This window comes from Rutidosis leptorrhynchoides, chromosome 2 (genome assembly GCF_046630445.1).
Source record: "Rutidosis leptorrhynchoides isolate AG116_Rl617_1_P2 chromosome 2, CSIRO_AGI_Rlap_v1, whole genome shotgun sequence".
Taxonomy (NCBI): Eukaryota; Viridiplantae; Streptophyta; class Magnoliopsida; order Asterales; family Asteraceae; genus Rutidosis; species Rutidosis leptorrhynchoides.
This window is the reverse complement of record NC_092334.1, coordinates 203432531-203504619: the sequence shown is the minus strand read 5'-3', so window position 1 is coordinate 203504619 and position 72089 is coordinate 203432531.

The following is a 72089-nucleotide window of genomic DNA, read 5'->3' as shown; positions in this document are numbered from 1 at the left end:
ACCAAACGGCATGACCATAAACTCGTAATGACCGTAACGTGTTCTGAAAGCAGTCTTTGGAATATCATCTTCTTTCACCCACATTTGATGATACCCGGAACGTAAGTCAATCTTTGAATAAACAGACGAGCCTTGTAGTTGATCAAATAAGTCGTCGATTCTCGGTAGTGGGTAGCGGTTCTTGATGGTAAGTTTGTTCAACTCTCGGTAGTCGATACACAACCTGAATGTACCATCTTTCTTCTTGACAAACAAAACAGGAGCTCCCCACGGTGATGTGCTTGGTCGAATGAAACCACGCTCTAAAAGTTCTTGTAATTGGCTTTGCAGTTCTTTCATCTCGCTGGGTGCGAGTCTGTATGGAGCACGAGCTATTGGTGCAGCTCCTGGTACAAGATCTATTTGAAATTCAACGGATCGATGTGGGGGTAATCCCGGTAATTCTTTTGGAAATACATCGGGAAATTCTTTTGCAATGGGAACATCATTGATGCTATTTTCTTCAGTTTGTACTTTCTCGACGTGTGCTAGAACAGCATAGCAACCTTTTCTTATTAGTTTTTGTGCCTTCAAATTACTAATAAGATGTAGCTTCGTGTTGCCCTTTTCTCCGTACACCATTAAGGGTTTTCCTTTTTCTCGTATAATGCGAATTGCATTTTTGTAACAAACGATCTCTGCTTTCACTTCTTTCAACCAGTCCATACCGATTATCACATCAAAACTCCCTAACTCTACTGGTATCAAATCAATCTTAAATGTTTCACTAACCAGTTTAATTTCTCGATTCCGACATATATTATCTGCTGAAATTAATTTACCATTTGCTAATTCGAGTAAAAATTTACTATCCAAAGGCGTCAATGGACAACTTAATTTAGCACAAAAATCTCTACTCATATAGCTTCTATCCGCACCCAAATCAAATAAAACGTAAGCAGATTTATTGTCAATAAGAAACGTACCCGTAACAAGCTCCGGGTCTTCTTGTGCCTCTGCTGCATTAATATTGAAAACTCTTCCCCGGCCTTGTCCATTCGTGTTCTCCTGGTTCGGGCAATTTCTAATAATGTGGCCTGGTTTTCCACATTTATAACAAACTACATTGGCATAACTTGCTCCGACACTACTTGCTCCACCATTACTCGTTCCGACACCATTTGTTCCTTTCGTTCTATTAACCCCTGGTCCGTAGACCTCACACTTCGCCGCGCTATGACCATTTCTTTTACACTTATTGCAAAATTTGGTGCAGAACCCCGAGTGATACTTTTCACACCTTTGGCATGACTGCTTCTGATCGTTGTTGTTGTTGCGGTTATTATTGTTGTTGGGATGATTGTTGTAGTTGCTGTTGTTGTTGTTGTTGTTGTTGTTGGGCCGTGTGTTGTAGTTGCGATTGATGTTGCGATTGTTGGGATAATTGTTGCGATTATTGTTGTAATTGCTGTTGTTGTTATATTGGTGATTCTTATCACCGTTTTCCTCCCACTTTCTTTTGACTTGCTTCACATTGGCCTCTTCAGCAGTCTGTTCTTTAATTCTTTCTTCAATCTGGTTCACTAGTTTGTGAGCCATTCTACATGCCTGTTGTATAGAGGCGGGCTCGTGTGAACTTATATCTTCTTGGATTCTTTCTTGTAATCCTTTCACAAACGCGTCGATCTTCTCTTCCTCATCTTCGAATGCTCTCGGACACAATAGGCACAATTCTGTGAATCGTCTTTCGTACGTGGTAATATCAAATCCTTGGGTTCGTAACCCTCTAAGTTCTGTCTTGAGCTTATTGACCTCGGTTCTGGGACGGTACTTCTCGTTCATCAAGTGCTTGAATGCTGACCACGGTAGTGTGTACGCATCGTCTTGTCCCACTTGCTCTAGATAGGTATTCCACCATGTTAACGCAGAACCTGTGAAGGTATGCGTAGCGTACTTCACTTTGTCCTCTTCAGTACACTTACTTATGGCAAACACAGATTCGACCTTCTCGGTCCACCGTTTCAATCTGATCGGTCCTTCGGTTCCATCAAATTCCAAAGGTTTGCAGGCAGTGAATTCTTTGTAGGTGCATCCTACACGATTTCCTGTACTGCTAGATCCAAGGTTATTGTTGGTATGTAGCGCAGCCTGTACTGCGGCTATGTTTGAAGCTAGAAAAGTACGGAATTCCTCTTCATTCATATTCACGGTGTGTCAAGTAGTCGGTGCCATTTCCTTCAAAATAATCAAATGGAACAAGTTAATCATACAGAATATTAAGAGTAGTTAATAGTATTTCGTAGCATAATATGAACTCATTTATAAAAGCATTTTCTTCATATTAGTGTTTTATAAGTTTAAATTCGGGTAGTACCTACCCGTTAAGTTCATACTTAGTAGCTAATATACAATTCAACAACCACAATTCTATATGAAAAACTGATTATAATAATATTTCGCATTCAAACTTTTACACAATATTTTACAAACTTACAATACTGCTTATTTTACATATAGCATGAAATATAGCACATAATAAATTTGATACAAGATGGTTGTGAAGATAATTCTAGCTAGTCCACAAGTCATTCAGCAAAGGCAATAAAGACACGTAATTCATACGTCCAGAAACAAGTCATGCATTCTGGTTTTACTAGGATTACTTCCCATCCTTGGTCTTGTGGAACATAACCGTTATGGCCGTTGATAAGACAGCGTGTTGTAACGTCGTTAAAGGGACGAGGGTTACGTAATGTCCAACAGTCCCGTAACAATCTAAAAACCTCATTTCTTACCCCAATTACCGACTCCGTCACTTGTGGGAATGTTTTGTTTAATAGTTGTAGCCCGAGGTTCTTGTTCTCACTTTGGTGAGAAGCGAAAATTACTAATCCGTAAGCATAACATGCTTCTTTATGTTGCATGTTAGCCGCTTTTTCTAAATCACGAAGTCCAATATTCGGATATATTGAGTCAAAATAATTTCTTAACCCATTGCGTAAAATAGCATTTGGGTTCCCCGCAATATATGCGTCAAAGTAAACACATCGTAACTTATGGATTTCCCAATGTGATATCCCCCATCTTTCGAACGAAAGCCTTTTATAAACCAAGGCATTCTTGGAACGTTCTTCGAATGTCTTACAAACTGATCTCGTCTTAAATAGTTGTGCTGAAGAATTCTGACCGACTCTAGACAAGATTTCATCAATCATGTCTCCGGGTAGGTCTCTTAAAATATTGGGTTGTCTATCCATTTTGTGTTTTTATACTGTAAAATAGACAAGAGTTAGATTCATAAAAAAAATACTTATTAATACAAGCAATTTTTACATATATCATAAAGCATAAGCACACTATATTACATATATTACACCACACGAATACAACTATCTTATTCCGACTCGCTTGTTTCTTCTTCTTCGGTTTTGGTTCGTTTTGCCAAGTTTCTAGGGATATATGATGTTCCCCTAATACGAGCCGTCGTTATCCACATTGGTTTAGAAAAACCTGGTGGTTTAGAGGTTCCCGGGTCATTGTTACAACTTAAGGACTTCGGGGGTTGACGATACATATAAAGTTCATCGGGGTTGGAATTAGATTTCTCTATTTTTATGCCCTTTCCCTTATTATTTTCTTTTGCCTTTTTAAATTCAGTTGGGGTAATTTCTATAACATCATGGGAATTCTCGTCGGAATCCGATTCATCGGAGAATTGGTAATCCTCCCAATATTTTGCTTCCTTGGCGGAAACACCATTGACCATAATTAACCTTGGTCGGTTGGTTGAGGATTTTCTTTTACTTAACCGTTTTATTATTTCTCCCACCGGTTCTATTTCTTCATCCGATTCCGATTCTTCTTCCGGTTCCGATTCTTCTTCTGGTTCCGACTCTTCTTCCGGTTCCTCTTCGGGAACTTGTGAATCAGTCCACGAATCATTCCAATTTACATTTGACTCTTCATTATTATTAGGTGAGTCAATGGGACTTGTTCTAGAGGTAGACATCTATCACATAATATCAAACGCGTTAAGAGATTAATATATCACATAATATTCACATGTTAAAAATATATAGTTTCCAACAAAATTTGTTAAGCAATCATTTTTCAAGTAAACACGGTCGAAGTCCAGACTCACTAATGCATCCTAACAAACTCGATAAGACACACTAATGCAAAATTCTGGTTCTCTAAGACCAACGCTCGGATACCAACTGAAATGTCCCGTTCTTATTGATTAAAAACGTTCCATATTAATTGATTTCATTGCGAGGTTTTGACCTCTATATGAGACGTTTTTCAAAGACTGCATTCATTTTTAAAACAAACCATAACCTTTATTTCATAAATAAAGGTTTAAAAAGCTTTACGTAGATTATCAAATAATGATAATCTAAAATATCCTGTTTACACAAGACCATTACATAATGGTTTACAATACAAATATGTTACAACAAAATAAGTTTCTTGAATGCAGTTTTTACACAATATCATACAAGCATGGACTCCAAATCTCGTCCTTATTTAAGTATGCGACAGCGGAAGCTCTTAATAATCACCTGAGAATAAACATGCTTGAAACGTCAACAAAAATGTTGGTGAGTTATAGGTTTAACCTATATATATCAAATCATAATAATAGACCACAAGATTTCATATTTCAATACACATCCCATACATAGAGATAAAAATCATTCATATGGTGAACACCTGGTAACCGACATTAACAAGATGCATATATAAGAATATCCCCATCATTCCGGGACACCCTTCGGATATGATATAAATTTCGAAGTACTAAAGCATCCGGTACTTTGGATGGGGTTTGTTAGGCCCAATAGATCTATCTTTAGGATTCGCGTCAATTAGGGTGTCTGTTCCCTAATTCTTAGATTACCAGACTTAATAAAAAGGGGCATATTCGATTTCGATAATTCAACCATAGAATGTAGTTTCACGTACTTGTGTCTATTTTGTAAATCATTTATAAAACCTGCATGTATTCTCATCCCAAAAATATTAGATTTTAAAAGTGGGACTATAACTCACTTTCACAGATTTTTTACTTCGTCGGGAAGTAAGACTTAGCCACTGGTTGATTCACGAACCTATAACAATATATACATATATATCAAAGTATGTTCAAAATATATTTACAACACTTTTAATATATTTTGATGTTTTAAGTTTATTAAGTCAGCTGTCCTCGTTAGTAACCTACAACTAGTTGTCCACAGTTAGATGTGCAGAAATAAATCGATAAATATTATCTTGAATCAATCCACGACCCAGTGTATACGTATCTCAGTATTGATCACAACTCAAACTATATATATTTTGGAATCAACCTCAACCCTGTATAGCTAACTCCAACATTTACATATAGAGTGTCTATGGTTGTTCCGAAATATATATAGATGTGTCGACATGATAGGTCAAAACATTGTATATGTGTCTATGGTATCTCAAGATTACATAATATACAATACAAGTTGATTAAGTTATGGTTGGAATAGATTTGTTACCAATTTTCACGTAGCTAAAATGAGAAAAATTATCCAATCTTGTTTTACCCATAACTTCTTCATTTTAAATCCGTTTTGAGTGAATCAAATTGCTATGGTTTCATATTGAACTCTATTTTATGAATCTAAACAGAAAAAGTATAGGTTTATAGTCGGAAAAATAAGTTACAAGTCGTTTTTGTAAAGGTAGTCATTTCAGTCGAAAGAACGACGTCTAGATGACCATTTTAGAAAACATACTTCCACTTTGAGTTTAACCATAATTTTTGGATATAGTTTCATGTTCATAATAAAAATCATTTTCTCATAATAACAACTTTTAAATCAAAGTTTATCATAGTTTTTAATTAACTAACCCAAAACAGCCCGCGGTGTTACTACGACGGCGTAAATCCGGTTTTACGGTGTTTTTCGTGTTTCCAGGTTTTAAATCATTAAGTTAGCATATCATATAGATATAGAACATGTGTTTAGTTGATTTTAAAAGTCAAGTTAGAAGGATTAACTTTTGTTTGCGAACAAGTTTAGAATTAACTAAGCTTTGTTCTAGTGATTACAAGTTTAAACCTTCGAATAAGATAGCTTTATATGTATGAATCGAATGATGTTATGAACATCATTACTACCTTAAGTTCCTTGGATAAACCTACTGGAAAAGAGAAAAATGGATCTAGCTTCAACGGATCCTTGGATGGCTCGAAGTTCTTGAAGCAGAATCATGACACGAAAACAAGTTCAAGTAAGATCATCACTTGAAATAAGATTGTTATAGTTATAGAAATTGAACCAAAGTTTGAATATGATTATTACCTTGTATTAGAATGATAACCTACTGTAAGAAACAAAGATTTCTTGAGGTTGGATGATCACCTTACAAGATTGGAAGTGAGCTAGCAAACTTGAAAGTATTCTTGATTTTATGAAACTAGAACTTTTGGAATTTATGAAGAACACTTAGAACTTGAAGATAGAACTTGAGAGAGATCAATTAGATGAAGAAAATTGAAGAATGAAAGTGTTTGTAGGTGTTTTTGGTCGTTGGTGTATGGATTAGATATAAAGGATATGAAATTTTGTTTTCATGTAAATAAGTCATGAATGATTACTCATATTTTTGTAATTTTATGAGATATTTCATGCTAGTTGCCAAATGATGGTTCCCACATGTGTTAGGTGACTCACATGGGCTGCTAAGATCTGATCATTGGAGTGTATATACCAATAGTACATACATCTAAAAGCTGTGTATTGTAAGAGTACGAATACGGGTGCATACGAGTTGAATTGTTGATGAAACTGAACGAGGATGTAATTGTAAGCATTTTTGTTAAGTAGAAGTATTTTGATAAGTGTATTGAAGTCATTCAAAAGTGTATAAATACATATTAAAACACTACATGTATATACATTTTAACTGAGTCATTAAGTCATCGTTAGTCGTTACATGTAAGTGTTGTTTTGAAACCTTTAGGTTAACGATCTTGTTAAATGTTGTTAACCCAATGTTTATAATATAAAATGAGATTTTAAATTATTATATTATCATGATATTATCATGTATGAATATCTCTTAATATGATATATATACATTAAATGTCTTTACAACGATAATCGTTACATATATGTCTCGTTTAAAAATTATTAAGTTATTAGTCTTGTTTTTACATATGTAGTTCATTGTTAATATACTTAATGATATGTTTACTTATCATAGTATCATGTTAACTATATATATATCCATATATATTTCATCATATAGTTTTTACAAGTTTTAACGTTCGTGAATCACCGGTCAACTTGGGTGGTCAATTGTCTATATGAAACCTATTTCAATTAATCAAGTCTTAACAAGTTTGATTGCTTAACATGTTGGAAACATTTAATCATGTAAATATCAATCTCAATTAATATATATAAACATGGAAAAGTTCGGGTCACTACAATATATATATGGTTGACATGAGATTATGATGAGTAAGTATCTCACTAAGTATATTAACAATGTGTGATATACAAAAGAAATGAGATTACTAAGTTAAGAAACTCGAAATGATATATATAACGATTATCGTTATGATAACGTCTACTAAATACATATGTATCATATTAAGATATTGATACACTTTATTTAACATGATAAAATGATATTTAAATATATCATTAAGTATGTTAACAATGAACTACATATGTAAAAACAAGACTACTAACTTAATGATTTCGAAACGAGACATATATGTAACGATTATCGTTGTAACGACATTTAAATGTATATATATCATATTAAGATATATTAATATATCATAATATCATGATAATATAATAATTTAACATCTCATTAGATATAATAAATATTGGGTTAACAACATTTAACAAGATCGTTAACTTAAAGGTTTCAAATCAACATTTACATGTAACGACTAACGATGACTTAACGACTCAGTTAAAATGTATATACATGTAGTGTTTTAATATGTATTCATAAACTTTTGAAAGACTTCAAGACACTTATCAAAATACTTCTACTTAACAAAAATGCTTACAATTACATCCTCGTTCAGTTTCATCAACAATTCTACTCGTATGCACCTGTATTCGTACTCGTACAATACACAGCTTTTAGATGTATGTACTATTGGTATATACACTCCAATGATCAGCTTTTAGTAGCCCATGTGAGTCACCTAACACATGTGGGAACCATCATTTGGCAACTAGCATGAAATATCTCATAAAATTACAAAAATAGGAGTAATCATTCATGACTTATTTACATGAAAACAAAATTACACATCCTTTATATCTAATCCATATACCAACGACCAAAAACACTTACAAACACTTTCATTCTTCAATTTTCTTCATCTAAGTGATCTCGCTCAAGTTCTATCTTCAAGTTCTAAGTGTTTTCATAAATTCTATAAGTTCTAGTTTCATAAAATCAAGAATACTTCCAAGTTTGCTAGCTTACTTCCAATCTTGTAAAGTGATCATCCAACTTCAAGAAATCTTTCTTATTTACAGTAAGATATCTTTCTAATACAAGGTAATACTCATATTCAAACTTTGATTCAATTTCTATAACTATAACAATCTTATTTTGAGTGAAAATCTTACTTGAACTTGTTTTCGTGTCATGATTCTGCTTCAAGAACTTTCAAGCCATCCAAGGATCCTTTGAAGCTAGATCCATTTTTTCTCATTTCGAGTAGTTTTATCCAGAAAACTTGAGGTAGTAATAATGTTCATAACATCATTCGATTCATACATATAAAGCTATCTTATTCGAAGGTTTAAACTTGTAATCACTAGAACATAGTTTAGTTAATTTTAAACTTGTTCGTAAACAAAAGTTAATCCTTCTAACTTGACTTTTAAAATTAACTAAACACATGTTCTATATCTATATGATATGCTAACTTAATGATTTAAAACCTGGAAACACAATGAACACCATAAAATCGGATATACGCCGTCGTAGTGAAACCGGGGGCTATTTTGGTTTGGATAATTAAAAACTATGATAAACTTTGATTTAAAAGTTGTTCTTCTGGGAATATGATTTTTCATATTAACATGAAACTATATCCAAAAATCTTGGTTAAACTCAAAGTGAAAGTATGTTTTTCAAAATGGTCATCAAGATGTCGTTCTTTCGATGGAAATGACTACCTCTTTAGTAATTGACATGTAACTTAAATTTCTAACTATAAACCTATACTTTTTCTGTTTGGTTTCTTAAATTAGAGTTCAATATGAAACCATAGCAATTTGATTCACTCAAAACGGATTTAAAATGAAGAAGTTATGGGTAAAACAAGACTGGATATTTTTGATTTTTTTAGCTACGGGAAATGTTTAACAAATCTATACAAATCATATCCTAGCTAACTTATATTGTATTATAAATGTATTCTAATATATTATGTAATCTTGGGATACCATAGACACGTATGCAAATGTTTTGACATATCATATCGACCCATGTATATATATTATTTGGAACAACCATAGACACTCTATATGCAGTAATGTTGGAGTTAGCTATACAGGGTTGAGGTTGATTCCAAAAACATATATATACTTTGAGTTGTAATCTAGCCTGAGACGTGTATACACTGGGTCGTGGATTGATTCAAGATAATATATATCAATTTATTTCTGTACATCTAATTATGGACAACTAGTTGTAGGTTACTAACAAAGACAGCCGACTTAATAAACTTAAAATAGTAAAACGTATTAAAAATGTTGTAAATATATTTTGAACATACTTTGATATATATGTACATATTTGTTATAGGTTCGTGAATCGACTAGTGGTCAAGTCTTACTTCCCGACGAAGTAAAAATCTGTGAAAGTGAGTTATAGTCCCACTTTTAAAATCTAATATTTTTGGGATGAGAATACATGCAGATTTTATAAATGATTTACAAAATAGACACAAGTACGGGAAACTACATTCTATGGTTGAATTATCGAAATCGAATATGCCCCTTTTTATTAAGTCTGATAATCTAAGAATTAGGGAACAGACATCCTAATTGACGCGAATCCTAAAGATAGATCTATTGGGCCTAACAAACCCCATCCAAAGTACCGGATGCTTTAGTACTTCGAAATTTATATCATATCAGAAGGGTGTCCCGGAATGATGGGGATATTCTTATATATGCATCTTGTTAATGTCGGTTACCAGGTGTTCACCATATAAATGATTTTTATCTCTATGTATGGGATGTGTATTGAAATATGAAATCTTGTGGTCTATTGTTACGATTTGATATATATAGGTTAAACCTATAACTCACCAACATTTTTGTTGACGTTTAAAGCATGTTTATTCTCAGGTGAATACTAAGAGCTTCCGCTGTTGCATACTAAAATAAGGACAAGATTTGGAGTCCATGTTTGTATGATATTGTGTAAAAACTACATTCAAGAAACATATGTCAATGTAATATATTTCTATTGTAAACTATTATGTAATGGTCATGTGTAAACAGTATATTTTAGATTATCATTATTTGATAATCTACGTAATGCTTTTAAAACCTTTATTGATAAAATAAAGGTTATAATTGTTTTAAAAATGAATGCAGTCTTTGAAAAACGTCTCATATAGAGGTCAAAACCTCGCAACAAAATCAATTAATATGGAAAGTTTATAATCAATATGAACGGGACATTTCAGTTGGTATCCGAACGTTGGTCTCAGAGAACCAGAAAATTTGCATTAGTGTCTTATCGAGTTTGTTAGGATGCATTAGTGAGTCTGGACTTCGACCGTGTTTTCTTTAAAAATGATTGCTTAACATTTTTGTGGGAAACTATATCTTATTTACATGTAAATATTATGTGATATATTAATCTCTTAACATGTTTGATATTGTGTGATAGATGTCTACCTCTAGAACAAATCCTATTGACTCACCAAATAATAACAAAGAGTCGAATATATATTGGCAAGATTCACAAGTTCCCGAAGAACCGGAAGAAGAGGAAACGGAACCGGAAGAAGAGGAATCGGAAGAAGAGGAACCAGAAGAAGAGGAACCGGAAGAAGAATAGGTTCCGGAGGGGGGAATAGTAGGAACCACAGAAAACCGGTCAAATAAAAGAAAATCCTCAACCAATGGACCAAAGTTAATAATGGTCAATGGTGTTTCCGCTAAGGAAGCAAAATATTGGGAAAATTACCAATTTTCCGATGAATCGGATCCTGATGAGGATTCCGATGATGTTATAGAAATTACCCCGACCCAATTTAATGAGGCAAAAGAAAATAATAAGGGAAAAGGCATCAAAATAGAGAAATATGATTCCGACCCCGATGAACTTTATATGTACCGTCAACACCCGTATTTTCAATATCGTGACAATAACCCGGGAACCTATAAACCACCAGGTTTTTCTAAACCAATATGGAAAACGATGACTCGTATTAGAGGAACATCATATATCCCTAGAAGATTAGGAAAAAGAACCAAGTCCGAAGAAGAAGAAACTAGTGATTCAGATTAGAGGGGTGTGAGCATGTTGTGTAATAAATGTATTGTAGTGTGCTTGTACTTTTATGTTCTATGTAAAAATTGCTTGTATTGTTAGTTATTACGAATCTAATCCTTGTCTATTTTATAGTATAAAAACAAAATGGACGTTAAGGGTAGACAAACGAATATTTTAGAAGACCTACCAGAGGATATGATTGAGGAAATCTTGTCTAGAGTCGGTCAGAATTCATCATCACATTTAGTTATGGCGAAATTAACTTGTAAAACATTTGAAAGACTTTCCAGAAATGCCTTAGTTTATAAAAGGCTTTCCTTTGATAGGTGAGGTATATCACATTGGGGAGACTTTAAGTTACGTCGTGTTTTCTTTAAAGCGTTAAATGCGGGGAACCCAAATGCAATTTTACGCTACGGGTTAAGAACCTATTTTGACTGAACATATCCCAACATAGGATTTCGTGAATTAGAAAGAGCTTCTAACATGCAACATAAAGAAGCATGTTATGCTTACGGGTTAGTGATGTTCGCTTCTTACCAAAGTGAGAAAAAGAACATCGGATTGCAGCTTTTAAATAAAACTATCCCATAAGTGACGGATTCAGTAGTTGGGGGTGAGAAACAAGGTTTTTAGATTATTACGGGGCTGTTGGACATTACTAGACCCTCGTCCTTTTGACGACATTACAACATGCTGCCTAGCCAATGGTCATAACGGTTATTTTCCACAAGACCAAGGATGGGAAGTCGTCTTAGTAAAACCAGAATGCATGACTTGTTTCTGGAATTATGAATTACGTGTCTTTATTTCCTTTGCTGACAACTTGCGTATTAACTAGATTTATCTTCAAAACTGTCTTGTATCATAGTGTACTATATTTCATGTTATATGTAATATAGCGAAGTTGTAAGTTTGAAGAATATTTGTATGTGATATATTATTATAATCAAGTTTTTCATATGGAATTGTAATAGTTGAATTGTATATTAGCTACTAAGTATGAACTTAACGGGTAGGTAGTACCCGAATTTAAACTTATAAAACGCTAATATGAAGAAAAAACTTTTATAAATGAGTTCATATTATGCTACGAGATGCTATTGACTACTCTTAATATTCTGTATGATTAACTTGTTTCATTTGACTATTTTGAAGGAAATGGCACCGACTACTCGACACACCTTGAATATGAGCGAAGAGGAATTTCGTGCCTTTCTTACTTCAAACATAGCCGCAGTACAGGCCGCGCTACATACCAACAATAACTCTGAAACTAGCAATACAGCTAACGGCGCAAGAAATCGTGTAGGATGCTCCTACAAGGAATTCACTGCCTGCAAACCTTCAGAATTTGATGGGACCAAAGGACCAATCGGATTGAAACGATGGACCGAGAAAGTTGAATCGGTCTTCACCATAAGTAAGTGTGCTGAAGGAGACAAAGTGAAGTATGCTACACATACCTTCACAGGTATTGCGTTAACATGGTGGAATACCTATCTAGAGCAAGTGGGACAAGATGCTGCTTACACGCTACCGTGGTCAGCATTCAAGCACTTGATGAACGAGAAGTACCGTCCTAGAACCGAGGTCAATAAGCTCAAGTCAGAACTTAGAGGGTTACGAACACAGGGATTTGATATTACTTCGTACGAAAGACGATTCACAGAATTGTGCCTATTGTGTCCGAGAGCCTTCGAAGATGAGGAAGAGAAGATCGACGCGTTTGTGAAAGGGTTACCGGAGAGAATTCAAGAAGATATAAGTTCACACGAGCCTGCCTCCATACAAAAGGCATGTAGAATGGCTCATAAACTAGTGAACCAGATTAAGGGAAGAATTAAAGAACAGGCGGCCGAAGAGGCCAACGTGAAGCTAGTCAAAATAAAGTGGGAGGAAAACGGTGATAAGAGTCACCAAAACAACAACAACTATCCCAACAATCGCAACATCAATCGCAACTACAACAAATGGCAAAATAACAACAACAACAACAACAACAACAACTACAACAATCATCCCAACAACAATAACAACCGCAACAACAACAACAATCATAAGCAGCTATGCCAAAGGTGTGAAAAGTATCACTCGGGGTTCTGCACCAAATTTTGCAACAAGTGTAAAAGAAATGGTCATAGCGCGGTGAAGTGTGAGGTCTACGGACCAGGGGTTAACAGAACGAAAGGAACAAATGGTGTCGGAATGAGTAATGGCGGAGCAAGTAGTGTCGGAGCAAGTTATGCCAATGTAGTTTGTTATAAATGTGGAAAACCGGGCCACATTATTAGAAATTGCCCGAACCAGGAGAACACAAATGGACAAGGCCGCGGAAGAGTTTTCAATATTAATGCGGCAGAGGCACAGGAAGACCCGGAACTTGTTACGGGTACGTTTCTTATTGACAATAAATCTTCTTACGTTTTATTTGATTCGGGTGCGGATAGAAGCTATATGAGTAGAGATTTTTGTGCTAAATTAAGTTGTCCATTGACTCCATTGGATAGTAAATTTTTACTCGAATTAGCAAACGGTAAATTAATTTCAGCAGATTATATATGCCGGAATCGAGAAATTAAACTGGGTAGTGAAATATTTAAGATTGATTTGATACCAGTAGAGTTAGGGAGTTTTGATGTAATAGTTGGCATGGACTGGCTGAAGGAGATGAAAGCAGAGATCGTATGTTACAAAAATGCAATTCGCATTGTACGAGAAGAAGGAGAACCCTTAATGGTGTACGGAGAAAAGGGCAACACGAAGCTACATCTTATTAGTAATTTGAAGGCACAAAAACTAATAAGAAAAGGTTGCTATGCTGTTCTAGCACACGTCGAGAAAGTACAAACTGAAGAAAAGAGCATCAATGATGTTCCCGTCGCAAAAGAATTTCCCGATGTATTTCCGAAAGAATTACCGGGATTACCCCCACATCGATCCGTTGAATTTCAAATAGATCTTGTACCAGGAGCTGCACCAATAGCTCATTCTCCTTACAGACTAGCACCCAGCGAGATGAAAGAACTCCAAAGCTAACTGCAAGAACTATTAGAACGTGGTTTCATTCGACCAAGCACATCATCATGGGGAGCTCCTGTTTTGTTTATCAAGAAGAAGGATGGTACATTTACGTTGTGTATTGACTACAGAGAGTTGAATAAACTTACCATCAAAAACCGTTATCCACTGCCTAGAATTTACAACTTATTTGATCAACTACGAGGCTCGTCGGTTTATTCGAAAATCGATTTACGTTCTGGATATCATCAAATGTGAGTAAAGGAGGATGATATTCCAAAAACTGCTTTTAGGACGCGTTATGGTCTTTACGAGTTTATGGTTATGCCGTTTGGATTGACTAATGCACCAGCTGTGTTCATGGACCTTATGAACCGAGTGTGTGGGCGATATCTTGACAAGTTTGTCATTGTTTTCATCGATGACATACTTATTTACTCAAACAATGATCAAGAGCATGAAGAACATTTGAGAAAAGTGCTAGAAGTATTGAGGAAAGAAAAAATGTACGCTAAGTTTTCAAAGTGTGCATTTTGGTTGGAAGAAGTTCAATTCCTCGGTCACATAGTGAACAAAGAAGGTATCCAGGTGGACCCGACAAAGATCGAAACCGTTGAAAAGTGGGAAACCCCAAAAACTCCGAAGCATATACGTCAATTTTTAGGATTGGCTGGTTACTACAGAAGATTCATCCAAGATTTTTCCAAAATAGCAAAACCCTTGTCTGTATTAACGCATAAAGGGAAGAAATTTAAATGGAAGGATGAACAAGAGAAGGCGTTTCAGTTATTGAAGAAAAAGCTAACTACGGCACCTATATTGTTATTGCCTGAAGGGAATGATGATTTTGTGATTTATTGTGACGCATCAAAGCAAGTTCTCGGTTGTGTATTAATGCAACGAACGAAGGTGATTGCTTATGCGTCTAGACAATTGAAGATTCACGAGCAAAATTATACAACTCACGATTTAGAATTGGGTGCTGTTGTTTTTACATTAAAGACTTGGAGGCATTAATTATATGGAGTCAAAAGTATTATATATACCGACCACAAAAGTCTCCAACATATATTTAATCAGAAGCAACTGAATATGAGACAACGCAGGTGGATTGAACTGTTGAATGATTATGATTTTGAGATTCGATACCACCCGGGGAAGGCGAATGTGGTAGCCGACGCTTTGAGTAGAATGGACAGAGAATCTATACGGGTAAAAGCTATTAATATAATTATTCGTACTAACCTTACTACTCATATAAAGGAGGCGCAACAGGGGGTTGTAAAAGAAGGAAAGTTGAAGAATGAGATACCCAAAGAATCAGAGAAACATATTAATATTCGGAAAGACGGAACCCGATATAGGGCTGATAGAATTTGGGTACCAAGGTTTGGAGATGTGAGAGAAATGGTACTTAAAGAAGCACATAAAACCAGATATTCAATACATCCAGGAGCGGGAAAGATGTATAAAGATCTCAAGGAACACTTTTGGTGGCCAGGTATAAAAGCCGATATTGCTAAAAATGTAGGAGAATGTTTGATGTGTTCTAAGGTCAAAGCTGAACATCAGAAACCATCAGGTCTACCACAACAACCTGAAATCCCGGAATGGAAATGGGAAAACATTACCATGGATTTCATTACTAAATTGCCAAGGACTGCAAGTGGTTATGATACTATTTGGCTAATAGTTGATCGTCTCACCAAGTCAGCACACTTCATGCAAATGAGAGAAGATGACAAAATAGAGAAGTTGGCGCAATTGTATTTGAAGGAGGTTGTCTCTAGACATGGAATACCCACCTCTATTATCTCTGATAGGGATGGTAGATTTGTTTCAAGGTTCTGGCAGACGTTGCAACAAGCATTGGGGACTCATCTAGACATGAATACTGCCTATCATCCACAATATGATGGACAGAGCGAAAGGACGATACAAACGCTGGAAGACATGCTACGAGCATGTGTTATTGATTTCGGAAACAGTTGGGATCGACACCTACCGTTAGCAGAATTTTCCTACAACAACAGTTATCATTCTAGTATTGAGATGGCGCCGTTTAAGGCACTTTATGGTAGAAAGTGTAGGTCTCCGATTTGTTGGAATGAAGTGGGGGATAGACAGATTACGGGTCCGGAGATAATACAAGAAACTACCGAGAAAATCATCCATATTCAACAACGATTGAAAATCGCCCAGAGTCGAAAAAAGAGCTACGCGGACAGTAAAAGAAAAGATATAGAGTTTGAAATTGGAGAAATGGTCATGCTTAAAGTTTCACCTTAGAAAGGCGTTGTTCGATTTGGTAAACGGGGGAAACTAAACCCAAGGTACATTGGACCATTCAAGATTATAGATCGTGTCGGACCAGTAGCTTACCAACTGAAGCTACCTCAATAACTCGCGGTGGTACATAACACTTTCCACGTCTCGAATTTGAAGAAATGTTTTGCTAAAGAAGATCTCACTATTCCGTTGGACGAAATCCAAATCAATGAAAAACTTCAATTCATTGAAGTACCCATCGAAATAATGGATCGTAAGGTTAAGAGCCTTAAGCAAAACAAGATACCAATTGTTAAGGTTAGATGGAATGCTCGTAGAGGACCTGAGTTCACCTGGGAGTGTGAAGATCTGATGAAGAAGAAATACCCGCATCTATTTCCAGAAGATTTTTCAACACCTTCAACAGCTTCAAATTTCGGGACGAAATTTATTTAACGGGTAGGTACTGTAGTGACCCGAACTTTTCCATGTTTATATATATTAATTGAGATTGATATTTACATGACTAAATGTTTCCAACATGTTAAGCAATCAAACTTGTTAAGACTTGATTAAATGAAATAAGTTTTATATTGACAATTGATCACCCAAGTTGACTGGCGATTCACGAACGTTACAAATTTGTAAAAACTACATGTTGTGGTATATATAGACATATATATATGGTTGACATGAGATTATGATGAGTAAGTATCTCACTAAGTATATTAAAAATGTGTGATATACATAATAAATGAGATTACTAAGTTAAGAAACTCAAAATGATATATATAACGATTATCGTTATGATAACGTCTACTAAATACATATGTATCATATTAAGATATTGATACACTTTATTTAACATGATAAAATGATATTTAAATATATCATTAAGTGTGTTAACAATGAACTACATATGTAAAAACAAGACTACTAACTTAATGATTTCGAAACGAGACATATATGTAACGATTATCGTTGTAACGACATTTAAATGTATATATATCATATTAAGATATATTAATATATCAAAATATCAGGATAATATAATAATTTAACATCTCATTAGATATAATGAACATTAGGTTAACAACATTTAACAAGATCGTTAACTTAAAGGTTTCAAATCAACATTTACATGTAACGACTAACGATGACTTAACGACTCAGTTAAAATGTATATACATGTAGTGTTTTAATATGTATTCATACACTTAAAGACTTCAAGACACTTATCAAAATACTTCTACTTAACAAAAATGCTTAAAATTACATCCTCGTTCAGTTTCATCAACAATTCTACTCGTATGCACCTGTATTCGTACTCGTACAATACACAGCTTTTAGATGTATGTACTATTGGTATATACACTCCAATGATCAGCTCTTAGCAGCCCATGTGAGTAACCTAACACATGTGGGAACCATCATTTGGCAACTAGCATGAAATATCTCATAAAATTACAAAAATATGAGTAATCATTCATGACTTATTTACATGAAAACAAAATTACACATCCTTTATATCTAATCCATATACCAATGACCAAAAACACCTACAAACACTTTCATTCTTCAATTTTCTTCATCTAAGTTATCTCTCTCAAGTTCTATCTTCAAGTTCTCAGTGTTCTTCATAAATTCTATAAGTTCTAGTTTCATAAAATCAAGAATACTTCCAAGTTTGCTAGCTTACTTCCAATCTTATAAAGTGATCATCCAACTTCAAGAAATCTTTCTTATTTACAGTAAGATATCTTTCTAATACAAGGTAATACTCATATTCAAAATTTGATTCAATTTCTATAACTATAACAATCGTATTTCGAGTGGAAATCTTACTTGAACTTGTTTTCGTGTCATGATTCTGTTCAAGAACTTTCAAACCATCCAAGGATCCTTTGAAGCTAGATCCATTTTTTCTAATTTCCAGTAGTTTTATCCAGAAAACTTGAGGTAGTAATGATGTTCATAACATCATTCGATTCATACATATAAAGCTATCTTATTCGAAGGTTTAAACTTGTAATCACTAGAACATAGTTTAGTTAATTCTAAACTTGTTCGCAAACAAAAGTTTATCCTTCTAACTTGACTTTTAAAATCAACTAAATACATGTTCTATATCTATATGATATGCTAACTTAATGATTTAAAACCTGGAAACACGATGAACACCATAAAATCGGATATACGCCGTCGTAGTGAAACCGGGGGCTATTTTGGTTTGGATAATTAAAAACTATGATAAACTTTGATTTATAAGTTTTTCTTCTGGGAATATGATTTTTCATATTAACATTAAACTAAATCCAAAAATCTTGGTTAAACTCAAATTGAAAGTATGTTTTTCAGAATGGTCATCAAGATGTCATTCTTTCGACCGAAATGACTACCTCTTTAGTAATTGACATGTAACTTAAATTTCTGACTATAAACCTATACTTTTTCTGTTTGGATTCTTAAATTAGAGTTCAATATGAAACCATAGCAATTTTATTCACTCAAAACGGATTTAAAATGAAGAAGTTATGGGTAAAACAAAATTGGATATTTTTGATTTTTCTAGCTACGGGAAATGTTTAACAAATCTATACAAATCATATCCTAGCTAACTTATATTGTATTATACATGTATTCTAATATATTATGTAATCTTGGGATACCATAGACATGTATGCAAATGTTTTGACATATCATATCGACCCATGTATATATATTATTTGGAACAACCATAGACACTCTATATGCAGTAATGTTGGAGTTAGCTATACAGGGTTGAGGTTGATTCCAAAAATATATATACTTTGAGTTGTGATATAGCCTGAGACGTGTATACACTGGGTCGTGGATTGATTCAAGATAATATATATCGATTTATTTCTGTACATCTAATTATGGATAACTAGTTGTAGGTTACTTACAAGGACAGCTGACTTAATAAACTTAAAACAGTAAAACATATTAAAAATGTTGTAAATATATTTTGAACATACTTTGATATATATGTACATATTTGTTATAGGTTCGTGAATCGACCAGTGGCCAAGTCTTACTTCCCGACGAAGTAAAAATATGTGAAAGTGAGTTATAGTCCCACTTTTAAAATCTAATATTTTTGGGATGAGAATACATGCAGGTTTTATAAATGATTTACAAAATAGACACAAGTACGTGAAACTACATTCTATGGTTGAATTATTGAAATCAAATATGCCCCTTTTTATTAAGTCTAGTAATCTAAGAATTAGGGAACAGACACCCTAATTGACGCGAATCCTAAAGATAGATCTATTGGGCCTAACAAACCCCATCCAAAGTACCGGATGCTTTAGTACTTCAAAATTTATATCATATCCGAAGGGTGTCCCTGAATGATGGGAATATTCTTATATATGCATCTTGTTAATGTCGGTTACCAGGTGTTCACCATATGAATGATTTTTATCTCTATGTATGGGATGTGTATTGAAATATGAAATCTTGTGGTCTATTGTTACGATTTGATATATATAGGTTAAACCTATAACTCACCAACATTTTTGTTGACGTTTAAAGCATGTTTATTCTCAGGTGAATACTAAGAGCTTCCGCTGTTGCATACTAAAATAAGGACAAGATTTGGAGTCCATGTTTGTATGATATTGTGTAAAAACTGCATTCAAGAAACATATGTCAATGTAATATATTTCTATTGTAAACTATTATGTAATGGTCATGTGTAAACAATATATTTTAGATTATCATTATTTGATAATCTACGTAATGCTTTTAAAACCTTTATTGATAAAATAAAGGTTATGGTTGTTTTAAAAATGAATGCAGTCTTTGAAAAACGTCTCATATAGAGGTCAAAACCTCGCAACGAAATCAATTAATATGGAACGTTTATAATCAATATGAACGGGACATTTCACGCACGGACGATAGAACGTTGTCCATTAACACCCATAGCTTGAACTTCCATCCATTTCCCGTTTGAGTCCGGTGGAATCTCATCATTAGAAATCGTAAACTTAGACAGTTTAGAAGTAGCAATATTGCTCTTCTAGTTTTTCACATTTTGCTCATTTTCAGAGCGATTCACTCGTGGTCTGGTACGAGAAAAGTATTTTCAACGACTAGCTTTTTGCGAAGGCGATCGTGCCTTTGGTTCAAAAGCTCTACAATGATCACTTGATTTGGCAACTCTTGCCTCAGTATCCTGTTTAGGAACCTTAATCTTCACAGAAGAAATTGACCTATTGAAGTTCTTTCTCTTATACTCTCCATAGACAACATTTGTCGTATGATTTTTAACACGAACTTCATCATTAACAGGTGAACCTATTTTATGAGCATAAGATGACCTGCAATCATCATATGTGAGGTCAATCTTCTGTCTGGGTGATCTATATCTTCTAGGACAATTAGCAGTAATATGTCCAAAAATAGCACAATTAAAACATTGACGAAACTCCCTATGTCCTCTAAATTCATACACATTATTAGAGTTTGAAGATGACGGATCTTGTGTTCTTACAAACACGGAGAATAATTTGTTTTATTTCTTGGAACAGGCTTAGGTGTAACAGGAGGAACCGGTCTGTTAGCAAATCTAGGATTTCTTAAAATTTTAACAGGACCTTTCGGTGTTCTAACTCTACTTGTCTTAGAGTTATCTCCTAACCCAGTTTTTCTATCTTCTTCATGATCTAGAGCACCTTCAGCAGTATCATCAGAAGTTGTATTCTTAGTTGAACTACATTTTTTATTCTTTTCAACTTAAACTTCATAACTAGGAGGGATACAATCTTCTGGTCGACCGTTAACTACGTTTGCATTAACAAATGTGTTCTGAAAAGGAGGAGATGCAGAACTATATCCAATACCCTTGACCTTGGTGTCATTAAGCTCCATCATTAATTCATTCCATTGTAATGCACTTGCCCAACACTTCATTTTAATTGTCATTGCCTCTAAATCAGCTTTAACGCATTCATTTTCTTTCTTTAGTTCATTAATTGTGTCAACACGTTTTATTAAAGCTTGATTTATGTCAAAGTTATAACATTTAAGATCGTGAAGTTGTTTTTTATAAACTTTGATTTGCTCTTTCAGTTCATTTTCAACCTTAGTGGTCACATGGTCTGCGTGCCATTTTTCTTTCATCTCCTCATATGCCTTTGTTAAATTATCTATTGTTACCTTAGATTCAGCGCATTTAACACATTCAATAACAGTAGATGGATCAGAAGATACCTGTTGAGCGTTATTTGATGAAGAAGTCTCAGCTATAAAAGCAAAGTAATCTGTCTTCTTCCCATCATCGAGCTCATCTTCTGATTCTGTCGAGTCTGTAAGGAACTCTGTTGTGTTAGCATCTTTACCCAAATGAATATGTTTAAGTCTGTCCCAAATATATTTTGCTTTAGTTAACCTAGAAACCTTCTCAAGATCACTTTTTGATAAGCAACTCCTTAGTAAGTCTACTGCTTGCTTGTTCAAGGCTTCAAAATCAGTTTGGTTAACTCCAGTAAATTCAGTTTCATTTTCAACTTCTGAGTCTGACTTCTTGTCTGAATCATCATCTTCTGAGCTTTCTCTCTCAAGATCTGAACCTTCACCCATAAGAACTAACATTTCCAACTCTTCGGCAATCATTTTACCCCATTCGTCTAGTTCTTTATCAGCATCAACCAATGTTTCTTTACTTTGATTACCTTCTAGACTTTCTTTAAACACTGAGCTATCACCATATTTATCCTTCCAACTGTTGAAGTAGTATTCCTCTGACGATGTTGGTGAAACACTTCCAGATTCAGGTGTACGAGGAACTGAATCACGTGCCTTCTTGAATTTGTCTTTAACTTGTTTCTGAATCTTCTCTTTCCAAATGGTTCGAGACAATCTTTCAGCTCTTTCAGCACGAGCAGTCAGCTTTTCAACTAAATTCTGATCAATAACACAATCTGCTTCAGATTCAGTGATCTTTGCCATGTTAGCTTTAGGTTGTTGATCATCTACATTCAATTTGATAGAACAATCATCATCGTCTCCATGAATGATAACCAAAGCTTTGTTCGGACTTTCTGCTATTTCAACTTCATTTACTTTATCAGTAATGTAAATCTCATGCTTTGTAGTTTGACTCTGAGAACTGTAGTTCTGATTCTTGAACGGATTACGATTACCCTACTTCTTCTGTTTTGTGCATTGTCTTGAAAAATAACCTAATTATCCACAGTTGTAACAAGTAACAGTATTCATATCAAAACGCGGTTTTGTATCTTTGGTTAGACTGATCGGTTTTCCAGTTCGCTCTTCGTAATCTCTTGCTCTTCTCACAAGATTTGCCATACCCCACATAATTTCCATCTTTTATGCATCATCTTTATCTAGTTGACGATAATCTTCTGTTGTTAGATGAATGTTACCCACACGACCATCAAGATAACTATCATAAGAATTAACAAGGCTTGATAGCAAAGCTATATCTTCACTAATCTTTTCTTTCCCAACTTTCCTTATGTTTTCAATCTTAAGTGCAGAAAGAACATCTGATGCAGTTCGTGTAGATGACTATGTAGTGTTGGAAGTAGGCTGTGATTGAGTATTGAGAGAACATGGTGAAGCTAGTGGTGGATACGAAGGTTGTTGAATAGGTGCACTTCTAACATTCAAACCATACATATTCTGATTGTTCGTAGCAAAAGCTATTTGAAATGGTGCATGAGCTGACTTAGGCGGTGTGTAACCATTTGGACAATACATTTTCGTATCTTGAACTTGTTTAGACCTCTTGACTTTGTTTAACAATTCTAGTTCTTCTTCCTGAAGTCTTGCAATAAAAGAGTTCACTGTAGCAGTAGCTAGTTCTCCACTGGTTTTCATAGTTAATACGAAACCATTCCATTCTAAAGGTAATGCTCCAGCTAGACATGTTACTTTGTCTTTTTCAGCAATGGTCACATCACGCTTGTGTAGTTCAGCTAGCAAATGACGATATTTTTCAACCAATTCTGTAATATATTCTTCGACTTGCCAGTGAAAACGATCAAACTCAGCTTTCAATTCTGAACCTTTTCTAGTTCTGTAAGATGTATTTCTTTCATTGAAAGTACGAAGTGCTTCCCATATCTTGAATGAGTTATCATGACACAGAAATTGATGGAAAATCGGACCATCAAGAGCACTTGTCAAGTTATAGTACATCTTTTTCTCCAAGTTATACTCTTCACGTTCTTCCGAAGGCATATTATGCAAAGTATATAACTCATTTGTAACAGGTGAACGTGGCCATTGAAATTCAGTTTCAATGTACTTCCAAAGCTTCGTGTCCTAGCCATCAGACCAAATCTTAAATCTCGACTTCCAAGTGGAATAGTTATCCATATTCATTAACCTCGGACATTTTGTACCACTTCCGGGTTCACTCTCAGCAAGAAGTAATCGTTGAGTCATATTCGTTATACTCTGAACTAACGGTGCGGCCAACGCGTAGTCGTTTGGATTAAACATTTTGAAAATTTTACCAAAGGTAAACCGTGCGGTTCAGAATATCAACCGTACATGTGACAGTATCAACTTACGTGTCACGAATCAAGCGTGCGAGTTACTACTTAAGCGTACGTTTGACTAAACCAACCAAAAGAACCAATCACTTATCCTCAGACGTGCGAGTGATGATCACCTGTGTGATTACTCGTACGTGTTAGAGTCAACCGCTTGATCACTCGTGTGATCAGACTGTAGTCACTTAACCTCAAAAGGTTATACTAAATCGTGCGTGTGAGTTCACGAGTGATGTCAACCGTCTGGTCAACCGTACGTGTGAGCAAGAAATTTTGACCCACTCGTGTGAACAGTTGTTAACCCTAAATCACTCTAAAACCCTAGAAATTGATGCTAAACCTCAATTTCTTCATCCACAAGCTAGATTAGCATTAAACTAACATAAACACACTCTCTAATCACAATTACACACGTAAAAATGATTCCTTTTTGATCAAAATCAATTTAAAACTCAAAAAACCCAAAATAACAAACTCTTTAATCACCAAAAATCACTAGATGATGTTGAAATCACAACCAACGCTCTGATACCAATGATGAAATATGACTAGGAACTTTGAAATCAACAGGTTTAATTCACACAAAGGCGGAATTAGTGAATCAAACCATAATTAGTGAATATGTGAAGCTTTTTAGGATTAATTTAGTTAAACCACAAAATGATTGTGATTAGATTAACACCTAGAGCTATTATTCACCTCTTGAGTGATTTGGGTTGAGAGAGAATCGGATGAGGCAAACCATATCTGAGTGATGTGTGTGTAAAATGAGAGGCTTAACCTAAAATGAAGAACATAACACTTATATACCTCTGCTGTTGACTCACCCGTGCGAGTCGTCCATCACTCGTACGAGTTGGCTTCCTCAGCCGTACGGGAGATCACTCACTCGTGTCATATCATTTAGGTTATATTTGTGACTTAGCACAGCATCAACCGTGCGTATAAGCCTGTCAGTTGTACGAGTGAGGCTTCACTCGTACGTCTGACTAAGTCTAACACAGTCAAACATCCTTATCGCGTTCGTGCAGTACCTGTAACCACATACAAACACAGATAGGATAATAACGAGCGATCATGGTAGCCTGTAAACTGTAGTACCTGCAATGGACGTGTGTTAGATGTCTAGGGACTTACATAAAATGCATCAACATTAATTATTTATAATACAATTTTTTTAGTAAATACTTATGGTTTAATAATTACATTTAAAATACTTATGATATGTGTAGCATTTCATAATTAATTTAAGATACTTATATTATGATTAATAATTCATTATTAATTAATAATACTTATAATATGATTAATATATAATTAATTAATTAAATACTTATGTTATACTACCTCCGTCCCAATTAGATAGTCCTGTTTTTCCATTTTGAGATGTCCCAAATTAATAGTCCACTTCCATAAATAGAAAGGAAAGAGGATATTTGATTGGTGGATCTGGAGAGAGAAAATATTTCATTGGTGGATAAATGAAGTTAGTGGGATTTTCTAAAACTCTGTGCCCTTTTATCTGTGGACTATTAAATTGGGACGGAGGGAGTACCTATTATATCATTAAACTTATATTAACATTATAATTCGATTTAATTCAATTAAACTTATGATATGACATGATTATGCAAACATTATTTTAAATAATATTATAACGTATATTATTAATATAATTTACGCTTTAAATTTCAATGTTGACTAAGTTTGACCAAGGTTGACTTTTGAGTTGACTTTCGGTTGACTTTGACTTTCAGTTGACTTTTGTTGACTTTTCTAATTAACGAAACTTTCCAAAAATAAAAACTTTCCAAAAATATAAACTTTCCAAAAATATAAACTTTCTAAAAATGGAAACCTGCTAAAAATAGAAACTTTCTAAAAATAGAAAGTACGTATTATACGCTGTTCTGATCATACCGAATCATACTGAGTGATATTCTATGCTTATTTACAACAAGTACTATATGTATCATACTAACACTTGACCTAAGTTAGTTATTTATATCGACCTGCTTTATTTATAGGTCGTCGTTGTGGTCATTCTTGATCACTTTACCTTATGCTGTTCGCATTTCTATGTTGTTGCTTCATTTGCTTTAAGGTGAGTTATAGTCCCGTTTTTCATACTATTTAAAGTATTTTTGGGATGAGATCACATGCAATTTTTGTTTTACGTTTAGAGACAAGTGGAATTAAATTTAAATTATTCATTATGAGTTAAACGAAAATATTCCCTAGTCTGGTAACTGTAATCACTGGTTTCTACTGGTGAACGCGAATCCTATGGATAGATCTATCAGGCTTGACAGCCCGATTTCGAGCTAGTCGCGCTAGCAATTTATAATCGGAATGTATTAGTACTTCATTATTTTTGAAGATACACCTATTCAGTGTATATTGTTGTTTGGTAAGGGTATGGAAATGGTTAAGTGGTTACTAGGTGGCTCATGGATTAATGGAGTAATATTTTTTTTGTATTCTAACATTTGAAATCTTGTGATCTAAAGTTTATTCGTTATTTTAAAACCTATAATTCACTCAACATTTTTGTTGACAGTTTACTCGCATGTTTTCTCAGGTACAGTAATATATGGCTTCCGCTGTGCTAGAGAGTCTGCATGCATGTTAGCAGATTTTATTAAACATTAAAACTTGCATTCTATTTTTAGTTAAGTTACATTGTGGGTGATTTGGTTGACCAGTTTTTAGTCAACTTTGGTTATTTATATATGTTGGGTTTTTCTAAACTACATATTTTGGTGAATTTCCTTTATAGGAAATCATTTTTAAATAAATAATGCAATGTTGTTTATTAAATTCTTTTAGAGTTATGATCAATCTGTGGGACCAAGTAACGGAGCCGTTAAGGGTACTTGGCGGGCCGTTACACCTATTTATATCTTTAACCCTTTATATAATGTATAGATAGATAGATGTATAAATTATATTTCACACTTCAAAGATTGACCGAACTTAACTATATAGTCAGAAGGTTGGAAGAAAAATAAAAGTCATTTACAACAAAATATCAAAATTAATAATGCTTTATCCAAAAACCTATACAAACCTCGTCTAAATATTTTAAATTTGTGTCATTCACTACTTTTTGACAAGACATTCACTTAAAAACGTTATTACAAACGTCATCTACTTAGTTACTTATATTATGAAACTTGACGATTTGTTGCTCCGATATATTTATTATTTTACAAATTCATTATATTTTCACTTAAATCCTTTAAAATTTGCAACATTGCTTACTTTGAAGTTAATTACAGTTAATATTATAAATAACTAGAAGACAATGCCCGTGCGTTGCACGACTTGTCTCAAATTTCACTATTTTGAATTTCGTGTTCCGAATGATTAGAGTCATGGCGGGATTTGGTTGAAAACATATTAACCTTGAAGTGAAAGTTGATGTTGGAGCCATTATGCAAGTGATCAAGTAGAATTTGTGCATATGTTTTGTTTGCCACTATGAAAATCTGCATATTCGGGTCATATGTACTAACGTATGATGAAACTATATATAAACAAAAGTTTACAAAAGGTGGTCAAAAGAGATACTAAATGATGCCAAAATAAATTATAAAACATACATATTGTAGTACGATTCATAATATTAAAACATATATTACCTTTAAAATTTACCACTAAATTTTTGAATGTCTATGTTTATGACTTCATATGTGACAATAAGTAATTACATAATAATTGGAGTACATAAAAAAACTTCTAAATATAAACATGAACCATTACGTATTACTATACCACACAATATAAAACTTGTGAATAGAATAAAATTGGAGGCTCATAATATTAAATAACAATTTATATTAAATTAACAATTATTTATTAACTATTCTCATAAAGATATGTAACACCACAAAGAGTAATAAACGTTATACACTTTTCAACAAATGTTATCTTTTTATTTTTTTAATTTAAATTTAGTTATATACATTCATTCATATAAAAAGTAAAATTTAGATGTCATAAATTATATGATTAGTTTCAATTATTTCATTTTCTTTATCATAATTTTGTCATCATAAATTTAAAACTAAGCTATGAGATAAATAATTATTTATTGAAATTTATTAAGTAAACATAATTTATATATTTATATGGATAAAATACATTACAACTATAATAATCATACTTATATAAATCATAACTAAAATATAATAATAATAAAAATAATTATTATTATTATTATTAATCATAATCGTAATTATATTCATAATTATAATTATGAATAAATATTTATCTAAATAATCTAAATAGATATTATCTATATGTTTACATGTATAAGAAGCATTACACCTATGATAATCATAGTTATAGTTATATGAATTATAACTAAAATTTAATAATAATAAAAATAATAATTGTAATCATATTAATAATTATAATTATGAATTATAATCATAATAATAGTCATAATTTTAATTATTAATCATATAAGTTATACAAATATATAATATAATAATCGTAATATCATAATATTAACATTAAAAAGAGAAGCTTCAGACGAATCGATCCAACACAGAGTCAACCACATTTCTTTTTGCATTGTCTGCTGTTTATAATATTTTGAAATTGGTTTTCTTCGATGAAAGGACTCGTTCATATACATTATAAACGATTCATAATAGTTGATTTCATTACGAGGTACTTGACCTCTATATGATACATTTTACAAACACTGCATTCGTTTTTAAAAGACAAATTTTCAGTTACATCGAAAGTTGACGGCATGCATACCCTTTCATAATATATCCATCTATAATTGACTTAATAATAATCTTAATGAACTCGACGACTCAAATGCAACGTATATTGAAATATGTCATGAATGACTCCAAGTAATGTCTCTAATATGAGCTAATGAACAGCGGAAAATTTCTTTCATACCTGAGAATAAACATGCTTTCAAGTGTCAACCAAAAGGTTGGTGAGTTCATAGGTTTATCATAAAATAATAAAATTCATCATTTTGATAGACCACAAGATTTAAATGCTGCATGGTACAAATGGGCCCGAATCCTATACCCACCTGTAATGTACATGCGATATCTTTTAAATACAGTACACCTTTCTTGTGTACGAAATCATCTTTCATAAATCTTAGTAACCGTACACATATCTCGTGCACAAAAATAACATACATATAACCTGTGTATAAAATCATTTTCTCGATACATAACATTCACTTTTCATTGCTTTCATAGCTTGGCTTGGTAACCGACCTTAACATATAATGTGCATAATAATATCCCCAAAACAGAACATCTCATCTGTATAATAATCATATAAACTTCGAAGTACAAAACACCACGCCCACTAGCCCTTCCGTCTAGTGAACATTCTGGGTGGGGGTGTTAAACCCGGTAGCTACCTTTAGGATTCGCGTCAATTATGCGTGCACTAATTCTCAAAATTAGTGATGTTCCCAAATTTTAGGTTACCAAGCAATAATAATCAGGGGAAAAATATTCGTATCAATTGTGGCAATTATCACGTCCACATAATTCAATGGTGGCAATTATCACGTCCACATAATTCATTCGAGGAATGTTTTGCTTGTGTCTATCTCGTCAAAGATTTATAAAAGCATTTCATGTATTTGCAGTTCAAAATGTATTTCAAAAGCATTTAATAAAGCAGTTGTAAAAGTAGCGCATGTATTCTCAGTCCCAAAAATGTAAAGAGTAAAAGGGAATAAAATGAACTCACCAAATCTATATTGTAGTAAAAATACATATGACTATATTGAACAACGCAGGGTTGGCCTCGTATTCACGAACCTATATCATTTGTATATTTATTAATATTCATAGTTGTAATTGAACACACACACACACACACACACACACACACATATATATATATATATATATATATATATATATATATATATATATATATATATATATATATATATATATATATATATATATATATATATATATATATATATATATATATATATATATATATATATATAAATGTATTAGTTATATCATTTTTAAGTAAATAATATATATATATGTTTTATATATTCATTTTGTATATATAAAAATATTAAATTTTGTTATGTTATATGTGTTAAATATATATATTTATGTATGTGTTTTAATTTTTTTTTATCAAAAACAGTAGTTCTATTATACTGAGTTAATGTTAGTAAAAATAAATAAGAATAACATTAATAATATACATATGTTAATAATAACCCTATTAGTGATAATAACAATAATATTAATAAAAGTACTTGTAACAATATTAATTTTTCTGTTTATGGTAGATACGATATTAATGATTTAATAATAATAATAATAATAACTTTATTAAAAATGATAATATTAATAAAAATAATGATTTTGTTAATAATGATACATTTGTTTAATAATAATAATAATAATAATAATAATAATAATAATAATAATAATAATAATAATAATAATAATAATAATAATAATAATAATAATAATAATACTAATAGTTACAAAGTGATATTAATACTAATATTAATGAGATTAATAATAACTTGTATTATTTTCATAATAATAATAATAATAATAATAATAATAATAATAATAATAATAATAATAATAATAATAATAATAATAATAATAATAATAATAATAATAATAATAATCGTAATGATAAAAGAGTCACATATAATTATACTTATCTTGATATCCTTTTTCCTTATTGTTAATATTCGTATTCAAAATATTATCAATACCTATTTTTATATCTATATTCATTTCATATTTTCCACCTAACTATATTTAATTCATACTCATAACTTAATTATTATTATCTGACTCATATATATGTGCGTTTATATTTATTTTAATATTTTATGATCCTAAGCAACTTAGTACTTAATATATTTTAAGTCATAAAGTTTAGTCTTAACTTCCCATTTTAATTATAATTCTAACATTCTAATAATAATAATATAATATCCATAACAATAATAATTATAATAATAATAATAATATTTATAATAATAAAAATAATAGTAATAATGATTTTTTTTTTAAAATATGTAAAACTACCTTTAGATGCTTTTATAAAAAAAAATGCCCCGAACCAGGCTCGAACCCGTGACCTCCCGTTCAGCCAAAACACCCTCACACAACTCCTCTATTTAAGTTTTTCCTTATATTATTCCATCTTAAATTTGTTTATACTCTATCTATCTGTTATCTTCATCTTCCTTCTTCTTTGTAAACTCGACTGTGATTTTAATCAACAACATAACCAAATCAATTTTTGATTCTAGACTCCTAATTTAAACTGAAACGATTTGAAATGATGAAATTAATTATCAGACTCGAGAAGAGAAAAGAAAAAAAATCAAAACAGCAAGGTTGGGTTCCTGCCGCCGTTCGTAACTTTTTAACAAAAAAAAATTGATTTCCATTTTTGAAATCGTTTTAGGCAAAACTTATAACACAAAGTAGATTTTAAATCACAACTAGAATCTTTCTCAACCATCAATTGAATCAGAAATATCAACAGAACTTCGAATTTCCTTAAAAACAAAATGTTTGACTTTTAAAAACCAATCTTTGACTTCAAAAATTAACACTCGATTTGAAGAATTAAGACTTGAATTTTTACAGATAGTTCATTCATAAGACTCCTAACATAGCTGCAATTATAGATTTTTAAATATGATTCGTAATCGAATTATTGATAAAAAGTTACCATGAAAGAAGTCGACAAGTCTGTTGCTTAAACTTTCTGTTTTAAATTTTGATTTCTTCAGATGTAATTGAACATCGTGGTGAATGATTCTCCTAAGAACACTGATTAATTCGTTTGTCTTATAGAGAATTGTGGTCGACATTTACAGCTCATTCAGGTACAAAACATAAATAAAAAACTAAAAGAAGATACTAACCCTTAACTGATTTTGGTGTTACTCTATGATTTGATTCTATATGTAATTCAGTTTAGAGACAGGTACATACATCATCTACAGATTGATTGCGAGATGCAACTGATTTTGGATTCTAATACATTGATATGTATGTATATAACTATATATATGTATCTATATATATATCTATTAGTGTAAGTATATTTTGTATTTATAAATTTATTTAACTGAATATACGAATTTATCTATGTATATATCTGAATTTTATATATGTGTTTATGTATATATGTCAGTGTTTGTATAATCCTATATATTAACTATATATATACAAGGAAACATAATAATATTAGTTATATAAACATTAATATTATTTTCTAATAATAACAATGAAACTAACAATAATGATAATAATATCAATAATACTAATAATACTTGTACATATCATATTTTACATATATATTTATTTTATATTAAAAAAATTAATATTAATACTACAAATCTTAATATTATCATTTATAAATGAAAGTATTGTTAATCATTTTAACATAACAATTATAATCAAACTTGTAATTAAATTTAATATATTAACCTTACATTTTGTTAAATATGTAATACTTATTTTATATAATAATATATTTGAACATTTCATATTTATATATATTTTATATTTATATACATATTTATTAACAATATTTGTTCATGAATCGTCAGGAATAGTCACAGGATAAATGAAAATATGAACACAGTTTAAAGTTTTTGAGATTTCAACATTACAGACTTTGCTTATCATGTCGGAAACATATAAAGATTAGGTTTAAATTTGATCGGAAATTTCCGGGTCGTCACAGTAACTACCCGTTAAAGAAATTTCTTTCCGAAATTTAAGTGAGGTGGCCATGGCTAACAATAAAAATGTTTTTATGATGAATATAAGTTGATAAGTAGAGTTTTATCATCATTGAGTAATATGGATAAATTCGATTATTCGAAGAGTACGAATGAAGCTATCACAAAAGAGTGAAATGAATGAATAAAGTTTCGTTTTAACTTTTGACGTTGTCTTGGTTGAATTCCATAATTCAAGGGATTTAAAGAACATTTTCGAAATCTAAAAGATTTGTTTCTTCGGCGAGTAAGGAAATTAAGATCTTTATAATTAAATACGGTGATCTGCCTCGATTACTCTGTCTGATATTCCCATTATAAATTAAACTCTTTCGTTCCATTATTCTCACCATTCTTATACTTTCTTTCTTAGTTCATACATCCAAAAGATTGTGAAAATGCTTAATTCCGTTCTAATCCTTGATATTTTTTCAATTATCATTTCTGTCATCCTTCTTTTCAATCTTCCACCAGAAAAATCTATTTACTTCTACCATTACCTTGGGGTGATACTATTCTTAATTCTACCGTGTCTTTATATTGCTATTCGTATTAATATCCACAGTTTGTAACCTCCGTGTTGTTATTGGGCTTTATATTTTCTCTTATATATTTGGAGCTCTTTGCCTTTTTATTCTCTCCTCGACCCCTAGTAAAGCGAGTAACGGTCCATAATTCATAAGTATGGAGTTTCGAATGAATTTAAGGTTCTAAACAAGAAAGAACGTAATAGCACGATTTGATTTTTCAAATTTCCAGAATTACTAAGAATAGAACTATCAAGAATATATTTTCTTGATATGTTCAGAAGTTAAGCAGAATGGAAGAGTTATGTAACATGGCAAATGATGACGTTATGATCTGTGAATCATCATGTTCCATTAGAAACTCAGCATGACTTACTGTAATATAATCACGTTGATCAAGTGTCATTATATTATACTAACTCATGCATCAATTTCCAACATTACTTCAAAATCATTCATAATTCAAACTCAAATTTTAAAGAAATTTAGAAACTAAAGTAGTTTCCTTTATGATGTAATATAGATAGCACGAAGAGATAAATAATTTCGGATGAGAATATTTATGAAAATATATTCAGAAATATCGAAAATATTTATGATGATATTTTGGAATTTCTAAGTTCGATGGTTGATGAAGAAAGATTTTTCGCAAGATTTTAACATGAGTACAAAGCAAGATATTCGTTGAAGGTTTCATCGGATCCAGAATTACCTAAATTCTTTGAATATATGGTATGGTCCTTGTATTTGGCCTTGGTCTCCTTCATGGTTAACTCAATCTGTTCTTCAGTACCAAATTTTCTAATGAGCATTCCTAACACTCCCTTCTTTATCATCAACTTTTGGCCGTTTCGACCATCTACAATTTTTCTGTTTCCTCTGCATTTAATGCTACGATATCTGAATCATCGGTTATCAATCCGAGGTGGTTTCAATAGAATTGTGTTTTTAGATGATTAAACAATGATGGTAATATGGTGGAATATAAAAGGTTCTCTGGTAACAATAAAAGAGCACGCATATATATCATGGATATAATATGGTTGTTTCGAACGAAAAGTCGAAGTTGATTTGTTGGAGCTGTGATAAAATTGGCTAATTTGAAAAAGAATTGCAATGTTATTTTCGGTAATAACAATGCCAAAGGAATCATAACTTCTACTTAGGTTCCAAGAGTTTTCCAGGTGCATGCCCATATGCATAAGTTCTCCCTTTCGTAGATAACGCGTGGTTAGATCCTCATCTCGATTGAGGTGTTTTCAAGAATCATGAAAGGTTTGTACGCAGATTGGAATCGTCAAGATACAAATGAGGTTTAAGATGAGATCAAGTGGCAAACTTGAAGAATTGTTTAGTTTCATATGTTATAATCAGTATTTTAATTCATTTTAATTATCCAATGTTAGTAGTCCACAGTTAACAGTCCAATAATTCATATATAACTTAATATATAATATTCGAATTAATTAATACATATTGTGACCCGTGTACATGTCTCAGACTCGATCACAACTCAAAGTATATATATTATTGTAGAATCAACCTCAACCCTGTATAGAGAACTCAATCATTACTGCATATAGAGTGTCTATGGTTATTCCAAATAATATATATAGATGCGTCGATATGATATGTCAAAACCTTGTATACTTATCCCGATATTTAAAGTGCGTAAAATAAATAAAAGAAATTAAATGACGATAAATAAAATTGCGAGAATTAAATTGCGATAAAATAAATTGCGATAATTAAATGTATAATAAGGAATTAACAGTTAGCTAGGAACAGTTAGCTAGGATTTTGTTAGCGTGATTTCTCAACAAAATTTCTCATAGTTAATTTGTCTGTTTCTAACAAATTTTATTTTGTCAAATGTTTTCTTCGTTATGCCACTTGTTGGATCCTGATAGGTCATAATCCAAATACGAAATTGAATGAAAATGGTTATTCTGCGATGAACGGATATGTATAGCTGTGGATATAAGTAGGGTAGTAAGTGACTGTTGAATCAGATTCGAAGAATGTACAGTGTAACTTACTAATGTGAAAACTAAATATTCCTCGAGTATTACCTACCCGTTAAAATATTTCACCATTAACAGTTTGTACGAAAGAATTTTTAATTACAATCTTTATGAAAATATATATACATATATATTTTCTTCAGATGTAATCATGGATTTAATGAGTTAATATTATATTAATCTCATTTGATTTATCGTTAGATCTAAAATACATAAATTCTAAAATATTAGAGATTACATAATCGCCATGAAGAACGAAGATAAGTGAGGTAGAACGATACGTAGAACGATAATTATACTCGAGGTACAGAATGAGATGTTGAGGCATGTGGTGTGGAAACTTGGTTTGTTGGTGGTACTGGTGTTGATGTAGCTGGTACTGTTGGTGCCGGTGATGTTGTTGAAGCTGGTACGTTTTGCACCATATTCTCCAAATTGATTACTCGAGAGCGAAGCTTGTTGACTTCTTCCATTATTCCGGAATGATTGTCGATCGAAACTAGCGGCTGAATAAGGTTTAGAATTGTGGATAGAATATAATCGTTACGAGCTACTCTGGAAATGAGGCTGAAAATGGTGTTTCGGATAGGTTTGCCAGTAAGTGCTTCAGGTTCCAAGAGGGAAATTTGGTGGGTGGAAAGGATCACCTTCTTCTTGTCTCTAATGATTAAGTAGATCACGAACCCATAAGATGAATTGGGGATGGCTGATTGATTGATTCATTCTGGTGACACCGCTTTCGGAGCTTAGGTGAATATCTATGTCGGAATAGCTGTCGGAATAGCTGTCGGAATAGCTATCGAAATCTGAGGGACTCGAACAGGTTGAGGGATTCATCTCGTACGATCAGGTGAAGGATTTTTGATAAGAAATAGATTATAGGATGTAGATTAGTACCCTGCAATACATAATTTACATATGCATATATCATACTCAATCCCATAAGTTACGGAGGAATCTACGGAATACGACAGGCAAGTTTACAATAACAGGTACGCTAAGATATGGATTAGCAGATACGCTAAGATATGAATTTATCTATACACTGTCTATGCAATAGAGGCAATAAGACGAGTCTAGACTTTAAGGATGATAAGCAAATAATTTTCGGCACGAAATGATAAGTAAAACTTTTGACATGCAGACACGGTCGAAGTCCAGACTCACTAATGCATCTAAACAACTATCAGTTAGACACACTAATGCAAGACCTGGTTCGCTAAGACCACCGCTCTGATACCAACTGAAAGGACCCGTTCATATACATTATAAACGTTTCACAATAGTTGATTTCATTGCGAGGTACTTGACCTCTATATGATACATTTTACAAACATTGCATTCGTTTTTAAAATACAAACTTTCAGTTACATCAAAAGTTGACGGCATCCATACCCATTCATAATATATCCATCTATAATTGACTTAATAATAATCTTGATGAACTCGACGACTCAAATGCAACGTCTTTGGAAATATTTCATGATTGACTCCAAGTAATGTCTCTAATATGAGCTAATGCACAGCAGAAGATTTCTTTCATACCTCTGAATAAACATGCTTTCAAGTGTCAACCAAAAGGTTGGTGAGTTCATAGGTTTATCATAAAACAATAAAATTCATCATTTTGATAGACCACAAGATTTAAATACTACATGGTACAAATGGGCCCGAATCCTATACCCACCTGTAATGTACATGAGATATCTTTAAATACAATACACCTTTCTCGTGTACGAAATCGTCTTTCATAAATCTTAGTAACCGTACACATATCTCGTGCACAAAAATAACATACACATAACATGTGTATAAAATCATTCTCTAGATACATAACATTCACTTTTCATTGCTTTCATAGCTTGGCTTGGTAACCGACCTTAACATATAATGCGCATAATAATATCCCCAAAACAGAATATCTCGTCTGTATAATAATCATATAAACTTTGAAGTACTAAACACCACGCCCACTAGCCCTTCCGTCTAGTAAACATTCTAGGTGGGGATGTTAAACCCGGTAGCTACCTTTAGGATTCGTGTCAATTAGGCGTGCACTAATTCTCAAAATTAGTGATGTTCCCTATTTCTTAGGTTACCAAGCAATAATAATCAGGGGAAAAATATTCATATCAATTGTGGCAATTATCATGTCCACATAATTCAATGGTGTCAATTATCATGTCCACATAATTCATTCGAGGAATGTTTTGCTCGTGTCTATCTCTTCAAACATTTATAAAAGCATTTCATGTATTCGCAGTTCAAAATGTACTTCAAAAACATTTAATAAAGTAGTTGTAAAAGTAGCGCATGTATTCTCAGTCCCAAAAATGTAAAGAGTAAAAGGGAATCAAATGAACTCACCAAATGTATTTTGTAGTAAAAATACATATGACTATATTGAACAATGCAGGGTTGGCCTCGGATTCACGAACCTATATCATTTTTATATTTATTAATATTCATAGTTGTAATTGAACACACACACACACACACACACACATATATATATATATATATATATATATATATATATATATATATATATATATATATATATATATTCATTTTGTATATATAAAAATATTAAATTTTGTTATGTTATATGTGTTAAATATATATATTTATGTATGTGTTTTAATTTGTTTATCAAAACAGTAGTTCTATTATACTAAGTTAATATTCGTAAAAATAAATAATAATAACGTTAATAATATACATATGTTAATAATAACCCTATTAGTGATAATAACAATGATATTAATAATAGTACTTGTAACAATATTAATTTTTCTGTTTATGGTAGTTACGATATTAATGATTTACTAATAATAATAATAATAATAACATTATTAAAACTGATAATATTAATAAAAATAATGATTTTGTTAATAATGATACATTTGTTTAATAATAATAATAATAATAATAATACTAATACTAATACTAATACTAATAGTTACAAAGTGATATTAATACTAATATTAATGAGATTAATAATAACTTGTATTATTTTCATAATAATAATAATAATAATCGTACTGATAAATGAGTCACATATAATTATACTTATCTTGATATCCTTTATCCTTATTGTTAATATTCGTATTCAAAATATTATCAATACCTATTTTTATATTTATATTCATTTCATATTTTCCACCTAACTATATTTAATTCATACTCATAACTTAATTATTATTATCTGACTCATATATATGTGCGTTTATATTTATTTTAATATTTTATGATCCTAAGCAACTTAGTACTTAATATATTTTAAGTCATAAAGTTTAGTCTTAAATTCCCATTTTAATTATAATTCTAACATTCTAATAATAACAATAATAATATCCATAACAATAATAATTATAATAATAATAATAATAATAATAATAATAATAATAATAATAATATTTATAATAATAATAATAATAATAATAATAATAATAATAATAATAATAATAATAATAATAATAATAATAATAATAATAATAATAATAATGATTTTTTTTTTAAAATATATGTAATGTAAAACTACCTTTAGAAGCTTTTATAAAAAAAAATGCCCCGAACCAGGCTCGAACCCGTGACCTCCCGTTCAGCCAAAACACCCTCACGCCACTCCTCTATTTTAGTTTTTCCTGATATTATTCCATCTTAAATTTGTTTATACTCTATCTATCTGTTATCTTCATCTTCCTTCTTCTTTGTAAACTCGACTGTGATTTTAATTAACTTCATAACCAAATCAATTTTTGATTCTAGACTCCTAATTTAAAACTGAAACGATTTGAAATGATGAAATTAATTATCAGACTCGAGAAGAGAAAAGAAAAAAAAATCAAAACAGCAAGGTTGGGTTCCTGCTGCCGTTCGTAACTTTGTAACAAAAAAAATAAAAAATTTGATTTCGATTTTTGAAATCGTTTTAGGCAAAACTTATAACACAAAGTAGATTTTAAATCACAACTAGAATCTTTCTCAACCATCAATTGAATCAGAAATATCAACAGAACTTCGAATTTCCTTAAAAAAAAATGTTTGACTTTTAAAAACCAATCTTTGACTTCAAAAATTAACACTTGATTTGAAGAATTAAGACTTGAATTTTTACAGATAGTTCATTCATAAGACTCCTAACATAGCTACAATTACAGATTTTTAAATATGATTCGTAATCGAATTATTGATAAAAAGTTACCATGAAAGAAGTCGACAGGTCTGTTGCTTAAACTTTCTGTTTTAAATTTTGATTTCTTCAGATGTAATTTAACATCGTGGCAAATGATTCTCCTCAGAACACTGATTAATTCGTTTGTCTTATAGAGAATTGTGGTCGATATTTACAGCTCATTCAGGTACAAAACATAAATAAAAAACTAAAAGAAGATACTAACCCTTAACTGATTTTGGTGTTACTCTATGATTTGATTCTATATGTAAATCAGTTTAGAGACAGGTACATACATCATCTACAGATTGATTGCGAGATGCAACTGATTTTGAATTCTAATACATTGATACGTATATATATATATATATATATATATATATATATATATATATATATATATATATATATATATATATATATATATATATATATATTAGTGTAAGGATATTTTGTATTTATAAATTTATTTAACTGAATATACGAATTTATCCATGTATATATCTGAATTTTTTTTATGTGTATATGTATATATGTCAGTGTTTGTATAATCCTATATATTAACTATATATATACAAGGAAACATAGTAATATTAGTTATATAAACATTAATATTATTTTCTAATAATAACAATGAAACTAACAATAATGATAATAATATCAATAATACTAATAATACTTGTACATATCATATTTTACACATATATATATATATATATATATATATATATATATATATATATATATATATATATATATATATATATATATATATTATATTAAAAATATTAATATTAATACTACAAATATTAATATTATCATTTATAAATGAAAGTATTGTTAATCATTTTAACATAACAATTATAGTCAAACTTGTAATTAAATTTAATATATTAACCTTACATTTTGTTAAATATGTAATACTTATTTTATATAATAATATATTTGAACATTTCATATTTATATATATTTTATATTTATATACATATTTATTAACAATATTTGTTCGTGAATCGTCAGGAATAGTCACAGGATAAATGAATATATGAACACAGTTCAAAGTTTTTGAGATTTCAACATTACAGACTTTGCTTATCATGTCGGAAACATATAAAGATTAGGTATAAATTTGATCAGAAACAAATTATATATATATATATATATATATATATATATATATATATATATACATAATATGACTATATAACTATATCTACTATAATATTCTATATATCATTTCTTCTTCATTTCATCTTAAAGAAAATTGAGAATACAGTATTTGTAATATGGTGTACTCTTTTGTATAATTAATATGGAAAAATGAAATTGAGATGACATATTTATAGGCTAAAAAAATGAGTTACGTTACTTAGAAGATGAAAGGTTTATATATTTATTGATTATTAATTACTTAAAATTTATTTATGATATTTTTATTTAATATTGTTTTTATTTTTATTTTTTACTTTTTTACCATAATAAATTTCAATCTTTTTTACCAGTCTAGTAATTTCATGGGTAAACTTTATTGAGTTAAACGTATATAATACACCATACTTATGATTTTAAAACTCAATTACTATAGATATAGATAAAGATTATTCAACATCCATGCATAGCACGGATTAAAAACCTAGTAAGTAGTATACAAAAACAATTTGCTAAACTTGAGTGTCCTCGATATATATAATCCCTTCATCAAATGTCTACATAAACTTAACTAACGCATCACACTCGAACCGATATCATTTTACAATACGTAAGATCTATCGAATAACCACACCTTTACACAAAATTGAACTTCCAGCTAGTTTCTGTTTTAGTGACGGGTATCTATCAACTTTAAGTTGAGGGCCTAACAAAAATAATACATTTGGCTACAATAAATACACTTGTCGATTATGTAAATATGTAATGTATTTATATCATTAACATGTAGACAATGGCAACAATGGAATAATGCAATGATAAGTAGAAGGGTAACAAAAAAACAAGAAGAGACCACATGGGTATTTGATTTGGAACCCACATAAATACCTTGAAAAGCTGTTGCATTTAGCCAGTGCACATGAACATGATCATAAAGATAGAAACCAACATTTTTGGGTCAACATACACCATGGTCCATATCCATTTTGTAGGTGGGGTAATATAATGTGGAAGGGCTGGGTCATTATAACCCAAGACTAACTGGCCACACGTTCAAAGGGACATATATAGCACTATAGCACTAATAAATTAAATATAGGGATATTAATCATAATGCAATTTTAATTTTTCACATCAATTATAACTATTGGCTCACGATTTTTTTCAAAAAACGTCCTCACAAATTGCAAGAGTTATTCGCAAATCGCAAGTTGTCTCTTGCAATTTGCGAGTTACTAGATCGAGACAAGAAGCTAGCTTCGCACATAATCCGTGCGAGTCAATCGCGAGTAATAATGTGTGATTCTTGCCTTTGCACAGGATCGCGCAATATCGCACCCGATCCATGTTTATCATCGTGCCTTCGCCCTCCATCCGTGTGAGTCCAATTTGTGATGTTAGAGTCATTATTGATAAGCTTATGTTGGTACCCGCAAAGTGTTTAGCAAAATGAGCCAACCAAATTTTAACCTGTTCTGAAGAGTGTTTTTGTCTCGATCTAGCAACTCGCAAATCAAAAGAGCAATTCATAAATCAAAAGTCGGCTTTTGAGATTTATGTGTTGCTAGATCGAGATATTTCCGACAAAATTGTTATAGTTCGTTCGATTTTTTTTTTCCGAATATTTTAACATATAATTTTTTTTAACGAGGGTATTAAAGTCACTGACGGAATCCATTAGCCACCAATCAAATCACATCTAGAAAATCATAGGTCATGCTCAGTTCCTACACCCATTAGGAGAAATCCTCATGATATTGCACACAAGAAAAATCACCGAAAGGAACCTTGTTTGATATGGGCAGGATCCACTATGTGCAAGAAACTCCCAGAGGACTCCAACCAATAGCAAAAGAATTTGCATTATCAAATCCCCAATTGAGAAAGAACTCGAGACCTGCGGACACTTAGGAAAAGACGATAACTACTCAGCTAAATGGTGATGGTTTTATAATTAGAGTTGAATGAGATTTCTAGTTTATCATAATCGGCTTTATGAATTTGTTGTAACTATTATCACCATTTTGTAACCCTATTTTTCAACTAACGATTTCTTAGATATCACCATGAATGTTAAAAGATAATTAGTTAACAAAAACTTATACTTCATTAGTCTCAATTTAATAATCCGTGTTTAACTTTTCAAGTCTTTGTTTACTAACTTTGTCTTAAAATCTAAAATGATTATAAACAATTAATTAATTAATATACATATATGTTAAGACGACTGTATTTAAACGAAGAGCTGTTGTTTGAAAGGCAGGAGGGTCACAATCTTGGTCACATGGATGTTTCACTATTGAACCACCTTTTTCTTGATCATATATACAATTTATTATATAAAAGGAAAATTTTATTTACTTAAAATTTTCTTCTTACAAAAAATGCAACATATTAAAAAAAATAATAAAAATAAAAAATATTTATATTAAAAGGGCAGTAAAAGTTAAATTTGTTAATAAAAATGTAGTTTAGTTTTTTAATTTTCACAATGCGGGATAGTGGGCTATCTAATTTATTTTTTAATTTATATTAAAAATTTCAATTCAAATTTGATTAACTTATGTTATGTATCTAGGTGGAAAAAATGTTAGTCGATTTATATTGAAGTATGGTGAATACATCTTTGGGTCTATTGTTAGGATTTAGGACCCAACAATAAGAGTAATTTTCAGAAAGATCACCCTCCCACAATAGACAAACGAAGATAATAACAAATAAAATAAGAACACGATAATTTAACGTGGTTATTGTAGTGACCCGAACTTTTCCATTATTATATATTATATGAGATTAATATTTACATGAATAAATGTTTCCAACATGTTAAGCAATCAAACTTGTTAAGACTTGATTAATTGAAACGGATTTTGTGTTAACATTTGACCACCCAGTTTGTCCGATGATTCACGAACGTTATAACTTGTATATGACATGATATTATATATGAACATATATATATGTTTAACATGATGAAATGATAAGTAAGTATCTTATTAGGTATATTAACAATGAAACTTACACATAAAACAAGACTACTAACCTAAGAAATTCAAAACGATATCTATACGTAACGATTATCGTTGTAATAACGTCTTAATATTTATATATCATATTAAGATATATTAGTACATCATGTTATCATAATAATGTAATAATTTAACATCTCATTAGATATAATAACAATGGGATTAATTACATTTAACGAAATTGTTAACTTATAGGTTCCGAAACAACATGTACATGTAACGACTAACGATGACTTAACGACTCAGTTAAAATGTATATACATGTAATGTATTAAGATATATTGTTACACTTTTGAAAGACTTCATGACACATATCAAAGTACTTCTACTTAACAAAAATGTTTACAATTACATTCTCATTCATTTTCATCAACAATTCTACTCGTATGCACCCGTATTCGTACTCATACAATACACAGCTCCTAGATGTACATACTATTGGTATATACACTTCAATGATCAGCTCTTAGCAGCCCTTAATAAGTCATCAAACATGTGGGAACCATTCTTTGTAATCTAGTATGAATTATTTACCAAGATTATAAAAAATATTATTAATCATTCATGACTTATTTACAAGAAAACAAACTTACAAATCCTTTATATCTAATCCATATATCACGACCTAAAACACATACAAACACCTTTATTCTTTAATTTTCTTCATCTAATTGAACTCTCTCAAGTTCTATCTTCAAGTTCTAAGTGTTCTTGATAAATTCTATAAGTTCTAGTTTCATAAAATCAAGAATACTTTCAAGTTTGCAAGTATACTTCCAAGACTTTCTAATCCATTCCAAGTAATCATCTAAGATCAATAAACCTTTGTTACTTACAGTAGGTTATCATTCTAATTCAAGGTAATATTCATATTCAAACTTTGATTCAATTTCTATAACTATAACTATCTTAATTCGAGTAGAAAATCTTACTTGAACTTGTTTTTGTGTCATGATTCTACTTCAAGAACTTCCAAGCCATCCAAGATCCTTTGAAGCTCTAGATCATTTCTTGTTATTTCTAGTAGGTTTACCTACTATACTTGAGGTAGTAATGATGTTCATATCATCATTCGATTCACATATATATATATATATATATATATATATATATATATATATAACTATCTTATTCGAAGATTTAAACTTGTAATCACTATAACATAGTTTAGTTAATTCTAAACTTGTTCGCAAAAAAAAATTAATCCTTCTAACTTGAATTTTAAAATCAACTAAGAACACCATAAAATCGGACATACGCCGTCGTAGTGAAACCTGGGGCTGTTTTGGGTTAGATAATTAAAAACTATGATAAACTTTGATTTAGAAGTTGTTCTTCTGGGAAAATGATTTTTCTTATGAACATGATACTATATCCAAAAATCATGATTAAACTCAAAGTGGAAGTATGTTTTTTCAAAATGGTCATCAAGACGTCGTTCTTTCGACTGAAATGACTACCTCCTACAATATTGACTTGTAACCTGTATTTCCGACTATAAACTTATACTTTTTCTGTTTAGTTTCATAAATTTCAGTTCATTATGAAACCATAGCAACTTGAATCACTCAAAACGGATTTAAAACGAAGAAGTTATGGGTAAAACAAGATTGGATAATTTTGCTTGTTGTAGCTACGTGAAATTTGTAACAAATCTATACAATATAACTTAACTAACTTATATTGTATTACATATGTATTCTAACATATATTATGTAATCTTGGGATACCATCGACACGTATACAATGTTTTGACATATCATATCGACCCATCTATATATATATATTTCGGAACAACCATAGACACTCTATATGCAGTAATGCTTGAGTTAGCTATACAGGGTTGAGGTTGATTCCAAAATAATATATATACTTTGAGTTGTGATCTAGCCTGATACTTGTATACATTGGGTCATGGATTGATTCGAGATAATATATATTGATTTATTTCTGTACATCTAACTGTGGACAACTAGTTGTAGATTACTAACGTTGGACTGTTAACTTAACAAACTTAAATCATTAAAACGTAATAAAAATGTCGTGAATATATTTTGATCATACTTTGATATATATGTACTTATTTGTTATAGGTTCGTGAATCGATCAGTGGCCAAGTCTTATTTTTGACGAAGTAAAAATCTGTGAAAGTGAGTTATAGTCCCACTTTTAAAATCTAATATTTTTGGGATGAGAATACATGCAGCTTTATAAATGTTTTACAAAATAGACACAAGTACGCGAAACTACATTCTATGGTTGGATTATTAAACCGAATATTGCCCCTTCAAGTCTGGTAGCCTAAGAATTAGGGAAATGGCCCCTAATTGACGCGAATCCTAAAGATAGATCTATTGGGCCTAACAACCCCCATTCAAGTTATGAATGGCTTTAGTACTTCGATTTATATGGTGATTGCGATTGCCAATTTATGACATACTTGCGAGTATGCGGGGAATATTCTATATGCATTAAAGTTAATGTCGGTTACCAGGTGTTCATCATATGAATGATTTTTATACACTTGAGAGTGTAAGATTATTGAATAAATGAAATCTTGTGGTCTATTATTACGATTTGATAAATATTTAGGTTAAACCTATAACTCACCAACATTTTTGTTGACGTTTTAAACATGTTTATTCTCAGGTGATTATTAAGAGCTTCCGCTGTTGCATGCTAAATAAAGACAGGATTGGAGTCTGCATGCTTGTATAATATTGTTTAAAAAAACTGCATTCGAAGACTTAAGTTGTTGTGTAATATTATTGTAAACCATTATGTAATGGTCGTGTGAGAACGCTATATTTTAGATTATCATTATTTGATAATCTTCGTAATATTTTTAGACCTTTATCGATAAAATAAAGATTATGGTTTGTTTTTAAAAATTGAATGCAGTCTTGAAAAACGTCTCATATAGAGGTCAAAACCACGCAACGAAATCAATTAATATGAAACGTTTATAATCGATATGAACGGGACATTTCAGTTGGTATCCAAGCGTTGGTCTTAGAGAACCAGAAATTGCATTAGTGTGTCTTACTGAGTTTGTTAGGATGCATTAGTGAGTCTGGACTTCGACCGTATTTTCTTTAAAAACGGTTGCTTAACACTTTTTGTTGGAAACTACATATTATTAACATGTAAATATTATGTGATATATTAATCTCTTAACGTATTTGATATTGTGTGATAGATGTCTACCTCTCGTACAAATCCGATCGACTCACCTAATAATAATGAAGAGTCGAATATATTTTGGGAAGATTCACAAATTCCCGAAGAGGAACCGGAAGAGGAGGAACCGGAAGAAGAGGAACCGGAAGAGGAGGAACCGAAAGAGGAGGAACCGGAAGAAGAAGAGGTTCCGGAGGAAGAAATATTAATACATACAGTAAAACGATTAAATAAAAGAAAATCCTCAACCATTGAACCAAAGTTAAAAATGGTTAATGATGTTTCCGCCAAGGAAGCAAAATATTGGGAAAATTACCAATTTTCTGATGAATCAGATCCCGATGAGGATTCCGATGATGTTATAGAAATTACCCAAACTCAATTTAATAAGGCAAAAGAGAATAATAAGGGAAACGGCATCAAAATAGAGAATCCTTATTCCGACCCCGATGAACTTTATGTGTATCGTAAACGCCCGTATTTATTAGATTTTAACAATAATCTGGGAACATCTAGGCCACCAGGTTTTTCTAAACCATTTGTGAAAATGACAGCTCGTATTAGAGGATCACCATGTATCCCTAGGAAATTAGCCAAACGAACCAAGTCCGAAGAAGAAGAAATGAGTGAGTCGGAATAAAGAGTTGTAATCATGCTGTGCAATATATGTATTGTTGTGTGCTTGTACTTTTAAGATATATGTAAAAATTGCTTGTATTGTTTGTTAATTATCTTTTACGAATCTAATCATTGTTTATTTTACAGTATAAAAACAAAAATGGACGTTAAGGATAGACAACCAAAAATTTTAGAAGACCTACCAGGGGATATGATTGATGAAATCTTGTCTAGAGTCGGGCATAATTCATCAGCACAATTATTTACGGCGAAATTATTTTGTCGAACGTTTGAAAGACATTCCAGGCATGCCTTAGTTTATAAAAGGTTTTCCTTTGAAAGATGGGGTATATCACATTGGGGAGACTTTAAGTTACGCCAAGTTTTCTTTAAGGCATTTAGTGCTGGAAACCCAGATGCAATTTTACGCTACGGGTTAAGAACCTATTTTGACTCAACATATCCCAACATAGGACTCCGTTCTTTAGAAAGAGCTTCTAACATGCAACATAAATAAGCATGTTATGTTTAAGGGTTAGTAATGTTCGCTTCACACCAAATAGAGAAAAAGAACATTGGGTTGCAACTTTTAAATAAAACATTCCCACAAGGGACGGATTAGGTAGTTGAGGTGAGAAACAAGGTTTTTAGATTGTTACGGGGCTGTTGCGCATTACGTAATCCCCGTCCTATTGACGATGTTACAGCATGCTGCCTAGTCAACGGTCACAACGGTTACTTTCCACAAGACCAAGGATGGAAAATAGTATTAGTAAAACCCGAATGCATGACTTGTTTCTGGACTTACGAAAAACGTATCTTTATTGCCTTTGCTGAACGACTTGCGTTAAACTAGAAATTGTCTTCTCAACTGCTCTGTATCAAAGTTATTGTGTGCTATATTTTATGCTATATGTAAAATAGCGGTATTGTAAGCTTGTAATATATTGTATAAAAGTTTGAACACGAAATAGTATTGTAATCAGTTTTTCATATAGAATTGTGGTAGTTGAATTGTATATTAGCTATTAAGTATGAACTTAACGGGTAGGTACTACCCGAATTAAAACTTATAAAATGCTAATATGAAGAAAAAACTTTTATAAATAAGTTCATATTATGCTACGAAATACTATTGACTACTCTTAATATTCTATATGACTAACTCATTTCTTTTGGCTATTTTTGAAGGAAATGGCACCGACTACTCGACACACCATGAATATGAGTGAAGAAGAATTTTGTACCTTTATTGCTACGAACATAGCCGCAGTGCAGGCTGCAATGCAAAATAACAACAATAACTCTGGATCTAGCAGTGGAACTAATTCCACAAGAAATCGTGTAGGATGCTCCTACAAAGAATTCACTGCCTGTAAACCTCTAGAATTCGATGGAACTGAAGGACCAATCGGATTGAAACTGTGGACCGAGAAGGTCGAATCGGTGTTTGCCATAATTAAGTTCACTGAAGAAGACAAAGTAAAGTACGCTATGAATACCTTCACAGGTACTGCGTTAACATGGTGGAACACATATCTCGAGCAGGTGGGACAAGATGCTGCTTACGCACTACCGTGGTCAGTATTTAAACACTTAATGAACGAGCAGTACCGTCCCAGAAACGAGGTTAATAAGCTCAAGGTAGAGCTTAGAGGGTTACGAACACAAGGTTTTGATATTACCACGTACGAACGACGATTCACAGAGTTGTGCCTATTGTGTCCGAGAGCGTTCGAAGATGAAGAAGAGATGATCGACGCATTTTTAAAAGGGTTACCAGAAAGAATTCAAGAAGATGTGAGTTCACACGAACCCGCCTCCTTACAAAAGGCGAGTCGAATGGCTCATAAACTCATAAATCAGATTGAGGGAAGAATTAAAGAGCAGGCGGCCGAAGAAGCCAACACGAAACAAGTCAAGAGGAAGTGGGAAGAAAACAGTGACAAGAGTCACCAATACAACAACAACAACAACAACAACAATCGCAATTACAAATGTAATAACTATCACCACAACCACAACTTTAACAGAAACAACAATAACAATCCCAACAACAACTACAACAACCATTCCAACAATAACAACAACCGCAACAACAACAATCCCAACAATAACAACCAGAGGCAGAAACCATGCCAGAGGTGTGAAGGATACCATCCGACTGGGCTTTGTACGACATCGTGTACTAAGTGTAATAGAAAGGGTCATGATACGATGAAGTGTGAAGTTTACGGACTAATGGCTAACAAGAATAAAGGAACAAATAATGTCAGAACAAATAATACCGCCATTATTTGTTATGAATGTGGGAAGTCGGGTCATATCAGAAACGAATTCCCAAATCAGGGGAATACTAATGGACAGGGTCGCAGAAGAGTTTTCAATATTAATACGGCAGAAGCGCAGGAAGACCCGGAGCTTGTTACGGGTACGTTTCTTATTGACGATAAACCTGCTTATGTTTTATTTGATTCGAGGGCGGATAGAAGCTATATGAGTAGAGATTTTTATGGTAAATTAAGATGATATTTAACGCCATTGGATAATAAGTTTTTACTCGAATTAGCAAACGGTAAATTAATTATAGCTGATAAAATATGTCGGAATCGAGAAATTAAACTGGTTAGCGAAACGTTTAAGATCGATTTGATCCCCGTAGAGTTAGGGAGTTTTGATGTGATAATTGGCATGGACTGGTTGAAAGAGGTGAAAGCAGAGATCGTTTGTTACAAAAATACAATTCGCATTATGCGCGAAAAGAGAAAACCCTTAATGGTGTACGGGAGAAGAGCAACGCGAAGTTAAATCTTATTAGTAATTTGAAGGCACAAAAGCTAATAAGAAAAGGTTGCTATGCCATTCTAGCACACATCGAAGAAGTCAAACCCGAAGAAAAGAACATCAATGATGTTCCCGTCGCAAAAGAATTTCCTGATGTATTTCCGAAAGAATTACCGGGACTACCTCCACACCGATCCGTTGAATTTCAAATAGACCTTGTACCGGGAGCTGCACCAATAGCTCGTGCTCCATACAGACTCACACCCAGCGAAATGAAGGAATTTCAGAGCCAATTACAAGAACTTTTAGAGCGTGGTTTCATTCGACCAAGCACATCACCGTGGGGAGCTCCTGTGTTGTTTGTCAAAAAGAAAGATGGTACATTTAGATTATGTATCGACTATAGAGAGTTGAACAAACTTACCATCAAGAACCGTTATCCACTACCGAGAATCAACGATTTATTTGATCAGCTGCAAGGTTCGTTAATTTATTTAAGATTGATTTACGTTCTGGATATCATCAAATGCGGGTGAAGGAGGATGATATTCCAAAAACTGCTTTTAGGACGCGTTACGGTCATTACGAGTTTATGGTTATGACGTTTGGGTTGACTAACGCACCAGCTGTGTTCATGGACCTTATGAACCGAGTGTGTGGACCATACCTTGACAAGTTTGTCATTGTTTTAATCGATGACATACTTATTTACTCAAAGAATGATCAAGAGCACGAAGAACATTTGAGAAAAGTGCTAGATTTGTTGAGGAAAGAAAAACTGTACGCTAAGTTTTCAAAGTGTGCATTCTGGTTAGAAGAAGTTCAATTCCTCGGACACATAGTGAACAAGGAAGGTAATCAGGTGGATCCGGCAAAGATTGAAACCGTTGAAAAGTGGAAAACTCCGAAAACTCCGAAGAATATATGCCAATTTTTAGGACTGGCTGGTTACTACAGAAGATTCATCCAAGATTTTTCTAAAATAGCAAAACCCTTGACTTCATTAACGCATAAAGGGAAGAAATTTGAATGGAAGGATGAGCAGAAGAAAGCGTTTCAATTGTTGAAGAAAAAGCTAACTATGGCACCTATATTGTCATTGCCTGAAGGGAATAATGATTTTGTGATATATTGTGACGCCTCAAAGCAAGGCCTCGGTTGTGTATTAATGCAACGAACGAAGGTAATTGCTTATGCGTCCAGAAAATTAAAGATTCACGAGCAAAATTATACGACTCACGATTTGGAATTAGGCGCTGTTATTTTTGCATTAAACACTTGGAGGCACTACTTATATGGGGTCAAAAGTATTATATATACCGACCACAAAAGTCTCCAATATATATTTAATCAGAAACAACTGAACATGAGATAGCGTATGTGGATTGAACTGTTGAATGATTACGATTTTGAGATTCGTTACCACCCGGGGAAGGCAAATGTGGTAGCCGACGCCTTGAGTAGAAAGGACAGGGAACCTATTAGAGTAAAAGCTATGAATATAATTATTCATACTAACCTTACTACTCAAATAAAAGAAGCACAACAGGAGGTTATAAAAGAGGAAAATTTGAAGAATGAAATACCCAAAGGATCGGAGAAACATCTTAATATTCGGGAAGACGGAACCCGGTATAGAGCTGAAAGAATTTGGGTACCAAAGTTTGGAGATGTGAGAGAAATGGTACTTAAGGAAGCACATAAAACCAGATACTCAATACATCCCGGAGCGGAAAAGATGTACAAAGATCTCAAGAAGCACTTTTGGTGGCCGGGTATGAAAGTCGATATTGCTAGATATGTGGGAGAATGTTTGACGTGTTCTAAGGTCAAAGCTGAACATCAAAAACCATCAGGTCTACTTCAACAACCTGAAATCCCGAAATGGAAATGGGAAAACATTACCATGGATTTCATTACTAAATTGCCAAGGACTGCAAGTGGTTATGATACTATTTGGGCAATAGTCGATCGTCTCACCAAATCAGCACACTTTTTGTCATTGAGAGAAGATGATAAAATGGAAAAGTTGGCACGTTTATACTTGAAGGGAGTCGTCTCAAGACATGGAATACCAGTCTCTATTATCTCTGATAGGGATGGCAGATTTGCTTCAAGATTTGGCAAACGTTACAACAAGCATTGGGAACCCGTCTAGATATGAGTACTGCCTATCATCCACAAACCGATAGGCAAAGTGAAAGGATGATACAGACTCTTGAAGACATGATACGAGCATGTGTTATTGATTTTGGAAACAGTTGGGATCAACATCTACCGTTAGCAGAATTTTCCTACAACAACAGTTACCACTCGAGTATTGAGATGACACCGTTTGAGGCACTTTATGGCAGAAAGTGCAGGTCTCCAATTTGTTGGAACGAGGTGGGGGATAGAAAAATTACGGGTCCGGAGATAATCCAAGAAATGACCGAGAAAATTATTCAAATTCAACAACGGTTGAAAACCGCCCAGAGTCGACAAAAGAGCTACGCAGACAGTAAAAGAAAAGATATAGAATTTGAAATTGGAGAGATGGTCATGCTTAAGGTTTCACCTTGGAAAGGCGTTGTTCGATTTGGTAAACGGGGGAAACTGAATCCAAGGTGAAATGTCCCGTTCATATTGATTATAAACGTTCCATATTAATTGATTTCGTTGTGAGGTTTTGACCTCTATATGAGACATTTTTCAAAGAGTGCATTCATTTTTAAAATAAACATAACCTTTATTTTATCGATAAAGGTTTAAAAAGCATTACGTAGATTTTCAAATAATGATAATCTAAAATATACTGTTTACACACGACCATTACATAATGGTTTACAATAAGAATATATTACATCAAAAATAAGTTTCTTGAATGCAGTTTTTACACAATATCATACAAGCATGGACTCCAAATCTTGTCCTTATTTTAGTATGCAACAGCGGAAGCTCTTAATAATCACCTGAGAATAAACATGCTTAAAACGTCAACAAAAATGTTGGTGAGTTATAGGTTTAACCTATATATTATCAAATCATAATAATAGACCACAAGATTTCATATTTCAATACATCCCATACATAGAGATAAAAATCATTCATATAGTGAACACCTGGTAACCGATATTAACAAGATGCATATAGAATATCCCCGTCATTCCGGGACACCCATTGAACATGATAATTTCGAAGTACTAAAGCATTCCAAATTCTAAAATGGGGCTTGTTGGGCCCGATAGATCTATCTTTAGGATTCGCGTCAATTTGGGGGTCTGTTACCAAATTCTTAGGCTACCAAGCTAAAAAGGGGCATATTCGGCTTCGATCATTCACCCATATAATGTAGGTTCATTTACTTGTGTCTATTTCGTAAAACATTTATAAAGTTGCATGTATTCTCATCCCAAAATATTAGATTTTAAAAGTGGGACTATAACTCACTTTCACAGATTTTTACTTCGTCGGGAAGTAAGACTTGGCAACTGATTGATTCACGAACCTATACAAATATGTACATATATATCAAAGTATGATCAAAATATATTTACAAAATTTTTTATTACGTTTTAATGATTTGAGTTTGTTAAGTCAGCAGTCCTCGTTAGTAACCTACAGCTAGTTGTCCACAGTTAGATGTACAGAAATAAATAAATATAAATTATCTTGGATCAATCCACGACCCAGTGTATACAAGCCTCAAGCTAGATCACAACTCAAACTATATATATTATTTTGGAATCAACCTCAACCCTGTATAGCTAACTCCAACATTACTGCATATAGAGTGTCTATGGTTGTTCCAAAATATATTATATAGATGGGTCGATATGATATGTCAAAACATTGTATACGTGTCTATGGTATCCCAAGATTACATAATATATATTAGAATACATTAATAATACAATATAAGTTTGTTAAGTTATGATTTGTATAGAATTGTTACAATATTTCCAGTAGCTACAACAATAAAAAAATCCAATCTTGTTTTACCCATAACTTCTTCGTTATAAATCCGTTTTGAGTGAATCAAATTGCTATGGTTTCATATTGAACTCTATTTTATGAATCTAAACAGAAAAAGTATAGGTTTATAGTCGGAAACATAAGTTACAAGTCATTTTTGTAAAGGTAGTCATTTCAGTCGAAAAAAAACGACGTCTAGATGACAATTTTGGAAAACATACTTCCACTTTGAGTTTAACCATGATTTTTGGATATAGTTTCATGTTCATAAGAAAAATCATTTTCCCAGAAGAACAACTTTTAAATCAAAGTTTATCATAGTTTTTAATTAACTAACCCAAAACAGCCCGCGGTGTTACTACGACGACGTATATTCGGTTTTACGGTGTTTTTCGTGTTTTCCGGTTTCAAATCATTAAGTTAGAATATCATATAGATATATAACATTTGTTTAGTTGATTTTAAAAGTCAAATTATAAGGATTAACTTTTGTTTGCGAACAAGTTTAGAAATAGCTAAACTATGTTCTAGTGATTACGAGTTTAAACCTTCGAATAAGATAGTATTATATATATGAATCGAATGATGTTATGAACATAATTACTACCTCAAGTTTAGTAGGTAAACCTACTGGAAGTGACAAGAAATGATCTAGCTTCAAAGGATCTTGGATGGCTTGAAAGTTCTTGAAGTAGGATCATGACACAAAAATAAGTTCAAGTAAGATTTTTACTTGAATTAAGATAGTTTATAGTTATAGAAATTGAATCAAAGTTTGAATATGAATATTACCTTGAATAAGAAAGATAACCAACTATAAATAACAAAGGTTTCTTGATCTTAGATGATTACTTGGAATGGATTAGAAAGCTTGGATGTAAACTAGTAAACTTGAAAGGATTTTCGAAGTGTTCTTGAAGTGTTCTTCCTAAGATTATTATAGCTTGATTCTTGAAGTAATTTTTGATGAAGATGATGATTAGCTACTGGCAAAATTCGTTCATAAGTGTGTGTGTGTTGAGAGAGAATTAGAAAGAGAATTGGAAGTGAAATGGAGTGAATGATGAGTGGTAAGTGGTGAGTGGGGTTAAAAGGAGTTCTAGTTAGTTGACTAGTTCATGGTAGAAGTTAAAATTGATTAGTCATGTATGAAATAATCAAGAGTGGAATCCCATGCTAGTTCCTATTGGTATATACCCATAGTAAGTACGTCTTGAAGCTGTGTATAATACGGGTATGAATACGACTAGAATTCTTGATGAAAAAAGAATGGGAATGTAACTGTAACCATTTTCGTTAAGTATGAGTGTTTTGATATATGTCTTGAAGTCTTCCAAAAGTATATTAATACATCTAAATACACTACATGTATATACATTTTAACTGAGTCGTTAAGTCATTGTTAGTCGTTACATGTAAGTGTTGTTTTGAAGCCTTTAAGTTAACGATCTCATTTAATATTGTTAACCCATTGTTTATTATATCTAATGAGATGTTAAATTATTATATTATCATGATATTATGATATATTAATATATCTTAATATGATATATACATTCGATTGTCGTTACAACGATAATCGTTACATATATGTCTCGTTTCGAAATCCTTAAGTTAGTAGTCTTGTTTTTATGTATATAACTCATTGTTAATATACTTATGGAGATACTTACTTATCATAATATCATGTTAACAATATGTATATCCATATATATATCGTCATGTCATTTTTATAAGTTTTAACGTTCGTGAATCGCCAGTCAACTTGGGTGGTCAATTGTCTATATGAAACCTATTTTAGTTAATCAAGTCTTAACAAGTTTGATTGCTTAACATGTTGGAAACAATTAATCATGTAAATATAAATTTCATCTAATATATATAAACATGGAAAAGTTCGGGTCACTACAGTACCTACCCGTTAAATAAATTTCGTCCCGAAATTTTAAGCAGTTGGAGGTGTTGGCGTATCTTCTGGAAATAAGTGCGGGTATTTCTTCTTCATCTGATCTTCTCATTCCCAGGTGAACTCGGGTCCTCTACGAGCATTCCATCGAACCTTAACAATTGGTATCTTGTTTTGCTTAAGTCTTTTAACCTCACGATCCATTATTTCGACGGGTTCTTCGATGAATTGAAGATTTTTCGTTGATTTGAATTTCGTCTAACGGAATAGTGAGATCTTCTTTAGCAAAACATTTCTTTAAATTCGAGACGTGGAAAGTGTTATGTACAGCCGCGAGTTGTCGAGGTAACTCAAGTCGGTAAGCTACTGTTCCGACACGATCAATAATCTTGAATGGTCCAATATACCTTGGATTTAATTTCCCTCGTTTACCAAATTGAACAACGCCTTTCCAAGGTGCAACTTTAAGCATGACCATCTCTCCAATTTCAAATTCTATATCTTTTCTTTTAATGTCAGCGTAACTCTTTTGTCGACTTTGGCAGTTTTCAACCGTTGTTGAATTTGTATGATCTTCTCGGTAGTTTCTTGTATTATCTCCGGACCCGTAATCTGTCTATCCCCCACTTTACTCCAACAAATCGGAGACCTGCACTTTCTACCATAAAGTGCTTCAAACGGCGTCATCTCAATGCTTAAATGGTAGCTGTTGTTGTAGGAAAATTCTGCTAACGGAAGGTGTCGATCCCAACTGTTTCCGAAATCAATAACATAGGCTCGTAGAATGTCTTCAAGCATTTGTTTCATCCTTTAGCTATTCCCATCAGTTTGTGGATGATAGGCAGTACTCATGTCTAGACGAGTTCCTAATGCTTGCTGTAATGTCTGCCAGAATCTTAAAATAAATCTGCCATCATTATTAGAGATAATAGAGATTGGTATTCTATGTCTGGAGACGACTTCCTTCAAATACAGTCGTGCTAACTTCTCCATCTTCTCATCTTCTCTTATTGGCAGGAAGTGTGCTGATTTGGTGAGACAATCAACTATTACCCAAATAGTATCAAAACCACTTGCAGTCCTTGGCAATTTAGTGATGAAATCCATGGTAATGTTTTCCTATTTCCATTTCGGGATTTCGGGTTGTTGAAGTAGACCAGATGGTTTCTGATGCTCCGCTTTGACCTTAGAACATGTCAAACATTCTCCTACGTATTTAGCAACATCGGCTTTCATACCCGGCCACCAAAAATGTTTCTTGAGATCCTTGTACATCTTCCCCATTCCAGGATGTATTGAGTATCTGGTTTTATGAGCTTCTCTAAGTACCATTTCTCTCATATCTCCAAATTTTGGTACCCAGATTCTTTCAGCCCTATACCGGGATCCGTCTTCCCGAATATTAAGATGCTTCTCCGATACTTTGGGTATTTCATCCCTTAAGTTTCCTTCTTTTAAAACTCCTTGTTGCGCCTCCTTTATTTGAGTAGTAAGGTTAGTGTGAATCATTATATTCATAGATTTTACTCGAATAGGTTCTCTGTCCTTTCTGCTCAAGGCGTCGGCTACCACATTTGCCTTTCCTGGGTGATAACGAATCTCAAAGTCGTAATTATTCAACAATTCAATCCACCTACGCTGTCTCATATTCAGTTGTTTCTGATTAAATATGTTTTGAAGACTTTTGTGGTCGGTATATATAATACTTTTGACCCCATATAAGTAGTGCCTCCAAGTCTTTAATGCAAAAACAACCGCGCCTAATTCCAAATCAAGCGTCGTATAATTCTGTTCGTGAATCTTTATTTTCTAGATGCATAAGCAATTACCTTCGTTCGTTGCATTAATACACAACTGAGACCTTGCTTTGAGGCGTCGCAATATATCACAAAATCATCATTCCCTTCAGGTAATGACAATATAGGTGCCGTAGTTAACTTTTTCTTCAACAATTGAAACGCTTTCTCTTGTTCATCCTACCATTCAAATTTCTTTCCTTTATACGCTAATGCAGTTAAGGGTTTTGCTATTTTGGAAAAATCTTGGATGAATCTCCTGTAATAACCAGCCAGCCCTAAAAATTGGCGTATGTGCTTCGGAGTTTTCGGGGTTTCCCACTTTTCAACGGTTTCAATCTTTGCTGGATCCACCTGAATACCTTCTTTGTTCACTATGTGACCGAGGAATTGAACTTCTTCCAACCAAAATGCACACTTTGAAAACTTAGCGTACAGTTTTTCCTTTCTTAACAACTCTAGCACTTTTCTCAAATGTTCTTCATGCTCTTGGTCATTCTTTGAGTAAATAAGTATGTCATCGATGAAAATAATGACAAACTTGTCAAGGTATGGTCCACACACTCGGTTCATGAGGTCCATGAACACAGCTGGTGCGTTAGTCAACCCAAACGGCGTAACCATAAACTCGTAATGACCGTAACGCGTCCTAAAAGCAGTCTTTGGAATATCATCCTCCTTCACCCGCATTTGATGATACCCATAACGTAAATCAATCTTTGAATAAACTGACGAGCCTTGTAGTTGATCAAATAAGTCATCGATTCTCGGTAGTGGGTAGCGGTTCTTGATGGTAAGTTTGTTCAACTCTCGGTAGTTGATACATAACCTAAATGTACCATCTTTCTTCTTGACAAACAAAACAAGAGCTCCCCATGGTGATGTGCTTGGTCGAATGAAACCACGCTCTAAAAGTTCTTGTAAATGACTTTGTAATTCTTTCATTTCACTGGGTGCGAGTCTGTATGAAGCACGAGCTATTGGTGCAGCTCCTGGTACAAGGTCTATTTGAAATTCAACGGATCGATGTGGGGGTAATCCCGGTAATTCTTTCAGAAATACATCGGGAAAATCTTTTGCGACGGGACCATCACTGATGTTCTTTTCTTCAGGTTTAACTTCCTTGATGTGTGCTAGAATGATGTAACAACCTTTTCTTATTAGTTTTTGCGCCTTCAAACTACTAATAAGATTTAATTTCGCATTGTTCTTTTCTCCGTACACCATTAAAGGTTTTCCCTTTTCACGCATAATGCGAATCGCATTTTTGTAACAAACGACCTCTGCTCTCACCTTCTTCAACCAGTCCATGCCAATTATTACATCAAAACTCCCTAAATCGACTGGTATTAAATCAATCCTAAATGTTTCATCACCCAGTTTAATTTCTCTGTCCCGGCATATATTATCTGCTGGAATTAATTTACCTTTTGCTAATTCGAGTAAAAATTTACTATCCAAAGGCGTCAATGGGTAACTTAACTTAGCACAAAAATCTCTACTCATATAGCTTCTATTCGCACCCGAATCAAATAAAACATAAGCAGATTTATTATCAATAAGAAACGTACACGTAACAAGCTCCAGGTCTTCCTAGGCTTCTGCCGTATTAATATTGAAAACTCTTCCGCGGCCCTGCCCATTAGTATTCCCCTGATTCGGGAAATTACTTCTAATGTGGCCCGGTTTTCCACATACATAACAAACAAAGGCGGCATTACTTGTTTCGCCACTATTTGTTCCTTTAGTTCTGTTAAACTTTGGTCCGTAGACCTCACACTTTTTCGCACCATGGCCAGTTCTTTTACACTTGGTGTAAAATGTCGTGCAGAACCCATTCTGGTGGTACTCTTCACACCTATGGCATTTTTGGTTTTTGTTGCCGTTGTTGTTATTGAGGTTGTTGTTGGGATTATTATTGTTGTTGGAACGGTTGTTGTAGTTGTTGTTGTTGGGATGTTTGTTGTAGTTTTTATTAGGATTGCGGTTATTGTTGCGATTATTATTGTGGTTGTGGTTGTAATTGTTGTTGTTGTTGTATTGGTGACCCTTGTCACTGGTTTCTTCCCACTTTCTCTTGAGTTGTTTCGTGTTGGTTTCTTCGACCGCCTGCTCTTTAATTCTTCCCTCAATCTGATTTATGAGTTTATGAGCCATTCGACTTGCCTTTTGTATGGAAGTGGGCTCGTGCGAACTCACATCTTCTTGAATCCTTACTGGTAACCCTTTTATAAACTCGTCGATCTTCTCTTCTTCATCTTCGAATGTTCCTGGACATAATAGGCACAACTCTGTGAATCGTCGTTCATATGTGGTAATGTCGAACCCTTGTGTTCGTAACTCTCTAAGCTCTACCTTGAGCTTATTGACTTCGTTTCTAGGACGGTACTGCTCGTTCATCAATTGATTGAATGCCGACCACAGTAGTGCGTAAGCAGCATTTTGTCCTACCTGTTCAAGATAGGTGTTCCACCACGTTAATGCAGTACCTGTGAAGGTATGCGTAGCGTACTTAACTTTGTCCTCTTCAGTACACTTACTTATGGCAAACACCGATTCGACTTTCTCGGTCCACCGTTTCAATCCAATTGGTCCTTCAGTTCCATCAAATTCCAAAGGTTTGCAGGCAGTGAATTCTTTGTAGGTGCATCCTACACAATTTCTTGTGGAATTAGTTCCACTGCTAGATCCAGAGTTACTGTTATTTTGAATCGCAGCCTGTACTGCGGCTATGTTTGCTGCAAGGAAAACACGGAAGTCTTCGTCGCTCATGTTCAAATTCTGACGAGTCGCCGGTGCCATTTCCTTCAAAAAATAGCCAAAAGAATTGAGTTAATCATATAGAATTTAAGAGTAGTCAATAGTATCTCGTAGCATTATATGAACTTATTTATAAAAGCTTTTTCTTCATATTAGCGTTTTATAAGTTTAAATTCGGGTACTACCTACCCGTTAAGTTCATACTTAGTAGCTAATATACAATTCAACTACTACAAAAACATATGAAAAACTGATTTTAATAATATATCACATACAATTATTCTTCAAACTTACAACTTCGCTATATTACATATAACATGAAATATAGTACACTTTGATAGAGAAAAGTTTTGAAGATAAAACTAGTTAATACGCAAGTTGTTCAGCAAAGGAAATAAAGACACGTAATTCATAAGTCCAGAAACAAGTCATACATTCAGGTTTTACTAAGACGACTTCCCATCCTTGGTCTTGTGGAAAGTAACTGTTATGACCATTGGCTAGGCAGCATGTTGTAATATCGTCAAAAGGATGAGGGTTTCGTAATGCCCAACAGCCTCGTAGCAATCTAAAAACCTTGTTTCTTACCCCAACTACTGAGTCCGTCACTTGTGGGAATGTTTTATTTAAAAGTTGTAACCCGATATTCTTTTTCTCACTTTGATAAGAAGCGAACATCACTAACCCATAGGTATAACATGCTTCTTTATGTTGCATGTTAGAAGCTCTTTCTAACTCACAAAATCCTATATTGGGATATGTTGAGTCAAAATAGGTTCGTAACCCGTAGCGTAAAATTGCATTTGGGTTCCCTGCATTTAACGCTTTAAAGAAAACACGGCGTAGCTTACGATCTCCCCAATATGATATACCCCACCTATCAAAGGAAAGCCTTTTATAAACTAAGGCATTTTCGGAAAGTCTTTCAAATGTTTGACAAGTTAATTTTTCCATAACTAAATGTGCTGATGAACTCTGACCGACTCTAGACAAGATTTCCTCAATCATATCCTCTGGTAGGTCTTCTAAAATATTCGGTTGTCTACCCTTAACGTCCATTTTATTTTTATACTGTAAAATAGACAAGGATTAGATTCGTAAAAGATAATTAACAAACAATACAGGCAATTTTTACATAGAACATAAAAGTACAAGCACACTACAATACATACACAACATGATTACAACCCTCTAATCTGAATCACTGGTTTCTTCTTCTTCGGACTTGGTTCGTTTTCCTAATTTTCTAGGAATATATGGTGTTCCTCTAATACGAGCTGTCATTTTCCACAATGGTTTAGAAAAACCTGGTGGTTTAGAGGTTCCCGGGTCATTGTTACATTTTAGGAAATACGGATGTTGCCAATACATATAAAGTTCATCGGGGTTGGAATCGGGTTTCTCTATTTTTATACCTTTTCCCTTATTATTTTCTTTCGCTTTATTAAATTGGGTCGAGGTAATTTCTATAACATCATCGGAATCCTCATCGGGATCCGATTCATCGAAAAATTGGTAATCTTCCCAATATTATGCTTCCTCGGCGGAAACACCATTGACCATTATTAACTTTGGTCCGTTGGTTGAGCATTTTCTTTTATTTAATCGAATTACTGTAGGTATCGATATTTCTTCCTCCGGAACCTCTTCTTCTTCTGGTTCCTCCTCTTCCGGTTCCTCCTCTTCCGGTTCTTCTTCTTCCGGTTCCTCCTCTTCCGATTCCTCCTCTTCCGGTTCTTCTTCGGAAATTTGTGAATCTTCCCAAAATATATTCGACTCTTCATTATTATTAGGTGAATCAATGGGATTTGTACTAGTGGTAGACATCTATCACACAATATCAAACACATCAAGAGGTTAATATATCACATAATATTTACATGTTAATAATATATAGTTTTCAACAGAAGTGTTAATCAATCGTTTTTAAAGAAAACACGGTCGAAGTCCAGACTCACTAATGTATCCTAACAAACTCGATAAGACACACTAATGAAAATTTCTGGTTCTCTAAGACCACCGCTCGGATACCAACTGAAATGTCACGTTCATATTGATTATAAACGTTCCATATTAATTGATTTCGTTGCGAGGTTTTGACCTCTATATGAGATGTTTTTCAAAGACTGCATTCATTTTTAAAACAAACATAACCTTTATTTTATCGATAAAGGTTTAAAAAGCATTACATAGATTATCAAATAATGATAATCAAAAATATACTGTTTGCACACGACCATTACATAATGGTTTACAATAAGAATATATTACATCAAAAATAAGTTTCTTGAATGCAGTTTTTACACAATATCATACAAGCATGGACTCCAAATCTTGTCCTTATTTTAGTATGCAACAGCGGAAGCTCTTAATAATCACCTGAGAATAAACATGCTTAAAACGTCAAAAAAAATGTTTGTGAGTTATAGGTTTAACCTATATATTACCAAATCATAATAATAGACCACAAGATTTCATATTTCAATACATCCAATACATAGAGATAAAAATCATTCATATAGTGAACACCTGGTAACCGATATTAACAAGATGCATATAGAATATCCCCATCATTTCGGGACACCCATCGGACATGATAATTTCGAAGTACTAAAGCATTCCAAATTCCAGAATGGGGCTTGTTGGGCCCGATAGATCTATCTTTAGGATTCGCATCAATTTGGGGGTCTGTTCCCAAATTCTTAGGCTACCAAGCTAAAAAGGGGCATATTCGGCTTCGATCATTCACCCATATAATGTAGTTTCATTTACTTGTGTCTATTTCATAAAACATTTATAAAGTTGCATGTATTCTCATCCCAAAATATTAGATTTTAAAAGTAGGACTATAACTCACTTTCACATATTTTTACTTCGTCGGGAAGTAAGACTTGGCCACTGATCGATTCACGAACCTATACAAATATGTACATATATATCAAAGTATGATCAAAATATATTTACAAAATTTTTTATTACGTTTTAATGATTTGAGTTTGTTAAGTCAGCAGTCCTCGTTAGTAACCTACAGCTAGTTGTCCACAGTTAGATGTACAGAAATAAATAAATATAAATTATCTTGGATCAATCCACGACCCAGTGTATACAAGCCTCAGGCTAGATCACAACTCAAACTATATATATTATTTTGGAATCAACCTCAACCCTGTATAGCTAACTCCAACATTACTGCATATAAAGTGTCTATGGTTGTTCCAAAATATATTATATAGATGGGTTGATATGATATGTCAAAACATTGTATACGTGTCTATGGTAACCCAAGATTACATAATATATATTAGAATACATGAATAATACAATATAAGTTTGTTAAGTTATGATTTGTATAGAATTGTTACAATATTTCCAGTAGCTACAACAATAAAAAAAATCCAATCTTGTTTTACCCATAACTTCTTCGTTATAAATCCATTTTGAGTGAATCAAATTGCTATGGTTTCATATTGAACTATATTTTATGAATCTAAAAAGAAAAAGTATAGGTTTATAGTCGGAAACATAAGTTACAAGTCATTTTTGTAAAGGTAGTCATTTCAGTCGAAAAAAAACGACGTCTAGATTACCATTTTGGAAAACATACTTCCACTTTGAGTTTAACCATGATTTTTGGATATAGTTTCATGTTCATAAGAAAAATCATTTTCCCAGAAGAACAACTTTTAAATCAAAGTTTATCATAGTTTTTAATTAACTAACCCAAAACAGCCCGCGGTGTTACTACGACGGCGTATATCCGGTTTTACGGTGTTTTTCGTGTTTTCCGGTTTCAAATCATTAAGTTAGCATATCATATAGATATATAACATTTGTTTAGTTGATTTTAAAAGTCAAGTTAGAAGGATTAACTTTTGTTTGCGAACAAGTTTAGAATTAGCTAAACTATGTTCTAGTGATTACGAGTTTAAACCTTCGAATAATATAGTATTATATATATGAATCGAATGATGTTATGAACATCATTACTACCTCAAGTTTAGTAGGTAAACCTACTGGAAGTGACAAGAAATGATCTAGCTTCAAAGGATCTTGGATGGCTTGAAAGTTCTTGAAGTAGGATCATGACACAAAAATAAGTTCAAGTAAGATTTTTACTTGAATTAAGATAGTTTATAGTTATAGAAATTGAATCAAAGTTTGAATATGAATATTACCTTGAATAAGAAAGATAACCTACTATAAATAACAAAGGTTTCTTGATCTTAGATGATTACTTGGAATGGATTAGAAAGCTTGGATGTAAACTAGTAAACTTGAAAGGATTTTCGAAGTGTTCTTGAAGTGTTCTTCCTAAGATGATTATAGCTTGATTCTTGAAGTAATTTTTGATGAAGATGATGATTAGCTACTGGCAAAATTCGTTCATAAGTGTGTGTGTTTTGAGAGAGAATTAGAAAGAGAATTAGAAGTGAAATGGAGTGAATGATGAGTGGTAAGTGGTGAGTGGGGTTAAAAGGAGTTCTAGTTAGTTGACTAGTTCATGGTAGAAGTTAAAATTGATTAGTCATGTATGACATAATCAAGAGTGGAATCCCATGCTAGTTCCTATTGGTATATACCCATAGTAAGTACGTCTTGAAGCTGTGTATAATACGGGTATGAATACAACTAGAATTCTTGATGAAAAAAGAATGGGAATGTAACTGTAACCATTTTCGTTAAGTATGAGTGTTTTGATATATGTCTTGAAGTCTTCCAAAAGTATATTAATACATCTAAATACACTACATGTATATACATTTTAACTGAGTCGTTAAGTCATCATTAGTCGTTACATGTAAGTGTTGTTTTGAAACCTTTAAGTTAACGATCTCATTTAATAATGTTAACCCATTGTTTATTATATCTAATGAGATGTTAAATTATTATATTATCATGATATTATGATATATTAATATATCTTAATATGATATATACATTTAAATGTCATTACAATGATAATCGTTACATATATGTCTCGTTTCGAAATCCTTAAGTTAGTAGTCTTGTTTTTATGTATATAACTCATTGTTAATATACTTATGGAGATACTTACTTATCATAATCTCATGTTAACAATATGTATATCCATATATATATATATATACATATATATATATATATATATATATACATATATATATATATATATATATATATATATATATATATATCGTCATGTCATTTTTACGAGTTTTAACGTTCGTGAATCGCCGGTCAACTTGGGTGGTCAATTGTCTATATGAAACCTATTTCAGTTAATCAAGTCTTAACGAGTTTGATTGCTTAACATGTTGGAAACACTTAATCATGTAAATATCAATTTCATCTAATATATATAAACATGGAAAAATTCGGGTCACTACACAAGGTATATTGGACCATTTAAAATTATAAATCGTGTCAGACCAGTAGCTTACCGACTTGAATTACCTCAACAACTCACTGGCGTACATGATACTTTTTGTAGTGACCCAAACTTTTCCATGTTTATATATATTAATTGAGATTGATATTTACATGACTAAATGTTTCTAACGTGTTAAGCAATCAAACTTGTTAAGACTTGATTAAATGAAATAAGTTTCATATAGACAATTGATCACCCAAGTTGACCGGCGATTCACGAACGTTACAAATTTGTTAAAACTACATGTTGTGGTATATATGGTTGACATGAGATTATAATGAGTAAGTATCTCACTAAGTATATTAACAATGTGTGATATACATAAGAAATGAGATTACTAAATTAAGAAACTTGAAATGATATATATAACGATTATCGTTATGATAACGTCTACTAAATACATATGTATCATATTAAGATATTGATACACTATATTTAATATGATAAAATTATATTTAAATACATCATTAATTGTGTTAACAATGAACTACATATGTAAAAATAAGACTACTAACTCAAGAATTAAGAAACGAGACTTATATGTAACGAGTATCTTTGTAACGATATTTTAATGTATATATCATATTAAGAGATATTCATACATCATAATATCATGATAACATAATAATTTAACATCTCATTTGATATAATAAACATTGGGTTAACAACATTAATTGAGATCGTTAACTTAAAGGTTTCAAAACAACACTTACATGTAACGACTAACTAAGACTTAACGACTCCATTAGAATGTATATACATGTTGTGTTTTGATATGTATTCTTACACTTTTGAAAGACTTCAAGACACATATCAAAGTACTTCTACTTAACAAAAATGCTTACAATTACATCCTCGTTCAGTTTCATCAACAATTCTACTCTTATGCACCCGTATTCTTACTCGTACAATACACAGCTTTTAGATGTATGTACTATTGGTATATACACTCCAATGATCAGATTTAAGCAGTCCATGTGAGTCACCTAACACATGTGGGAATCATCATTTGGAAACTAGCCTAAAATATCTCATAAAATTACAAAAATATTAGTAATCATTCATGACTTATTTACATGAAAACAAAATTACATATCCTTTATATCTAATCCATATATCAACGACCAAAAACGCCTACAAACACTTTCATTCTTCAATTTTCTTCATCTAATTGATCTCTCTCAAGTTCCATCTTCAAGTTCTAAGTGTTCTTCATAAATTCCATAAGTATAGTTTCATAAAAATCAAGAATACTTCCAAGTTTGCAAGTCTACTTCCAAGCTTTCAAATCCATTCCAAGTAATCATCTAAGATCAAGGAACCTTTGTTATTTATAGTAGTTTATCTTTCTAATTCAAGGTAATATTCATATTTAAACTTTGATTCAATTTCTATAACTATAACAATCTTATTTCGAGTGAAAATCTTACTTGAACTGTTTTCGTGTCATGATTCTGCTTCAAGAACTTTCAAGCCATCCAAGGATCCTTTGAAGCTAGATCCATTTTTCTCATTTCCAGTAGTTTTATCCAGAAAACTTGAGGTAGTAATGATGTTCATAACATCATTCAATTCATACATATAAAGCTATCTTATTCGAAGGTTTAAACTTGTAATCACTAGAACATAGTTTAGTTAATTCTAAACTTGTTCGCAAACAAAAGTTAATCCTTCTAACTTGAATTTTAAAATCAACTAAACACATGTTCTATATCTATATGATATGCTACCTTAATGATTTAAAACCTGGAAACACGATGAACACCATAAAATCGGATATACGCCGTCGTAGTGAAACCGGGGGCTGTTTTGATTTGGATAATTAAAAACTATGATAAACTTTGATTTAAAAGTTGTTCTTATGGGAAAATGATTTTTCATATGACCATGAAACTATATCTAAAAATCTTGGTTAAACTCAAAGTGAAAGTATGTTTTTCAAAATGGTCATCAAGATGTCGTTCTTTCGACGGAAATGACTACCTCTTTAGTAATTGACATGTAACTTAAATTTTCGACTATAAACCTACACTTTTTCTGTTTGGATTCTTAAATTAAAGTTCAATATGAAACCATAACAATTTGATTCACTCAAAACGGATTTAAAATGAAGAAGTTATGGGTAAAACAAGATTGGATATTTTTGATCTTTTTAGCTACGGGAAATGTTTAACAAATCTATACAAATCATATCCTAGCTAACTTATATTGTATTATACATGTATTCTAATATATTATGTAATATTGGGATACCATAAACACGTATGCAAATGTTTTGACATATCATATCGAACCATGTATATATATTATTTGGAACAACCATAGACACTATATATGCAGTAATGTTGGAGTTAGCTATACAGGGTTGAGGTTGATTCCAAAAATATATATACTTTGAGTTGTGATCTAGCCTGATACGTGTATACACTGGGTCGTGGATTGATTCAAGATAATATATATCGATTTATTTCTATACATCTAACTGTGGACAACTAGTTGTAGGTTATTTGTAACATCCCGCATTTTTTCGTTATATTATTTTAACGCCCGTCTTTTTATTTTAAATAATATCCTTCGTGACTAGATTCGTATCCTCCGTTAGCTAACATTCTTAATAATTTTCGTTATTGGATTATAACATCTCCCGTTAATGCGCGTATCTAAAATATCTCATTTAGGTAATTCACGCACCCGCTTATAAAGTAGAGGGACTAGACTTGCCAAAAGACCAAACCTTTAACTAGGTCAAAGTGGTCAACACCCACCTCCTTCTTTCATTTTCCATTTCATTTCCTTTTTCTTAAATACTTTCACCATTTTTCTCTCAATCTTCAAAATAAGAATTCATCATCTAAATTCGGATTAGGAGGCTAGCAACAAAACAAATTACATACTTGGAATCCTCTCTTCATCCTCTACAGTTTGATACCAATTTCATCTCATTTGGGTTACTTTCTAAAATCACTAGATTTTGTGTTCTTGATGTTTTTGAATTATAAAGTTGTTAATTAGTGTCTATGGCTCAAGTCTAACATGAATATATGACTTGTATGCTCGATTTGTTGTTTTGGAGTAACTAGCATGAACTTGAAAATGGGTTTGCTTAATCTTTGATTTTGGATGAGTTAATATTGTTAAATTGTTTAAGTTCATGTTTTAATTGTGTTACTAGTATCACTAGCTTCGTTTTGATGCGTAGGTTGATTAAGAAAACTTCAAATACATGATTAGTGATTTTTGTGAATTTTGATTAGGGTTTGATGAACTTAAAATGAACTTTTGATACTTTGAATGCCATGAAATGTTGTTAGTAAGTGTTTAGTTGTATTGCATGAGTAATTACCTTCAAAACGGCATATCACATGTGTGGATTGGATTCCCGAATCATGTAATGCATTTCAAGAACTTGAAACTTTGAAAATGGACCTTGAATGACCACTTGGTGAGAAATCGGTTATTGTAAATGATGTTTTCGCTTGATGAAAAGTAGTTAGTTGTGTTTCTTGTCAAAAGAGCTTTCCAACGATATAAGATACGCATTCTAAGTGTTTACGATTTGTGTTTTGTGTTTGTTTGAGTTTTGATTTGGGACTTAGACAATTGAGACTGGCCAGGTACCAGCACACGTTAAGTGCCGCGGCGCGGCCAGCCTATGTCGCGGCGCGACATTAGGCGTGTCCAGGTTTTGACCCACTTGTCAATTATAAGAAAAATGTGTGGCATGCTATGGACCTCCGATTCACATGTAACTTGTTCTAACATGCTTATATATGAATAACTAGCACAGAAAAATAGTTCGAGACCCGACCCGAATGTGTTGACTTTTGTTGACTTTGACCCGACTAAAGTTTGACTTTTTGTCAAACTTAAACAAATGATTATGCAATCTTTTCTAACTTGTTTCTATACTTGTATCTTGCATGAAACTTGACAAATTGTTTCACATGCTACATAATCGAGTCGTAACGAGCCATAGGACTAATTGAACATCTTTGACCGATCGTGTTTACCGTTATTGATACAACCCTAATTCTTTAGGTCAAGACTAGCGTTTGTACTTTGCACGTTACTTGTTGAAGTACCTTTTTACTCTCGCACTCCAGGTGAGATCATAGTCCCACTTTTACTCTTTTGAACTTACATTTGGGATGAGAAAACATAAACATTTCTTTTTAACTAAGTGAACACAAGTAGAGGAAAACAAACATTCTACATACGAGTTTAGAACAAAATCCTCAATTCGATTATCATTAGTTACTCTTGCAGTGTGTAAGTGTTGGCGTGAACTTATGTTGTATGGCCATATGGGTTTGACAAACCCTCATCTCGGACGGTTCGCTACCGTCTACGGATGAAATATATTTTCGAGAAACAGTGTTGTTCTAGCACTATTAATGGGGTTCAACGGACGGAATGTTAAGCCTTGATAATTGGGTGCTCGTGAATATTAACTTTTAGAATGTATTACTATTTATCAATGATGCAAATCTTGTGGTTCGACTTACTTTTACTCACTTACTTATTTAAACCTATAATTTCACCAACGTTTTCGTTGACAGATTTCTATGTTTTTCTCAGGTCTTTGAACGATATGTGAAACATGCTTCCGCTCATTATTTTGATACTTGCATTGGATGTCGAGTATATGTGCATACATGGAGCCTCTATTGACTTTATTTAAAACTGTGTCGCCTAGGTTTCATTTGTACTTATAACTTTGTAACGAAACTTTTGGTTGAACAATTCTTGTAAACTTGGGAACAATCTTTATTTAAGAAAGGAAGGCGACATTTTTTTTTGGTCAAACGTCATTTTAAAGACTTACGACCATGCAATGGGACCTAAGTAGTCGGCGCCGTCAATGACGATTTGGTCAGGTCGCTACAAGTGGTATCAGAGCGTTGGTTGTAGGGATTTAGAGTTCATTGGTGACAACCCCGAGTCATAGGGTACATTAGTGAATCTAAACTACAACCGGCATATAGACTTGACGTAGGAATTACTTGACTACTTGTGCATTTATACTCGAACTCTCCTACTCATATCTATTCTTATTCTACCTTAATCTCACGTTGACTAATTTGATTGACACGCCACCTTGACTATATGAAGTAATGTCGAATGCACATATGAATTAGGGTAATATAATTTCTGGGATTATATTACGGTGACTCACAAGGACGTTCCGACATTATGACATAAAGAATTTAAGGCGAGTCAAGGAAAAATTCTCTCTCTATCCTTATTCCATGCCACGATTAGTATTGTTGAGAATACTAATCAACGATGATCTTGTGTCATGAAAGAACAATGGCTCACCAAGGCCAACACAATACTCCTCTCGAAATTCTAGAACAAGCTCTTCAATGAATGATAACCACCGCCGTGGGTGTGGCCGTGGCCGATCACTTTTCCAACAACAACAATCATGGAGCCGGTAATTCAAGCGAAAGTTGCTCCTACAAAAACTTCATGAGGTACAATCCTCCCACTTTCGATGGAACCGGGGGACCGGTTGCTCTCACCTGATGGTTTGATCAAACGGAAGCCGTTTTTACCATAAGCGGTTGTCAAGACCAAGATAAGGTCAAGTTTTCCACCCTCACTTTCACAGGCGTTGCT